The sequence below is a fragment of the Bidens hawaiensis genome, unplaced genomic scaffold (assembly GCF_021521415.1).
Source record: "Bidens hawaiensis isolate Kalapana, Puna unplaced genomic scaffold, B.hawaiensis_p1.1 tig00419696_1, whole genome shotgun sequence".
NCBI classification, from domain to species: domain Eukaryota; kingdom Viridiplantae; phylum Streptophyta; class Magnoliopsida; order Asterales; family Asteraceae; genus Bidens; species Bidens hawaiensis.
Genome location: NW_027504929.1, coordinates 1,551 through 72,574, shown reverse-complemented (window position 1 = coordinate 72,574; position 71,024 = coordinate 1,551). Strand labels below are relative to the sequence as shown.

The 71,024-nt window shown below is 36.4% G+C and overlaps 2 protein-coding genes and 2 pseudogenes across 3 annotated transcripts; all 4 read left to right on the top strand.

The window, feature by feature from the left end:
• The first annotated feature begins 29,039 nt into the window (after positions 1–29,039).
• Positions 29,040–35,750, top strand: LOC143609488 (uncharacterized). The gene is made up of 18 exons (XM_077084232.1): positions 29,040–29,516; positions 30,181–30,252; positions 30,718–30,922; positions 31,012–31,117; positions 31,876–31,968; positions 32,742–32,834; positions 32,934–33,026; positions 33,111–33,192; positions 33,274–33,386; positions 33,464–33,636; positions 33,737–33,941; positions 34,179–34,293; positions 34,384–34,635; positions 34,720–34,784; positions 34,905–34,961; positions 35,083–35,176; positions 35,283–35,423; positions 35,547–35,750. Exons 1-18 carry the CDS (start codon positions 29,040–29,042, stop codon positions 35,688–35,690), a joined length of 2,580 nt encoding a protein of 859 aa, XP_076940347.1. The 3' UTR covers positions 35,691–35,750.
• A 1,765-nt stretch (positions 35,751–37,515) lies between these two features.
• On the top strand, positions 37,516–47,559 carry LOC143609492 (putative pectinesterase 15; annotated as a pseudogene). The gene is made up of 6 exons (XR_013149430.1): positions 37,516–37,926; positions 38,998–39,169; positions 40,062–40,268; positions 45,712–45,904; positions 46,532–46,595; positions 47,190–47,559. The product of XR_013149430.1 is annotated as a putative pectinesterase 15 (transcript).
• Positions 47,560–48,794: 1,235 nt separating this feature from the next.
• Positions 48,795–50,958, top strand: LOC143609494 (putative pectinesterase 14). The gene is made up of 5 exons (XM_077084235.1): positions 48,795–49,195; positions 49,488–49,659; positions 49,758–49,964; positions 50,389–50,633; positions 50,811–50,958. The coding sequence occupies exons 1-5, from the start codon at positions 48,813–48,815 to the stop codon at positions 50,956–50,958; spliced, it is 1,155 nt and encodes a 384-aa protein (XP_076940350.1). The 5' UTR covers positions 48,795–48,812.
• Positions 50,959–55,840: 4,882 nt separating this feature from the next.
• LOC143609493 (UDP-glycosyltransferase 73C6-like) lies at positions 55,841–62,539 on the top strand (annotated as a pseudogene).
• Positions 62,540–71,024: the final 8,485 nt, after the last annotated feature.

The following is a 71,024-nucleotide window of genomic DNA, read 5'->3' as shown; positions in this document are numbered from 1 at the left end:
TTTGCACCCACTCATATTTACCCTAATAAACTTCAATATTACAACCAAAACAGCCGGCCGTTCCTTCTGTTATATCGCGCGGTGGCGAATTCGCGAGGCGACGGAAGAGGAGCTTCGTTGAGATCGATTTCAAGGGCGACTGAACGGAGTGTATAAGCATCAAAATCCTAAATGCACGAATGTAAAACCGATTAATTAATCGTTTAAGTAAAATTAGGGTTCACAGTATGTATACCTTCGAGAAGAAGAAGAAGCTTGCTCTCTGTAAGTTTAGTGAGAGAAAGTGCTTAGAGAGAGAGAGAGAGTGCTTGTGTGACAGAGTTTGGGTTTATGGCTTTTAATTGTTGAGTTGCAGAGGGGGTATAGATTGAAGGCTGTCAACGTCGTTGCAAGGCGCGTTGCGGCTCCTGCAACGAATCGGAAGGCGCGATGGTCGTTTAATAAATTGACCGGCGATTGGTGAACGGCGGATTGTGAACGGTGATATAGATTGAAGGCTGTCAACAGCGAGGGTGAACGGAGAGGGTGAAACTAACCGGCGATTGGTGAACGGCGAATTGTGACGGAGCGTGATTGTGACCGACAAATTCTTTGCCGGCGATATAACAGAAGGAACGGCAGGTGTTTTGGTTGTAATATTGAAGTTTATTAGGGTAAATATGAGTGGGTGCAAAATTACATACATACCCCTGATTTTAACCTTAAACTTAACGGATGTTAGATAGAGGGACGCATATGGTTCAACTTTTAAAACACGGGGATGTAAACAGTTCAAATTTTTTATCTGGGACGCAAAGTGACTCCGTCTAAAAACCACAGGGACTAAAACAGTCATTTTCTCCGATAATAAAGTTTGATTCCCATGTCATAGGTATGGTAAATACTAAATAATAACACGTTTGCAACTTATTATAAGACGAGCATGAGCGGCTTAAGCCGATGGTTAAATGTATTCGTGATCCTTGACGGGATAGGCCTACAAAAGGGTTTGTTCTGTATACAAATATATTGGTATTACGCATTTAAGCTTACATACGAAACCAATTAAATCTACATCGTGAAAAAATTGATTTTATTTAAAATATTATATATATATACAGGGGTGGGTTCTAGTGAAAACTCATCTTAAAGAGAAAACTTAAAAACTCCTAAAAACTTCTAAAAAACTATTTTTAACTTTTAAATTTTTTTTTTGAAGTTTCTTTTTTTCCCATTATTCTTATATGTTGTTATTGGTTCAAAAAACAAAAAAAAAAAAAAAAAAAACTTGTCAGTAGCCTCGTCGGTATAGTGTGCATTGCATATATGCAAAAGTGTTTGTATTGCATAGATACACCACTATTGCACATATTTGATACACACTATTGTATATATGCAATATAAGACTAATACATACATCGAATACACATTAGTACGTATGTGTAATACAACATTAACGCACATGTGCACCACATCGACTTTTATTTTATTATTATTTTTTTCCATATAATACAACACTAATACACATATACAATACACAAATATTAAATATATGTAATAAAACAGTATTAAACTCAAAAATACATAGTAATACACATGTGTAATACAACGGTATAGCACAGTAATACGTATGTGCATTACTGTCACACCCCGACCAAAGGCGGCGGAACATGCCGAGGTGTAACGATTGTTCATAAGCACATGACACTAATTAAAGTGACAGTATTTAATAAACTCATTTCATTTCACAACATCGAAAATGTCACATAACAATTATCCATAAAATAACCATAAACAAGATATCACAAAATATGGCAAATTGATATTGTTCATTTTTACTAATATCCTAAGGTCTTTGATGTCGTTTTCTTCACAATCATAAATCAACCAAGATGCAAACCTGCAACATTTCATAAAATAAAGTTTGTCAACACAAAGGTTGGTGAGCAATTCATAAGTTTAATCATATTAGTATATAATAAAGATAGCCACAAACTTGCATACGAAACGATAAATAAAAGTGGTAATTTGGATAAATAGATATCGCTAAACACATTAGCGACACCTAGCTATAAGGGGATGCCAAATAGTCTAGGATTTTATAGTTATCGTTAATTGCATTACGTTAACGACACCTTGCTATAAGGGGATGACAAATAGTCTAGGATTTTATAGTTCCACCAACCAAAAGCGATAAACACATAGGCATATAAGCATAGAACACCAAATCGAGCAATTATTTAGGTAAAGTATACAACTACGTTTGTGGTTTAAGATTCAAATATAAAGCATTTTGTTGAATAAGTATGAAATGTCACCCCCAAAATAAAAGATGGAAAATGGGGTATGAAGTACTCACCTTCAAGTAGTAAACTTGAAAGATGATAATTTGGAGATTTGTCGGAACGACGAGTTTAACGCACAATGCCTAAAAAGAAAAGAAGTCTTGAATTTAGAAAGGTTGTCTTGAAGGTCTTTAAACAAAATAAATGTTGAGAAATGTAAATAATTAAAGTTAAGAATTTATAATAATAACCCTTTAAAAATGTAAGTTTGCTCGAAACCGGGTTAAAGTATCTAACCTTAATATTTACTCAACCTATGTTAAGTAATAAGGTGGGTAAAATGCAAGAATGCAAATCCCTTTGGAATAAAGATACTAAAACGGGTTTTTTTTATCGAGTGTTCGGGTTGTCGGTTCGGGTCTTGATAATTGGTCAAACCCAAAGTCAACTTTCCAAAATATTGAATGTTATGAGATAACTCAATAAAATTTAATACGACTTAACCAAGTATGTAGTTCCATTGTTTTAGAACTAACAACGCACGTTAAGCGAGTGTTCGGTTTTGTCGGTCCAAACTTTGTTATGAGATCAAGTTGGATCCAACATTTCCAAGTACTTAAGGAAATATTTAAAAATCAATTTGTAACTATTTTTAAAGAAATATACAAGTCTTGATGGCTAAAAAAACACACTTGTGTGTCTTAAGCGAGCAAGAATCGGTTTGGTTCGGTTTCCATCTCACAACAAGTTCATAGATGGTTTCCACATGTCCAAACACTAAATAACTTGTATAATAATGTACAAATAAAAAAAATACCAAAAGTTAACAATAAAGTCTTTAAACAAAAGTTCGGTTTTCGGTTCGGATCGTGTTTCGGGTTAAGACCGAGGTAAGATTCTACAAATCCATAACCATAGAATTTGTAAAAATGATTTTAGAAACTTAGATCTAACACTAAGTATGTTTAAACAAACAAAAGTAGTAACAAAGTTCGGTTTACGGTTTAGAGCTATTTACGGTTAAACCGAAGCATGGACTCTTAAAAACCCATAACCATGGAACTTGTAAACATGACCAACAAACTAAAATAAGCAAGATTAATATGTATGAACAAGTTATATAGATGTATATACATCAAGGACACGAAGTCCTCCATGAAGCCTTGCCTTATGGGGTCCGAAACCTCACCGACCGGAATCGGAGAAGTAACTACCAAAGGTAAACAAGGGGTGTATATTATATATATGTTGCACAACCATAAACAAGTATTAATAAGGCTACATAAACTAATTAAGATGAAAGACCAAAATCCTTCAAGAACACTTAAGAAGATAACCTTGAATCTTTGATGTTTGAGAGAGTTTTTTTTTTTGGAGTTGTAGCAAGGGAAAATGAAGAGGAAAGGTGGTGTATATATGGGTAATGTTGGTGGTCAAATATGGGTGTGAGACACAAGAGTTTTCATGCAAAATGGATCAAGACAAAAACACAAAACAACAAAAAAAAATAATAAAAATAAATAAATAATAAATAAAAATAAAAATAAAAATAAAAATAGGATGTTTTCAAGACCCAACAAGTGTGAAACAATATTGTAACATAAATCCATCATTTTGATTATAACATAAGCTTCGGTTTACAAATCGGGTCGGTTTACATAATTAACAAATACAAAAACGAATACAAACAAGACGCGAAATTGACGAATGTCACAGTATCCCCTACTTTAGGAAATTTCGTCCCGAAATTAAGACAAAGACGATGCTGCGAACAAATGTGGATACTTCTCTCTCATTTTGTCTTCTCGCTTCCAAGTGAATTCCGCGCCGCGCCGTGATTCCCATCGAACTTTGACTAACCGAATACGGCTACGCTTGGTTCTCTTCTCGTTGCGATCCATGATCTCAACGGGTCGTTCAACCAAGACCATCGACTCATCGACATGTACTTCGTCGAGAGGTATATGGAGATTACCCTCGGCTAAGCACTTTTTAAGATTTGAAACATGAAATGTCGGATGAACACCGGTAAGTTCTTCCGGTAGTTCGAGTCGACAAGCTACTTTTCCAACACGTTCAAGGATTTTAAAAGGACCAACGAAACGAGGAGCTAGTTTACCCTTCTTTCCGAAACGGGCTACCCCTTTCCAAGGAGATACTTTTAGAAGGACAAGATTGCCAACATTAAATTCGATCGGTTTTCGCCGTTTGTCGGCATAACTCTTTTGACGACTTCTAGCGGCTAGGAGGTTCTTACGGATTCGATCAATAACGTCGGTGGCTTCTTGAACCATTTCGGGTCCCGTGATTTGAGCTTCACCGACTTCGTTCCAACTTATCGGAGAACGACATTTACGACCGTAAAGAGGTTCGAAAGGAGCCATCTCAATGCTCGAATGGTAGCTATTGTTATAAGAAAACTCAATGAACGGAATGTGAGAATCCCAATTCCCACCGAAATCAAGAACACATGCTCGTAGCATATCCTCGAGAGTTTGTATTGTACGTTCGGATTGACCGTCCGTTTGAGGATGATAAGCGGTGCTAAGATCGAGACGTGTTCCCAAAACTTCTTGAAGTGAACGCCAAAAATGAGAGGTATAACGAGCATCACGGTCAGAGATAATAGATAATGGTAAACCGTGTCGGCACACGATTTCTCAAACATAGATTTGAGCAAGCTGCTCGACAGAATACTTCTCGCGGATCAGAATGAAATGAGCAGATTTGGTCAAACGATCGATGATCACCCAAATGCTATCGTTGCCCTTTTGGGTGTTGGGTAATTTAGTGATAAAGTCCATAGCAATGTCTTCCCATTTCCAAACGGGAATCGGTGGTTGCTCGAGTAGACCAAAAAGTCTTTGATGTTCGGCTTTAACTTTTGAGCAAGTAAGACATTTAGATACGAATAACGCTACGTCCTTTTTCAGTCCCGGCCACCAAAAGGTAGCACGAATATCGAAATACATCTTATCCGCACCGGGATGAACGGAATACCGAAAAATTGTGAGCTTTGTCGAGTATACAAGTACGAAGGTCATCGCGATTTGGAACCCACAAACGATTGAGAAAGTACAAAAGACCATCGGGTTTGGTTTCGAGTTGAAGTTCGGCTCCACATGACATTTCGTCATACATGTTACCTTCTTCAACGGAGGTACATTGAGCTTGGAAGATTCAAATTTGAAGATCGGTTTGAACGACAACGCTTAGAAGCAGAACGGATTTAACATTAACCTTTCGACTTAGGGCGTCGGCGACAACATTCGCTTTACCGGGATGATAACGAATTTCGCAATCGTAATCACTAAGTAATTCGGCCTATCGTCGTTGTCTCATATTGAGCTTTTTGGTCAAAAATGTGTTGAAGGCTTTTATGATCGGTAAAAACCACACATTTCATACCATAAAGGTAATGTCTCCAGATTTTGAGAGCGAAAACAACGGCACCAAGTTCGAGATCATGAGTCGTGTAGTTCTTCTCGTTGACCTTAAGTTGCCTTGATGCGTAAGCGATGACTTGACCTCGTTGCATGAGGACACAACCAAGACCTTGATGAGAGGCATCGCAAAATATCACGAAATCGTCGTTTCCATCGGGAAGGGTTAAAATGGGAGCATTGCAAAGCATGTCCTTGAGAGTACAAAAGGCTTTTTCTTGCTTCAAACCCCAATCAAGTTGTTTTCCTTTATGAGTGAGGGAGGTAAGAGGCAAATAGATCTTGGAAAGGTTTCGAATGAAACGTCGATAATATCCGGCTAAACCGAGGAAGGATCGAATTTCCGTAGGAGTCGTTGGAGTTTTCCAATCCTTAACGGCCTCAATTTTAGCGGGATCAACATGAATACCTTTGTTGTTTACGATATGTCCCAAAAATTGAACTTGCTCCAGCCAAAATTCGCATTTGGAGAACTTGGCATAAAGTCGTTCGTTTCTAAGAAGTTCGAGAATGGAACGCAAATGACGCTCATTTTCGGCTTTGGATTTGGAAAAGATGAGAATGTCATCAATAAAGACAATAACGAATTTATCGAGGAATGGTTTGCAAACGCGGTTCATGAGGTCCATAAACACCGCAGGTGCATTTGTTAACCCGAAGTGCATAACCAAAAATTCGAAATGTCCATATCGAGTACGGAAAGCGGTTTTTGGAATGTCTTCTTCGCGGACACGCGATTGATGATAACCTGATCGAAGATCGATTTTGGAGAAGCAAGTTGCGCCTTGAAGTTGGTCGAATAGATCGTCGATTCGTGGCAAGGGATAACGATTTTTAATGGTGAGTTTGTTAAGTTCCCTATAATCGATGTACATACGAAACGAACCATTCTTCTTTTTCATGAAGAGAACAGGAGCGCCCCAAGGAGAAGAGCTAGGACGAATGAAACCTTTATTGGAAAGTTCTTCGAGTTGGTTCGATAATTCTTGCATTTCTGACGGGGCTAAACGGTAAGGAGCCTTGGACACAGGCATCGCGCCGGGCACAAGATCGATTCGAAATTCAATAGGACGAACGGGTGGAAGGCCGGTGACATCGTCGGGAAAGACATCGAGGAAATCACGAACAATAGAAATATATTGGATTTTCCTTTCCTTTTTGTCTTTTGTCGCCAAGAGAGCCAGGAGCGGAGCATACTTTTGGCGTAAGCATTTTTGCGATTGAGAGCACGACATGAGATTAAGCCTTCTCGAAGTAGCTTTTCTGAAGACCTTAAGGATTTTACCGTTAACAAGCGGAATGCGAATGAATTTATCGAAGCAAACAACTTCGGCACGGTGCAAAGATAACCAATCCATGCCTACTATGACATCGAAACTTCCCATTTGCATCGGGATGAGATCGATGGAGAATTTATGGTTAGCAAGAACGAGAGTACAATTGCAGACGACGGAATTTATGGTGATGGAGTTCCCATTGGCGACTTCAACAGAAAACGACCGGGAAAGCTTGGTTCGAGACACGGCAATTTTTGACTCAAATTTCAAAGAAATGAAACTTCTATCGGCACCCGTATCAAATAAAATGGAAGCCAAATGTTGGTTCACTAAAAACATACCGTTCACAACATCGTTTGCCGCTTGAGCTTGATTAACATTCATCATGAAAGCTCATCCTTGATTGCCTTGGTTGACTTGAGGTGCTTGTGGTGGTGGAGGAGGTGGTGCTTGTATGGCTTGGATGGGTTGGATGAGTGGTGCATTGTGTTGGGAAAGTTGAGGTTGGTAGGTTTGAACTTGGTAAGCTTGAGTTTGGTAGTAAGGTGCGGTCATGGTTTGGTTAGTAAGGATGAGGCGAGGACAATTGTTGCGAAAATGGTTATGGTCACCGCAATTGTAGCAAGCTCGGGGTTGTTGAGGTTGGTTTGGTGGGTAAGGTGCATATCGGTGTTGAGTATTTTGGGGAAAAGTTCTTGGTTGGTTTGGTTGGTTAGGTTGGGTTCGTTGTGCGGATCGGCATGTGGTGTTGAGATGACCAAGTCGGTTACAAATGGTACAATGGCGACAAGGCATGTTTGGTGGGTGATGGAGTTGGCAAATGTTGCATAGTGGGGCGGTACCGCTATAGGGTTTTCGGGTTTGGGGTGGAATTTGGGTTTGTTGTTGAGGTTGGGGTTGGGTAACGACATACTTTCGGTAGTTGGTTTTGGGTTTGTTGTTGTTGTTATTGTTGTGACGGGAAGAGTTGGAGTAGTTAATGGCTTGTGGTGCGGGTTCAACCTTGGCTTGTGGTGCGGGCTCGGGTTTGGCTTTTTCGTTTGGTTTCTTGAGGGTTAGGGTACCCGCTTTCACATGATTCTCCGATAGCGCACCGGCTAGAGTAATGGCATCCTCAAGATTCACGGGTTTGCTACTCATGACTGAGTCCCGGATTTGCATAGGTAAACCCCCAATGTATTTGTCAAGCTCACGCTCAGCCGGGGTAACCAAATGAGGGACGAGAATGCTCAACTCGTGGAAACGGAGTGAGTAAGCGGCGTTATCACCACTATCTTGCTTGAGGTTCCAAAATTCCTCCTCAAGCTTTTGAAGTTCGTGTTTGGGACAAAACTTCTTCATCATGAGTGCCTTGAGGTCGGACCATGGAAGAGCCATAGCCGTTTTCGACCCTTGGAGATGCATGACACTACCCCACCATGTTAGAGCGGTTTTTCTAAACATGCTTGAAGCGAAATTTGTCTTTTTCGCTTCGGGGCACTCGCTATATCTAAACACATTCTCCATAGACTCGAACCATTGCAACAAGGTAGTCGCACAGTTCGTACCCCAGAATTCGGTTGGATTGGCACTAGTAAATTGCTTATATGGGTAGGATACGGGTTTCGGTTCAACGGGTGCAACAACGGGTGGAGGAGGTTGGGTAGCTTGGATTTGAGTTACAAGTTCGGGAATCACAGCGGCCATTTGCTTGATGATAAAAGCAGCCATACGTCGGTTGGTGCTCTTGCGCGGTCTTAGTGGAGGCATGCTAAAAGATTATAAAGAAATGAAATAAGTTTTAGGTAAAAAAGAAATGGATATGAGAGTGTATAAAATAAGAATATGGTGAATTTAAATTTTCTTTTTGATTGTGAATCCTAGAGTTAGTGAAGAGTAGATGTTAGTGTTAGATAAAATCCTAGAGTTATTGACATGTGTAACATGGTTTGTGGCCTAGAAAAACGAGCACTATAATCCCACCATTCCAGGTAAGTAAATCACCTTCGATTCTTGGAATCTTTTTGTCAAATGGTCGTTTTATAATGTCTCGCTTCCTATGAGGGCTATGAACCCGATATAAATGCAACCTTTAAGGGATTATAAACAACGGGATCCAAGTTAATCTTGTAATCCATAAAACACAATGAAAATCTACTTTTTGCGTTTTAAGGTAAGGATACCTTGGAAATACTATGAAAGTGTGTGTATGTGAACATTTGGGATATTGGTGGATTTTAAACAAGTTTATAAAGAATATGCGATATGAACAATCAAAATAGAGTAAACACGTATGAGCACACGTATAGGACCCTAAGCATAACAATACTAGGTCGTTACGTCTAACCACCTATCCTATTGTCATGGCTCTGATACCAATCTGTCACACCCCGACCAAAGGCGGCGGAACATGCCGAGGTGTAACGATTGTTCATAAGCACATGACACTAATTAAAGTGACAGTATTTAATAAACTCATTTCATTTCACAACATCGAAAATGTCACATAACAATTATCCATAAAATAACCATAAACAAGATATCACAAAATATGGCAAATTGATATTGTTCATTTTTACTAATATCCTAAGGTCTTTGATGTCGTTTTCTTCACAATCATAAATCAACCAAGATGCAAACCTGTAACATTTCATAAAATAAAGTTTGTCAACACAAAGGTTGGTGAGCAATTCATAAGTTTAATCATATTAGTATATAATAAAGATAGCCACAAACTTGCATACGAAACGATAAATAAAAGTGGTAATTTGGATAAATAGATATCGCTAAACACATTAGCGACACCTAGCTATAAGGGGATGCCAAATAGTCTAGGATTTTATAGTTATCGTTAATTGCATTACGTTAACGACACCTTGCTATAAGGGGATGCCAAATAGTCTAGGATTTTATAGTTCCACCAACCAAAAGCGATAAACACATAGGCATATAAGCATAGAACACCAAATCGAGCAATTATTTAGGTAAAGTATACAACTACGTTTGTGGTTTAAGATTCAAATATAAAGCATTTTGTTGAATAAGTATGAAATGTCACCCCCAAAATAAAAGATGGAAAATGGGGTATGAAGTACTCACCTTCAAGTAGTAAACTTGAAAGATGATAATTTGGAGATTTGTCGGAACGACGAGTTTAACGCACAATGCCTAAAAAGAAAAGAAGTCTTAAATTTAGAAAGGTTGTCTTGAAGGTCTTTAAACAAAATAAATGTTGAGAAATGTAAATAATTAAAGTTCAAGGTTTAAAATGTGACTATTTAAGAATTTATAATAATAACCCTTTAAAAATGTAAGTTTGCTCGAAACCGGGTTAAAGTATCTAACCTTAATATTTACTCAACCTATGTTAAGTAATAAGGTGGGTAAAATGCAAGAATGCAAATCCCTTTGGAATAAAGATACTAAAACGGGTTTTTTTTATCGAGTGTTCGGGTTGTCGGTTCGGGTCTTGATAATTGGTCAAACCCAAAGTCAACTTTCCAAAATATTGAATGTTACGAGATAACTCAATAAAATTTAATAAGACTTAACCAAGTATGTAGTTCCATTGTTTTAGAACTAACAACGCACGTTAAGCGAGTGTTCGGTTTTGTCGGTCCAAACTTTGTTATGAGATCAAGTTGGATCCAATATTTCCAAGTACTTAAGGAAATATTTAAAAATCAATTTGTAACTACTTTTAAAGAAATATATAAGTCTTGATGGCTAAAAAAAAACACACTTGTGTGTCTTAAGCGGGCAAGAATCGGTTTGGTTCGGTTTCCATCTCACAACAAGTTCATAGATGGTTTCCACATGTCCAAACACTAAATAACTTGTATAATAATGTACAAATAAAAAAAATACCAAAAGTTAATAATAAAGTCTTTAAACAAAAGTTCGGTTTTCGGTTCGGATCGTGTTTCGGGTTAAGACCGAGGTAAGATTCTACAAACCCATAACCTTAGAATTTGTAAAAATGATTTTAGAAACTTAGATCTAACACTAAGTATGTTTAAACAAACAAAACTGGTAACAAAGTTTGGTTTACGGTTTAGAGCTATTTACGGTTAAACCGAAGCATGGACTCTTAAAAACCCATAACCATGGAACTTGTAAACATGACCAACAAACTAAAATAAGCAAGATTAATATGTATGAACAAGTTATATAGATGTATATACATCAAGGACACGAAGTCCTCCATGAAGCCTTGCCTTATGGGGTCCGAAACCTCACCGACCGGAATCGGAGAAGTAACTACCAAAGGTAAACAAGGGGTGTATATTATATATATGTTGCACAACCATAAACAAGTATTAATAAGGCTACATAAACTAATTAAGATGAAAGACCAAAATCCTTCAAGAAAACTTAAGAAGATAACCTTGGATTTTTGATGTTTGAGAGAGTTTTTTTTTTTTTTTGAGTTGTAGCAAGGGAAAATGAAGAGGAAAGATGGTGTATATATAGGGTAATGTTGGTGATCAAATATGGGTGTGAGACACAAGAGTTTTCATGCAAAATGGATCAAGACAAAAACACAAAACAACAAAAAAAAATAAATAAATAATAAATAAATAAATAAAAATAAAAATAGGATGTTTTCAAGACCCAACAAGCGTGAACAATATTGTAACATAAATCCATCATTTTGATTATAACATAAGCTTCGGTTTACAAATCGGGTCGGTTTACATAATAAACAAATACAAAAACGAATACAAAAAAGACCCGAAATTGACGAATGTCACAATTACAGCGGTTTTTTTTATTTATTTTATATTTTTCGAGTGAATTAGAAGAAAGTATAAGAATAATGGCTAAAACAAAATTTTGAAAATATTTTTTTTATTTTTAATTAAAAATAATTCTTTAGGAGTTTTTTAGTTTTCTCTCTAAATGTGAGTTTTCTCTTGATCCTCTACCTATATATATATATATATATATATATATATATTTATATATATAGGCAAAGTATAAAATGAAAACTCACTTGAGTTGTGAAAACTCTAGAAACTCATTCTCAATCACATGTTTTTAATTAATGTTTAAATCTTGTGGTACACAATTAAAGTGAATAAAAAATGTAAATATAAATATAACTTTTTCTCTCTCCTGAAAACATATATAAAAATTAGTAAAAAAATGTTAAAAAATAACAAAACATTTTTTTTTGATGTTTCAATGTTTTGTATTAAATGTTACAACATATATTGCATGTAACAAAAAAAAAACGATGTTATATAGGGGTTTCGCGGGTTTTCACAACTCAAGTGGGTTTTCATTTTAACCTTACCCTATATATATATTATATTTTTTTCATGACAACTTAATTTTATATAGATATATTCTTATTTCTATCTATGTTTCGATATGAATTTTATTAAAGCCAAATATATCATAAAGCGTAGACAAACTTTAGTTACTTTATGTTTTGTCAACATCTCATTGCACCACGCAGGTTAGCATGTATCAACACTTCCGCCGCAACGCGCGAGTAGTTTACTAGTTATATAGTAAAATACAAAATATACGCACACAAACATTTGATCGTCCTTTATCTTTGTCGCTCTAAACTACACACAAAGATGTGGTTATTCTAAAATATAAATTAAGTAAATCCTAATAACGTAGATATCAACATTACAATCTATGATACGTACAAATAAAATAAAACTTATCAAATACAATCTTATATTTATAGAAGATATAATCATAACAAGCTAAATAAAACAAGTTCATCTCTAATATGCAGACCACAATTAATCATGTAATAGATGATAAATACAAAAACTAATCAAATACAATATCTTATTACATAAAACTTGCTAAAAATATAAGACAATTTTATTGTTTTTTTTATAGTTTATCTCTATTACAAAGCCTTTAGATTCTATCTTACTATTATATTAAAGCAAAACGATATAGACACATGACATTTTTCTAAAGTGTCCACATAAGATGACACATAAGCTATTTCTAAATTAAATCTTATTTAAATCTATTAAATTAATTTGCTACATTTATTATTACTTTTATAATTCCTATATTAAATTTTCATTAATTCTCATTTATTGTGATTTCCATAAATAAAAAAAAGTTTAATTTTATTTATTTATTAAGCCTTTTAAACTAATTTTTAAATATTTTATTTCAAAATATTGTTATTATAAAGATCTTTTTGATTTGCGCAAAATAACTAACATATGCATAAACTATTAAAGGCCTCTTTTCGCGCGTGTGCACATCTAAATACTCAGAATTTGTCTTACGTGAAAATTTAGTTAAATTTGGTTTGACTCTTGATTTGTTTTACCATTTTAAAACCTTAAAGTTATCCTTTTGTATCATTCAATAATTAATATGGGAAAACCATATATGTTGTGTACAATGAGATATATATTTGAAGGTTTATGAACAATTTTTGTATTTAATCTTTTTTTCAAATTTATATATAATGTAATATTTAATTTCATATATGAGAAATTGTTATACAATCCTAAATTGTACCACTTATATAAACATCTTTTTTATTGATGTTATATTCTTTATTCAGCCCGTATATTACACGAGTTATTAACCTAGTGCATATATATAGCAATCCACCCTACAAAAAATTTTAATTATAATCCTTTGGTTTGAAAACATGAATACTAACAAAAGTGATTTTGATCAAAGTTTCTTCCTACACCATCATCAACCATTCAAACATAACCATTTCCATCAAAAGTGATTTTGATCAAAGTTCCAAAAACCAAACTTTCGTCCATCGTGATAAGCTACTTGCTTGCGACGAAACAAAGTGGCAATCCCCACTCATAGCAAAATACAGGGTGGCGCTTACTTTAACCGTCGATCAAAAGGGTTGTGGCAAATTCAATAGTTTTCAGAAGGCGGTGGATGCTGTTCCTGATAATGCACTAAAACCAACGCTTATCATAGTTGATTCGGGCACATATAGGTAACGAAAATATGTTTGTGTGTAATTTTTTGTTAAAATGTGTGAAACTAATTAATCGAAAATCGTTTTATTGTTTTGGCAGGGAGAAAGTAAAGGTGGCAAATACTAAATCCAGTTTGATAATTCAAGGCCAAGGTTATACCAATACTTTCATTATTTGGGGCGACACGGCAGCTAACTTTAATGGCATTGTCAACAACTACTCGGTTGGTGTTTTCACACCAAAGTTTATCGCTTACAACATCAGCTTTAAGGTAAGTTATTCTAACGTAGCGCAAAAAAATGGTTTTTTTTGTTCTTATATATTCAAGATTATTGATAAGCTTGTGATGTTTTGGGATGATAAAGAACACAGCTCCGTCTCCAAAGCCAAACAACAATGGACAAGCGGTCGCATTCCGAATCAGTGGTGATCAAGCTGTTGGAATTATGGACCGGTTTGGATAAGTCAATACGGCCAACCGGGTTATGATCCATGAGAGTTAAACCGTGAGGTAACGAACCATTAACCCGCTTAAGTTAGTTAACCGAGTTAGACACTTTAACGAGATAAAAATACATGGAACGGGCTTTGGAGAATGACATGGACTTATTGGCCCATTGGGTTTATTACTAATTAGATTAGTTTAAACCTAGTTAAGGGGCTATATAAATATGTGATATTTTATAACCTTAACCCTAACTTTAATCCAATCAAGACAAGTCCATCTCTTTCATTCCTCCACCCAAGCCGCTGTCGGCCATCTGACCACCGCCACTGTCCAGCCGTGACTAGACACCGCCGCTGCTCACCGGCGTCTCCAGCTGCCGTCGCCGTCGCCGTCGCCGCCGCCTTCCACAGCTGCACACTGCTGCCGCTTGCGATCTGCTGTACACACACCACCACCGCTGCCGTTGCCGTCGTGCACCGCCACCGTTGGTCGTTGATCTCGTTGTGTCACCTAGCTCGGTTCGTTAGCCTTCGGTGTCTCAACCGGTTATTTATTAACCGAGGTAAACTTAAATATATCGTTAGTTTAATTATATATTTATTGTATGACTCGTACTCGTATTGTCTGTAACCGGATCCTGTAGGGTTTAGTTTCGGTGCTGATTAGTTGTATACATTCCGTTGCGTATAAGTATTAATTAATGTGATTAATTATTATTTGCCACGTTTATTGAACCGGATTTAATAAACAAAATTTTAACTGATCACCACTGAAACCCAACAGTGGTATCAGAGCATTGGTTACAACATACGAGTTGAATCCGGTATTTTCACCGGTTCTACATCATAAACTTCAAGGTAGTTGACATTTTTCATCTAGATAAAATATTAGGGCAATTTTAGTTTGGCCAAAATTTTATTTATTTTATTTGACCAAAATATTGCCCGACTTATTTTTCGTTGAATATGTAAATCTGGTCCGACCTTGTTTGTTTGGTTGAATGATTTTTATTTTGGCCATATGGATGGTTCAAAAGTTGTATTTAGTTTTCGGTTTTATTTTATGGTTTTTGGCCACCTTGATGGTTCAAAATTGTAATAGATAGGGCTTAGTTTTTCATTACTTGTATTAGTGTAATTTTGTAATGAAGAAGACCCGAAGGAAAACCGAGGACGAGCTCATGTTGTTCTTGAAGTCAGTGGAAGTTACCAAAGATGACGGGATGCACCAAGAGTCCATCCTTGTGGTTGTTTTGTGTTGTGACCCCTTGACCTGATTGATCTTGCTAATAGGCTCTAGCAAGATCAATCACTAATCTTGGCCATTTAAGATTTACATATTCTGTTTGCTTTTTTGGTTGCTTGCTTGATTATAATAGGTTATAATACCACCAACCTAATACCAAATATATTAAAATAAATTAACCAATCAAGTTTTGCAAAATTAAACTAAACGTAATTGTCCATAACTAATAACTTAATAGGTAAAACTATTAACTTAAAATTTGTTGGTATTATCGCGACAAACTTAGTTTTAATAGGTTATATAAAACTAAGTGTTCTGAGAGATGAAAGGGTTCATCAAGTTGTCTCGATCAATAAAGTAAAACTGGACTTTTACTCTATTCGGTAATATTTAAAATCCCAATTTAAATCAATAGTCTATGCCATCCTACTATAAGTCACACTTGAGGCATACTGCGAAACTTCAAGTGTTTGGAGCTACAAAACCGCACTTGATTTCTAGCCTATCCCTTCAAGGTGAAAGGGTTTCGTTGACACATCCGGCTCTTTCACAAGTGATTATACTAGGGCGACTATTACTTTACTCTCTTGTTACGTGCTACAACTGTCTGGAGACTAAGGTGGACATAGATGAGGCTAAACGTATCTACTCAGGCAAATGTTGTCTTGATAGGCCTCATAAATGAGAGTTGTGCTCTATTCACAATTGGCAATTGTTGTCTGTCTACCTAACCACTTACTAATGTTGTGTGCTACAGTTGCCATTAGTAACTGGAAGCCAGAATCTCAAGTTCCTATTTACTAATGTTATTGGGTCATTAATAATAGGATTAAAACATCGAAAATACTAATAAAATTTACTTTTGCTTATTTAAACAGATGTCTACTGATAATAACTCCTCATTCACCCTCAAGGCTATCCTTGAGAAAGAAAAGTTGAATGGCACCAACTTTCTTGAGTGGCACCTCAACTTGGGACTTGTTCTCAAGATGGCAAAAAAACACAATGTTCTCGATGGACCTGTTCCAACCGAGCCTGAAAACAATACTACTGACACCAAGAGGGTTCTTGACAAGCATATGGATGACTCGGCTGAGGTCGCCTGTATCATGCTAGCCACCATGTCTTACGAGCTTGCTAAAGGCTTGGAAGATTTTGGTGCTTATGAGATGCTTGAGCAACTCAAGGGCATGTTCCAGAAACAAGCCCATCAAGAACGCTACGACACCATGAAGCAGCTTATCAGCTGTAGAATGGAATATGGATCACCTGTTAGTGCGCATGTCATCAAGATGAAAGGGTGCATCGAACAACTAAGGAAACTTGATTATCCTCTGTCAAATGAAATGGAAGCGGATTTCATCCTTAACTCTCTTCCCAGCTCTTACGACCAGTTCGCAATGAATTTCAATATGAATGGTTGGGTGAAGACAGTGCCGGAGCTTCATAGAATGCTCAAGATGGCTTAGATGAATATTCCCGTTAAAAACAATCAAGTTCTTATGGTTCGATCTGCTGGTGTCGTCAAGCCTAAACCCAAGAATCGGGGTCATAACGGTAAAGGCAAGAAGAAGGTTACTGTTGCTGCCAGGTTTGTCACCAACACTAACAAAGGTGTTGCAAAGGTACCACCGCCGCCTCCTGAGGAGCGCCAGTGCTACAAGTGCAACAAAATGGGACACTGGAAACGTAACTGTCCTGACTACCTTGCTGAGCTGAAAAGGCGGAGGACCAATGGTGAAAGCTCCTCTAAAGCTATTTCTATTTACGTTATTGAACTTTTCACTGTCTCTAGCAACACATGGGTATTTGATACCGGATGTGGTTACCACATTGTTAATGTCTTGCAGGAGCCTGAAAATTGGAAGAAGCTGAAACAAGGCAGCATGGAACTCATCGTTGGTGATGGGAAGAGAGTCCCAGTTCTTGTAACTGGCACATATCATTTTGCTTGTCCGTCTGGCCTTGTAGTTACTTTGGATAACTGTTTGTTTGCACCTGGTTTGATCAGAAACATTATTTTAGTTTCTTCACTATTTGAACAAGGATTTAAGTACGTTTTTAATAGTATTGCTATTTCTGCCTACTTGAATGATATCTTTTATTTTGAGGCTAAATCTCGAAATGATATTTATGAGGTCGATGTTCAAATAAACAATAATGTATATAATCTTTTAAACGTATCAGATCTGGCATCAATGATACATTTCTATGGCATTGCCTACTTGGCCACATAAGCAAGGCACGAGTCAAGAGACTCCAATCCGAAGGGATTCTTGAATCCACAGGACCGGACTCTTTTGATGACTGCGAATCTTTTTTAGCCGGTAAACTCACCAAAGGCTCCTTCACTCATAAGAATGAACGAGCAAAGGATCTGCTGGGAATCATACATACTGATGTATGTGGTCCTTTCGGAACCATGTCTAGGAATCATGAAAAATACTTCGTTTCTTTTATTGACGATTACAGTTGATATGCCTATGTATATCTTACGAAACACAAGCATGAAACCTTTGAAAATTTCAAGGAGTTTCAAAACGAAGTGGAAAACCAACTCGGGAAAACTATTAAAATGCTTTGATCAGATCGAGGCGGAGAGTATCTGACGTGTGCGAATATATATATAAAATTTGAATAAAAGTTTCACACAAATCGGGTTTTAAAAATGGTTTTCACCAACAACCAAACCACACACGAAAGGCAAGTGTACCTATCATTTGTAGCAAAGTATCGGTAAGAACCGAGTGTCAATCCATGGACACGACTAACTTTTGATAGTAAATTTTTGTAATTAATTTAACCAAACAAACAATCCAAGTAATTTTTCAAGTAACTAAACTAGCATACAACAATAACAAAGCAAATAAAATACAACTAATAATCAATCCAATCAAAGCTACTTAGACTATGCATCCACTTAAACTTAGTGACAAAATGACAATGATAAAGGCAAACATCATGTATTAAGCATCAATATCAAATTCCAATCAAGGCAACCTAATACTAACAACAAATCATCATGATGGGTATTCAACAAGTTAATAACCATATATTAGTAAGTTTGTCAAAACTACCTAATCTCACAATCAAAGGAAAGCTAGCATGAAAACAACAAACTAACCACCTAGAATCATGTAAAATAGAGAAGTTCAAGAACACTAGTTAAACACATGAGTCTTTCAAATTAGCAAACTATAAACTAAGGATTATAGCCTTAATCTCTAGCAAACATTAACCAACTCAAAGAATCATATTATCACCATACAATTTTCCAATATCAAGTGATAGGTTTCATGCTTGTTAAAATTCATAACCAAGTTAATTTCCACTAGTCATTCCTAACTTAGTGAAATGAACAAAGTATGCATACACAAACTAAGTTCATAAACAAATACTCAACACATAGTTTTCCAACATATTATGGCTAAGCATCTATCAAACTAACAAGACAGGAATTAAAACAAGCATTGAACCATTAAACTCTATTCAAGAACATGTCATAAACTTGAAGAACACCAATTTACCAAAATCATGCATAGATAAATATCACATAAGTAGAAGTTTCAACATAATCTAAGTAACAAGAGTATTTAGCCCATAAGGCTTAATACAACAACCAAAGTCAAAGTAATCTTACAAATCATTGTCAAGAACAAAAGATTGCAAAATAAGATGAATGATGATTGCTACTTGAAAGGATGATCACACAAAGATAGAGGCCTTGAATTCTCTCTAACTCACACACAATAATTTTTCCAACAATTTAGAGAATTCCCCTAAGGCTCCACACTTGAAATGAGGACAATGGAAGTATATTTATGCATTCTGGACGTCTGGCACGGGCATGTGCACGGGCACGCACGGCCGTGCACTAATGTGGAAAGTCAACCCATTGCTTTAGTCTGACCAAAAAGTCAGATTTCTCTGTTCAGGCACGGGCTGGCACAGGTATGCACGACCATGCACGGGCTGGTTATTTTGAACTTTCTCAGCTGTAGAACATGCACTGGCTTGCACTGACACATTTCCAGGTTGGCACGGGCCCATGCACGGGCTGGCATTGGCGTGCAGGTCTAGCAGATTGCCTGTTTTTGTCCCCGAAACCCCATCTTTTCATGTTTTCTTTGCTGGGCAGGCGCCCGGACCTGCAAATTCACAAATAACTCAAATAAGTACCTAAAATAATGAATTTGCATAGAGTTCGGGATATATATGAAGATAATTCGATGTAATAAGATGTACACTTTGTGTTACATCAGTATCTCAGCTCAGAATTTATACATCATTTGAAAGAGTGTGGAATTGTTTCACATCTCACTCCACCAGGCACACCCCAACACAATGGCGTGAGTGAGAGGAGAAATCGAACCCTGCTAAACATGGTCTGATCAATGATGTGTAGAACTAACTTGCCTCACTCCTTTTGGAGTTTTGCCCTTTTAACCGCCGCCCGCATTGCCAATCTAGCTCCAACTAAAAAGGTAAGCAAAACCCCATATGAGATATGGCATGGGCATAAACCCAATTTGTCTTTCCTTAGAGTATGGGGATGTGATGCTTATGTCACTAGTGATTCTGATGATAAGCTCGATCCTCGCGGCGTAAAAGTTATTTTCGTCGGATACTATAACCAAAGCGGATATTATTTCTTCCATCCTGATACAAATAAGATTTCTATCAAAAGGAAGGCCACTTTCTCGAGAAGGAAATTCTCGATCAAGGAACTGGAGATAATATTGTCGATCTTGAAGAAATTCAAGAACTACAAACTACCGCTGAGGAAGTTGGAACGTCTGATCAACAAGTTGTTGTTGCCTGAACACAAGCGTTCGCAGAAGTAATAGGACTCGCGTACCAAACTCTAAATACCTATGGCATCTAGATGGTCCCGAGGTCCTCTTAGTAGCCGAGTCAAGCGACGAACCTACTAATTACAAATCTGCTATCTTAGATCCGGAATCTGAGAAATGGCAAGATGCCATGAACGCCGAGATGCAATCTATGCGTGACAATCAAGTCTGGAACTTGGTTGAGCTACCCCCCAAGTGTCGGGCAGTAGGGAGCAAGTGGATTTTCAAAACGAAAACTAACATGCATGTAAATGTATACACCTATAAAGCACAGCTAGTAGCGAAAAGCTTTACTCAAACTCAAGGTGTTGACTTTGGTGAAACCTTCTCGTCCATTGCTATGATCAAATCGATCAAGGTGTGCAAACTGAATAAGTCCATTTATGGACTCAAACAAGCATCTTGCAGATGGAATCTTTGTTTTGATAAGAAAATCAAAGAGTTTGGTTTTGTCAGAATGAAGATGAGTCTTGTGTTCATAGAAAGGCTAGTGGGAGTACTATATCATTCCTCATCTTGTATGTGGATGATATTATGATCATTGGAAACAACATTCCTATCTTAAAGAAGTTAAGCACTGGTTGGGATCTTGTTTCACAATGAAAGATCTTGATGAAGCTGCTTATATTCTTGGAATAAAGATCTACCTAGATAGGTCTAAGCGGCTTCTAGGGCTAAGTCAAAGTACATACATAGACAAGGTAATGACACGCTTCTCAATGGATAACTCCAAGAAAGGAGCTGTCCCCATGGCTAAAGGAACCGTGTTGAACAAATCGCAATCTCCGGCAACGGACATTAAAACTAAGCACATGCAAGCAATTCCATATGCTTCAGCGATTGGTTCTGTCATGTATGCTATGTTATGCACTAGACCTGGCGTCTCGTATGCGTTAAGCATGACTAGTCATTTTTAGCAAAATCCTGGCATTACCCATTGGACTGCAGTAAAGAACATTCTTAGGTACCTGAAAAAGGACCAAGGACATGCTCTTAGTGTTTGGAGGAGTGGAAGAAGAGCTCACTATAAGGTTTTACACTGATGCCAGCTTCCAGAATGACCGAGATGGTTCTCGCTCACAATCTGCTTGGATGAAGAAATTCATAGCCCACCTCGATCTGGTTCCAAGTTTTTGGAAACCGATCGACGAAATTTGTGATAACGCAGGAGCCATTGCTCAAGCCAAAGAGCTCAGATTTCATCATAGGGCCAAGCACATTCTAAGTAAGTTCCACTATATACAGGATATCCTGGAACGAGGTGTGACCTTTGTCAATTTCGGGTTATTTTATACTTGTATTCTTAATGTAAACCCGACCCGTTTTGTATCCCGAACCTTTCGATATTATCAAAATGATGAATTGTATGTTAAATATTTGTTTTATAGTTGTTGGATAAAAAAACACCCTTTTCGGTTCTTAAAATTTCCCGAAAACGCTCAAAACAAACTCCATGGACTAAAACTATCAAAATGGAGACTTGAAGGACCCATTTGTAGTTTGTGCTTTCTTGGGTCTATAACCAACCCATTTTCATGAAACACCCTTTATGAAAGACCCATTCAACTTACCCTATATATACACACACCCATCTTCTTCATTTGTGCTTGCTCATTTCTTCATTTCTCTCTCAAATTCTTGAATTCTAAGGTTGTTCTTCATAAGCTAATCTTTCATTTTAACTAACTTCTCAATACTTAAAGCTTGATGTTACAACATATATATAATATACACTCCTTGTTTACCTTCGGTCTTTCATTTCTCCGGTCTCGGCCGGTTGAAATGTCGGGCTAGTAAGGCAAGGTTACATGGAGGACTTTGTAGTCCTTGTTTATATATTTAACAAATCTAACCATATAACTTGTTATACTTGCTTAACTTCTACATATTTTAGTTTATTGTTCATATTTTTCAAGTTCCATGGTATTGGGTATGTGGTGACTAGCCTCGGTTTCATCCCGAGTTGAGAACCGAACCAAAAACCAAACTTTTATTTAAAAGCATTATTGTTAACTTTTTGAATGTAAAACTTGAGTATTATTATTTATAAGTTATTTTACAAATTCCATGGTAATTGGGTATGTGGTAACCATCCTCGGTCTTATTCCGAGTCAAGGACCGAACCAAAAACCGAACTTTTGTTTAAAAGCTTTATTGTTAACTTTTTGAATGTAAAACTTGAGTATTATTATTTATAAGTTATTTTACAAGTTCCATGGTAATTGGGTATGTGGTAACCATCCTCGGTCTTATTCCGAGTCAAGGACCGAACGAAAAACCGAACTAAACCGAATTCACTCGCTTAAGACACACAAGTGTGTTTTTAGCCACCAAAACTCATATTTTTCTTCAAGATTATATTTTAAATCAATTTTAGTTAATTTCTAAACATACTTGGTATTTCGATAACCAACTTGATCTTATAACAAGTTCGAACCGATAAGGTCGTATACTCACTTAACGAACGTTAAGGTTCTTCACAATAGAACTACATACTTGGTTAAGTCTATTTTGATTTTATTGAGTTATCTCATAACATTTATTATTTTGGGAAGTTAACTGTGAGCTTGGTCAATTATCAAGTCTCGAACCGACAAACCCGAACACTCGTTTAAACCTCGTTTTGGTATTCTTATAACCAAGGGTTTTGCAATATCGCAATTTAACCCACATTATTACTTAACATAGGTTGAGTAAAAAAAGAAAAAAACTAATGAATAGAATACCGAGACCCGGTTTCGAGTAAACTTATTTTACAAAACTCGTTTATTTAATTTCTCAAATATTTACATTTTAAATCCTAAACTTTATTTATTTACTTTATTTGTCATGTATTTTATTTTAAACCCTTCCAAGACTACCTACTAACACAAGACCCGTTTAATATAGGTCTTGCTCGTTAAACCGATCTCTCCGATTATTCACGACACTATCTTTCAAGTTACTTGTTAATGTGAGTACTTTTTCATCCCTCGTTTTCCATCTTTCATTTTGGGGGTGGCATTGCATACTTATTCAAATTCAAATGATTTATACTTGAGTCTTAAACCACAACACCTATTGTATATGTTTACTTAAATAAATGCTCGATTTGGTGTTATATGCTTTACATGATTATGTGCAAATTCTTGAATGCTAAGGCGGGTAGCCTCATCAAAGTATGATCGTACGTTAATTCCGAGTATATATGGTATCCCCATATAGAAATGTGTCGTCAATGTATTCTTATTGACGATTTCATTATTGTCGTCAATGTATTCTTATTGACAGTTCGTCAATGTATTCTTATTGACGGTTTAATTATCTAAATTGTTGCTATTATTTATTGTTTTAATATACTAGTTGTGGATTATATACTTATTGTCCAAAACTATGAAAATTGCTCACCAACCTTCGTGTTGACAAACTCTATTTTATGCAATGTTATAGGTTTGATGTTAGCTTGATTGGATTACTTGAAGACACTTATTATCTTGGCTTTAGGATATTAGAAAATAAAAGAACAAGTTATTTGTTTATCTATCTATTTGGCATTTTGTATGAACAATTGTTGTGTTATTTATGATGATATGGATTTAAATGAGTTGTTTAAATATTGTAACTTTATAGTGTCATTGTGCAATGAGCAATCATGTCGCGCCTCGACGTTTCCGCTTTCATTGGTCGGGGTGTGACACGAGGAGACATCATAATAAGCAAAGTAGACACAGATCAAAACCTAGCTGACCCGTTCACTAAACTGATGACTCAGGACAAGCATGATCATCACAGAGATGCTATCGGTCTTAGATTAGCTAGTAGTTTGTTTTGATTTAGTATTTGGATGTGTGAACATTTAAACAGCTATACTTTTGAGTTCTTTTTTGATTTAATGGTTAAATACAAATGTTGAATAATATAATTGTGTTCGGTTTTAATACGTTTAATCCATGAATATTGTATTCTAAAATATCCGTAGTCGGTCAGACTCGTGGGAACGACTCTGAATTAAGACTATTCTGACTTTAGACTCAAGGGGTTGACTTCTAAATTCACAGACCTCATTAAGAATGACGTTGGATGTAACTTGCATCAAATCATCTTCATGGATCTTAGTCATAAGATGTTTTGATACTGGTATACTCATTTAGTATCCTTAGACCTGAGATACATATTAGAACTTTCGTTTACTAAAGGCCATTCTTTGATCAGTGTCAACCGCTATCGCGTAACTGCCAGCTATAAAGGCATTGGTTGGGAATGATCTAAAGTTCAGTGGGAGTTGTATGTATTCAAGATGGGATTCTGTACTCTTGCATGATATGTAACAGTTAGACATCTTGGCACCCTCGTTGATTTAAACTGGTAAAGTATGAGGCCTCACCCAAACTAACTTTGTGTTTGATTGGACCACTTTGATTCTAGATCGAGAACTATAATGATTGAACGAGATTGAACCTAATCCATGTCTCATTTTCAATTGATGTCTTATACAGAAAGGATAGATGACAACGATTACCATAAATTCGTTATCTTACAATAGTGTATTTCAAGATAGTTTTGGTTAATGAATTAAAAATTTTATAACCTGTTGGGGACAGCTATGTGTAGCTAGAGCACTTTGCTGGCTGTCAGTATTGAGTAACTTAACCGGAAACCGTCCAAGTGGAAGACTATTGGAATTATGGACCGGTTAGGATAAGTCAATACGGCCAACCGGGTTATGACCAGTGAGAGTTACACTATGAGGTAACGAACCATTAACCCGCTTAAGTTAGTTAACCGGGTTAGACACTTTAACGAGATAAAAATACATGGAACGGGCTTTGGAGTATGACATGGACTTATTGACCCATTGGGTTTATTACTAATTAGATTAGTTTAAACCTAGTTAAGGGGTTATATAAATATGTGATATTTTATAACCTTAACCCTAACTTTAATCCAATCAAGACAAGTCCATCTCTTTCCTTCCTCCACCCAAGCCGCCGTCGGCCATCTGACCACCGCCGTTGTCCAGCCGTGACCGACACTGCCGCTGCTCACCGCCGCCTCCAGCTGCCGCCGCCGCCGACTTCCACAGCCGCACACTGCCGTCGCTTGTGGTCTGTTGTACGCACACCACCACCGCTGTCGTTGCCGTCATGCACCGCCACCGTTGGTCGTTGATCTTGTTGTGTCACCTAGCTCGGTTCGTTATCCTTCGGTGTCTCAACCGGTTATTTATTAACCGAGGTAAACTTAAATATATCGTTAGTTTAATTATATATTTATTGCATGACTCCTACTCGTATTGTCTGTAACCGGATCCTGTCGGATTTAGTTTCGGTGCTGATTAATTGTATACATTCCGCTGCGTATAATTATTAATTAATGTGATTAATTATTATTTGCCACGTTTATTGAACCGGATTTAATAAATAAAATTTTAACTAATCACCACTGAAAACCAACACAAGCAGCTTTCTATTGTTGTGGATTCTATGGACTTCAAGATACTCTTCTTGATGACTCAGGAAAACACTATTTTAAGAATTGTTTCATTGAAGGAACAATGGATATTATCTTTGGAAATGGTATAGATCACTCTATCAGGTAATTGCGTTTACCTTTACCGTACATTATTCTATACGACAATGGATCTTTCATTGACCAAGCATTGTTTCTTTTAAATATCTTTATTTTAGGATTGTACGTTGAACTCCGTGGCAACCGGGCTTGGGATCAATAGAGCTATATATAGCAGCCCAAAAACAGGAATTGTTGCAGGAAAACACCGGGGTTTCGTTTGTGAATTGTAAGATTGGAGGGCATGGTAACATTTGGCTTGGGAGGGCGTGGGGTCATTATTCAACTACCGTGTTCATAAAAACTTTGATGCCTGCTATTATCTCTCCTGGAGGCTGGAATGACATGAATGACGCCTCTAAAGATCAGTTAAGGCTATTTAGTTTTAGTATTCGAAAGATATGTTGTGTTTAACGTTTGACTGTTTTCAGAAAAGTATTCTTTGGACAACACGAGTGTTATGGTCCCGGATCATATACGCAAAGGGTGAAGTATGCAAGAAATTTAACCTTGGCGGAGGCAACTCCTTACATGAGTATCGCTTAATTACATTGATGGGAAAGATTGGCTTCATGCATAACATCTAATTAGAACAGTTCAGCACAGATTTGATTTATGTCATGCGCATAGCACTTTAATACATTGTTATTATATTTTCTTAATATGATAATATAACATAAAAATGTTGGATGAATTTTTTGTTTGGTTGATAAAGAACTTTTTGTTTAATGATTAGCGAGATTCATCTAGATATCGTTTATGACTGTTTAAGGGGTGTTTGGCTTTGCGTTTTTAAATATAGTTAGCTTAGCTTAATTAGTGAGTTGGCTATGTACTAGATACTCGAGTTCGAGACTTCACTGAGAGACAAGAGGAAGCTCTATAAAAATCATGTTACGCATGCTCGACCAGTTTGATTTACCTTTCACGCGACAGACTTGTAACTGGTCTAAACAGGTTAAGGGTCTATATAACATTTTTTCATACTAACATAGAAATAGCAATATTAATTTGATAACATGTAGTCATGAACAAACACTAAAGTACAATTTAAAACAAAATAACTTAAATTAATATGATCCAACTGATTTTCTCATACTAACATAAAAAATTTTCTGCACCTTTAGTGTTGATAATTGATATTACAAAAGCATCATGGGAATGATTTTACACAAAATAAAGTGCATGTTACATATGACACATTTCCATACAGTTTTCGTTGCCATAGTCGTAATAACCATCATCGCTGCCACCATCATTGCAACCACCACTACTGTGGCGCGTCTCTGGCACAAACAGCCATAGTCGTCAGTGCCACTGCCACAGATGCAACCACCATTATTGACGCCACCACTGACACAACCATTGCCATCAACACCGACGCCGTCAACACTCAACACCTCCGTCCTCCACCACCTCAAATACTTCTGCCGTTGCCAATACAATCAATACCCTTTGCCCCTAGCCTCTATGCCTCAATACCCATATTAATACTTTTTTCACTTTTCAACCTAAACTAAATTTAATTCAAAAACCAGTTTGAACACAAATCAACATTATCCTTCTAAACAATAGCCTATTTTAATCCAACACCTAATCAACATAAATTATAGAATAAATTCTAGAGATGGTAATATATCCTAAGATTGGATCTAGAGATGTATAATTATTCATGTATTTCTTTCACAAAGTTGACTTTCATACAACAGGTTTAAGGGTAAGGGTTATGATAATGTTTTGTAGTATTAACCATGCACATTATTAACATGTGAGCTTACCACTTTTTAGATTTCATAATGTAACGTCACGTGACGTGAGCAAAATCTTTCTAGACGTTAAAAATCCCTAAAATGTACCTTCTATACGTGAATGCGAAATATATGCCAAGAGCTTATAAAAGTTCCCAAGTTGTCCCCCTTTATTAATGTCGCCGACGTTTGTAAGCCATTGACAAGCTTCCACCAGTCCTGAATCTTGTCGAAAAGAATACCCTCGTAGACGGCGAGTTTTTGGTGGGATGTGTTACCGGTGGTTCTATCACATGACATCTGTGTCCTGTCATCAACAATGGTTAGCTAAAAAATGACGGAGACACTTTCTTTTTCCAGCAAAAGCCATTTTTTGCTGAAAAAGCGACTCCATCATTTTTCAGGGCCTTTTGGTCAAATGGCACGAATGTGGTGGTTAAGGCTTTGAGATCTTAAGGTCTTATGTTCGAAACCTGACTTAAGAACAAGTTTTCCACAATGATGGGTTTTCTCGTTGATTGTGTTCTTGGGTGAGTCAGGTTTGAACGTCTAAATCGGTATGAACGGTGGACATCTTTCTCAGAAAGAATCACTTTGGTATAAAGGTGTGCAAATAAATTGGTTAACCGAATCGACCCGATAATCGAACCGGTTTGCAACCGATTATGTAGAAACTGGTTTGGAACTGACTGAAACCGTAGGTTGAGAACCAGTTTGTAATTTTCTTCAAAAAAACCGGTTAACCGAACCGAAACCAGCCCAAACCGGGCAAAACCTAAACCGAAACCGACCATAACCTGGTCAAGAAACCGGTTTCAATTCAACCAAAACCAATCATAAAGCAGTTTTAACTTTTACTAACCAAACCTAACTAGTTTCAAGCCAAACCGATTTTAAGTTTTAGACCGGTTTATACACCTGTACGGTATTAAAAAAAATGCAAAACAGAAAAACATTTTTGATTTTTTGATACAAGTCAACACAACTGTCACTTCTCGGCTGACAACTTAAAGAAAATACAACACAATGTTTTTATATAAATAAATATTTATTCGTATACAGTCCTTTTGTATATTTAGCGAATCTAGGGCTCCTTTCATCTTCCAAATCACAATCTCCAACTTCGCATACACAAATGGCAGCAAATCAACAACCCTAACCAGAGTTTATGATCCAATCACCTTAGGGCTTTTGCAATTCGGATCCTGATACCCGATTCTTACAGGTCAATTTACTCAGTTTCTTATTTTCTCCCTTTTGAAACCCTGATTTTGACGATCAATTGAGGATGAAACGAGAACTAGCTTTCGCATTGGAAGCTCGATCTCAGTTCGGCTGCTTTACCGGCCGCACTCGCTCGTCGGAACCTTCCTCCGCTCAGTTATTATTATTAACTGATGGTAATAATAATAGTAACAGTAATTGGTCAGTCAATCGCCGGAACAAGAGGATTAAAACTGAGATTACAGATCGAGATGCGGTAAATATGGATGTATTGGTCAACGCTGAAGACGAAATAGTCAACGGCGGCGGAGATGAGTCAACGGAGGACGTGAAGGGCAAGAAAAGGACGCCTAAAAGGTTTACAAGATCTGCATTGAAGGAGAAGGAGGAGGAGGAGGATGCGTTGAGTGTGAACCGGAAGAAGTTGGAGTTGAAGATGTCGAAGAAGATTGGGTTGGAGAAGATGCCGACTAATTTGAGAGGGCTGCTGGAGACTGGTTTGCTTGAGGGGTTTCCTGTTTGGTACAAGTTGGAAGCAGAGGTAGTGTTTGGATTTGTGTTGATTGGTTGTTGTTTGTTTCGATAGGTTAGTTTAGTCGAGTTTTTATGTTTATGTTTATGTTTAGAAGAGAATGAGATTTGTGTTTGTTTTAAGTTAGATACAAAGGTAGAAACTTGTTGTGGGCTGCAAAGGGGGCGGCAAGGTGACATGGCCTGGCTTTAACAGGCAACCACACTGGGGTGTTAAGGGGGGATCTGGTAGCACGTTAAAGATGCGGTAATGGAGAAAAAGGTGGGGCCATGGGGCTTTAACAAGGAAATGGTTGTGTTAAACCACAACAGGGCTTTAACGGGGGCGGTAAGGGGGCTTTAATGTTGCAACGGGGCTTTAAAAAGAATTGCTTGTTAAAGCCCCACTGCCTATGCGGCAGTGATGTGGCGCTTTAACTTGTGCTTTAAAGCCCCTCCACAACAACCAGCCTTACAAGTTAGATACAGAGGTAGCATACTAGCGTGAATGTTAATTGATTGTCATTTGTTTCAATAGTTTAGTCAAGTTTTTATGTTTAGAAGAGAAGGAGATTTGTGTTTGTTATTACAAGTTAGATACAGAGGTAGCATGCATGTTAATTGATTGTAATTTGTTTTAACGGTTTTCTTAAGTTTTTATGTTTAGAAGAGATTGAGATTTGTGTTTATTACAGGGAGCAAATCTGCAAGGGGTTATCAAAGGTGTGGGCATATTGTGTTCTTGCAGTCTTTGTGAGGGTGTCAAAGTAAGTTTTGTGTTTTATGAGTTATGATCTAACACACCATATATTGTCAGTGTTGTAGAACTTGTTAGGCGCTAGTCGGCCAGTGGGGTACCGATTAGCGATTAATCGGGATTGATCGAATCAAATTTTTATATGTATTTTTTCAAAATTACATATAAAAGTTTAACATAAATACTTCAAAGCTCACATGGTATAAACATTAACATAACAATTCACTGAGAATTGAGAAAAACCAATAAGTCGGGTAACTGGTTAAAACCCAGGTCTGATTACCTTTCCTTTTTTTTAAGCAAGGCCCTATTTGGGCCAAACTGGGACATATTTTGGTCGACTAGGACGTTTAGCTGAAAATCAATTAGTATCTCACCGATTAGCAATTAATCACCGGTTACATCCACTTTTACAACACTGTAACATATCACAGGGTTTTGAGCTTGAAACTGACATTGGCTTGTTGAATGGTAGGTTATTTCACCCTCTCGGTTTGAGATGCATGCACTCAGGTCATACAGACATGCTATAAAACATATTTTTCTTGAAAATGGGAAAAGTCTACTCGAGTTGATTGAGATATGCAAAGCAGCAGCTTCAGAAACACTAGATGTGGCTCTTCAAACTGTAATTAGTTCATTGCCTGCGAAGGGACCTTCCATGTGTACAAAATGCAACGGTGAGCACCACCCTTAACCGATTTAGTTTATTATATTTTTAGCTAATGTGGATTTTCTTAACTATGATACTCTTTCTCATGCTTTTCAGGCTCACTCGGATCATCTTCTTCTGAAAATTTGTTAATTTGTGATTCTTGTTTGAGTAAAGAAGAAGCGGACGCTGAACCGAAGGTTGCAACTTCTAGTGAAGTTAGGTATGAAAACACATTAATTTATCTTAGCCAGTCTATCTTTCACACCAGCATTCAAAGAATGACGGTGCCTATGCATCTATAGATAACCCTAACTGTCTTAACACTTCAAATTATTGTATAGTATGTATATTAGGAATTAGTAGTGTAGTATGTTAACTGGAAAAATAGTAGAAAAAGGAACTAATATGGAAAGAAAAGTTTATATATGGTATGGTAGGGAACGGTTTTAGTAAGACATTAAGGGTAAAACGCGTATAGATTATTGTGTGTTATGTTACGCTTCATTTTTGTTTCATCTTGCTGCACCTTTGTTTGCTCTTTGTTTTAAACCAAGTTGTATAATTCTGAGGATCATGGCTGAATCGATTTTTTAAGTTTAGATTTGTTTTATCTACTGATTAATTTTTAAGAAAGCTCATCATCATTTCTTTAATTATTGCATCTCTGTTACGTTCCGATAAATTGTATTGTTGTTTTATTACTATTACTACTATTTATTTCATGCCCTCTCTGTGATTGGTAGTCACTTTCTTTGTAATTGTAAACCTTGAAACCCTTACATCTTACTCAATTGAAATCATACCTGTCTATAGAAGAAAAATCGGTTACCAAACTGAGTTCTGTTTGAACCAAAATACCAACTTAATCGATATGGGAATGTGCAATTGTAATCGGATTTACTTGCTTTCTGCTTTTAAAGTTAAGTATAATCGTCTATTATTACCCTTTAATGCTTAATAATCATTTATTTTATTTAGGGCATCAACTCCAGAGCCAAAGGCCTCTGAAAGAAACAGCTTGGCATGCTCTTCAGATATAAAGACTAAATCTAAACGTGGGAGAAAACCGAAGTCAGTATTATTTTTCTTCTTTTTTTTCAAACTACGCTAGTTATTATGCTTTCTTAGCAACTTTAATGGTGTATCTTTTAACCAACATTAAAAGAATGATGGTGCCTGTGCATCTATAGATAACCCTAACTGTTGTACAGTATATTAGGCTAGTGTAGTATGTTATTCTGCAAAATAGTAGAAAGAGAACAAATCAACAAGAAAGGTTTATCTATGGTATAGTAGGCACTGTAGGCAACAGATTTAGTAAGACAGTTAGGGTAAACCATGTATAGATTATTGTGTGTTATGTTACACTTCATTTTTTGTTTTGTCTTGCTGTACCTTTGTCTGCCTTTTGTTTTGAACTAAGTTGTATGATTCTGAGGATCATGGTTGAATTGATTTTTGAAGTTTATGGTTTATCATATGATCTTATCTACTGATTAAATTTTAAGATAGCCTATCATAGGTGCTTTAATGTCTGTTAATGCTTATTGTTTATTTATTACTACTGTTATTTTGCATGCTCTCTTGGTAACTGATCATATATTTTTACTTTCTTTGTAATTGTAAATCTTGAAACCGTTACTGCATACTCAATTGACACCATCCAAGTCTATAGAAGAAAACTCGGTTACCAAACTGTGTTATCTGTATGAACCAAAATACCAAATTAATGCATATGGGTATGTGTAATCAGATTTACTTGCTTTTCTCTTTTAAAGTAAAATATAATTGTCAGTTATTAGTTTATTACCCTTTAATGCTTAATAATCTTTTATATTGTTTAGGGCATCAACTTCAGAGCCAAAGGCCTCTGAAAGTAACAGTTTGCCATGCTCTTCAGATATAAAGACTAAATCTAAACGAGGGAGAAAACCAAAGTCAGTATTTTTTTATGGAAATACTCTTCAGATATAAAGACTCTTCATAAAGCTTGCTTCTTTCTATGGAAATACTATTAATTTTTTTTGATGGTTCAGGTCATTGAGGTCCGCTTCTGCGCCAAGAATCATCAAGAGTGCTGTTAAATGTTCCGCGCCCCAACAAAACATCCGAAAATTGCTAACAATAAAGTTGGTTTTTTAAATATAAGAATATTTCTCTCTTTAAGTTTGCAGAAAACTAACTTTTTCTGTGTCATATGATGTTTTTCACAGGAATCAGCAGTTGCATTGGTCGGTTTTTCAGAAAGGAGGATTGCCAGATGGAACTGAACTAACTTACGTTGCTCAAGGAAAGGTGAAAAGTCTACACTTTATTATGTCATCAAATATAGTTTATTAGTTAAAAAAAAGAAATACTAACTTCTATTTTTAACAGAAACTTCTGGATGGTTATAAATGGAACAATGGGATAGTCTGTTCCTGCTGTAAAACTGAGATTAGTGCCTCACAGTTTGAAGCTCATGCGGGTTGGGCATCTCGCAAGAAACCGTTAGTTTATTGTTTCTTTTACATTTTAATTGCCAACGCTTTATTTATTGATTTTAAATCTTTCGAAATCATGACAGGTATGAAAACATTTACATCTCAAATGGAGTGTCACTGCATGAATATGCAGTTTCTATGAAGATGAATGAAAAAGGGAAAAACTCAGTGAAGTACAATGATGATTTGTGTAGAGTTTGTTGGGACGGTGGCGATCTTTTGCTTTGTGATGGATGCCCTAGATCCTTCCATCAAGGTCAGTTTGTAAATTTTGTAACTTTTAATGTTTTAATAAATGCATATGAAATCAACAATTGTGGTTTAAAGCTAACACACAATTCTGTTGGTTTACACAGAATGTGCAGGTGAATCGAGCATCCCTCGCGGCAAGTGGTATTGCAGATACTGTCAACATTCGTTGAAATTTGATGGAGAAAATGAAAATGCTTTGGTAGCTGGAAGGGTGACGGGGATTGATCCGATGGAGCAGATTAAGACCCGTTGTATACGTATAGTCAAACACCCAGAAAACGTTGACCTTGTTGCATGTGTTTTGTGCAGGTAACTCGTCTATACTATAAAATGGGTGGGCTATGTAACTTGGATTAGGTCGGGTTATATTAACCACACAAACTACTTTTGTGTGTGTGTGTGTGTGTGTATTATAAATAAATAGTTAATGTGTTATATTCCAAATTTATGAATTTAAATGATTTAGGTGGCTTCAGCCTGTAAGTATTAATAGATGCATTTACATGTGTGAGAAATTCTAATCTATTTAACTTTTAATCTATGCAGATGCCATGATTTTAGCAAAAATGTCTTCAATGACCGAACAGTTATAGTTTGTGATCAATGTGAGAAGGAATATCATATTGGCTGTCTGAGAGAACACAATATGGCTGATTTAAAGGTACATGTATATAAATTGTCTCTACTTCTTTATTGTTTTTTTCTTCTATTGATTATAATTTAATTAAATTTTATTATCCGCAACTTGTAGGCATTGCCGAAGGGGAAGTGGTTCTGCTGCACAGATTGCGAGAGGATTAATTCTGTTTTGCAAACTTTGATAAACCGTGAACCTGAAACACTCCTTGATGACATGTTGACTTTATTGAAGGAGAAACAAAAGAATAACACCGAAAACCCAGAAACCGATTTCAGTTCGGAAATGAAGTTTGTGGTTCTAAGTGGCAAAAATGCTACTCGTGAGACAAGAAAATTACTGGCACAAACTGTGGATATCTTTCATGTGGGTACTGTTTTGATACAAGAGTGCTTTGACCTTTTTTAGTTTTGACCATTTGTTGACTTCTTTGTTATTTCGTGATAACAGGAAGGCTTTAACCCTATTATCGATGCAACAAGTGGGCGTGATTTTATACCGTCGATGGTGTACGGGTAAGCTTAAATGGAATATATATATATATATAGAGAGAGAGAGAGAGAGAGAGAGAGAGATTTTATAACTTTATTGTCCAAATATTTGCTCCAATTTCATAACTTTTTTTATTTTAACAGAAGAAAAATTTGGAGCCAAGACTTTGCAGGAATGCTTATTGCAATATTGACAATAGAGTAAGGACATCGTTGTCATTTTCTTGTTTCTGTACAACAAATTCTTTATATATATATATATATATTACATTTATTTATTTACTTTAACGACTCTTGTTAATTATTATTGTGATATGTGCAGCTCAAATGTAGTTTCTGCTGGAACTCTTCGTGTGTTTGGAGAGGATATGGCCGAACTCCCAATTGTCGCTACTAGTAAAAGCAACCAGGGGAAGGTTAGACTATATTACTTATTTACTTATAATCACATTTTTTAAATAAAGTATTGTTATCATCAATTTATTTTGTAGTAATTTTTTGGATTTATTGGTACATTGGCAGGGCTACTTTCAAGTACTATTTACCTGCATTGAGAAGCTACTTTCTTCTATAAAAATTAAAAAGATAGTGCTTCCAGCCGCTGACGAAGCTAAATCCATATGGACCCAAAAATTTGGTTTTGAAACAATCGAACAAGATCAGGTAAGGTTTTACTTAATATAACGGGCCGAAAGCTGTCTCAAATATATTCAGCTAAATAATACCTCACAACTTATTCAAAATATAAGCGTATTTATTCTTTTTAACGGTTTATTTTGGTTTCAGCTAACCGAGTTGAGGCAAGGATGTTCGGCTATGATGACATTTAAAGGAACATCAATGCTACAGAAGGAAATCCCCGAAGCTCAAAATGGTGCTGCAGATGCAGTGGCAGATGATAATGGTCTTTTTAGCCCTTTGGTGGAGTAGTGACATATGAAGTTGTGCTTCTTTGTTTTGTTTTAGTGGAGCGGTTTGTTAATGGGTGTCGACGTAATTATTTTACCAAGACTTTGAAACAGTAGCAAGTAGTCTTTTGGAGGTTCTCTGTCATGCTCTGTTCATATTTTGTTGGCGGGTTGTTTCAGATGATTATTAATATTTTGGCTGGTTATGATGATGAAAGTTGAAATGGTTGGTATTAGTAATGTTTGTTTTCTCTTGTGTTCTTTTGGGTTCAGATTTACCGTTTTTTTTAAAATAGTGATTCGTGCTATCAGAATAAGTTCAAGTTCGGTTATGGTCTGATTTGGCTTGAGTTCACATTTAGGTATGAGCAATTTTCCCTTTATAGGTTTAGCCGGTCTCAACTTAAAAGCTTTTATTTTGAATTTTAGAAGCCATTTTAGTTTTGTTAAATTGCTTTTGTAGGGCTTTGTTTTGTTTAGTAAAATTGGTTATGTTTAAAAATTTAAATGCATAAAGTAAAAACAAATAATGTACAAATCAGTCTAAATTTTTTGTCCCTAAAATTTGTTTCTTATCGCTTAAAAGGAAATCACTAAAAAAGAAAGAGTTAAATGAGGTGGTAAAATAATTAATGGAGATCTAAAACTTAAAAAGTATCAAGTGTAGTATTTCTAGGTTTAATGTTGTAGTACTTTGGGGTAATATAATTATTTTACTCTTTTGCAAACACCACAAATGTATATGTAATCTAACAAAATAAAATAACAAATTAAAACTCGTCTCACAAAAAGGAGTAGCGGTCTACCTGTACCCCACTGACTCTATAGGTGAGTCCATTGGTTCGAGCCTTGTTCACGACAAAATGCCGTGTCTGAACCAGAGGTTTTACTATAATGGGCATTCGGGCGGTGGGTTTCCTCTGGAATTGATGGCGTTTTGCCAATAAATATACAGGCGGCCGGGCTTTATTGGTCGTTTAAAAAAAAAACTCACCTCTCATCCCTTGGTTTTTTATTTATTTAAAATAACTATTTAAAACTCACCTTGGTCTTTTTTTTTTATTTTTTTATTATTATGAATAAATGGCATAATCAGTCTTAATAGTATGTAAAAATAATAGAATATTCATTATACACAAACTTAACAAGTCTTTTTTTAATGAATGCTAATTTTAGATATCGGAAGCATTTCAAAGTTAGATCCCAAATATGTTATTTTGGCCAAAACATACGCATTTAACTCTAAAATAACATCCCTGCAATACTAATCTCACCCGCTCACTTCATCATGTTTTTTTTTTTCTTTTTAATTATTTGTTCTTAAAATAAAAACTTGACTTATAGATCAATCTTCCTCCATTTGTTAATTGCCGCCCCTATATTCACTTCTTTTTTCCTGTCATTTACTTTCTTCACACTCACTTCCCTTAACTCCCAAGCCAAACCTCACATTTTAAATCATTTGCTTAACTTCTAGAATCATTATTCCATTAATGCCAAAAAAGTTATAGCTTTAGTTGCATATTGCGTAACAAAATCACTGGCGGATCCAAGAACGTTTTTTCCAGTATTACGATCACCTTTTAAAAGTGTTTGTCAAATCGGTGTTATTTAAGTGTCAGAAACGTATATAAAACGTTACAAAACGAGTCCTATTTATGCTATATTGCTAATTATATAATTGATAGCTTTAAAGAAAAATATATGCATTTGAAGCATGCAATGAAAGGCGGCATGATGAGACAAAAGTGGTTGAGTGTTAGTAAAATAATAAAAGCATTGATATGCATGTATATATAACAACATATCCCATAACCATTTTTAATCACAATCCTTAGATTCAAAACATGAACACCAAGAAAACCATTTTGTTTTGGTTGTCTGTTATTTCCATTGCTATTTTATCCATCATTATTTCTTTCTACACCACCAACACAAACATATCATTACCTAGCTTTGAAGTCACTTATATCAATAGTATTATTAAGCATAGTGGAATTTATGGCTTCTTTTCACTCATAAATCAAAATTGGCCGCCGCGGTCACCACCACCACCACCACCACAGGCACCGTAAGGCAAGTTGTGATGACGACACGTGGAAGAACTCTTGGGTTGTATCGGAATACGCGGCGCAACTTGTTTTGACCGTTGACCAAAAGGGGTGTGGGAACTTCACCACTTTGCAACAGGCAGTTGATGCTGTTCCTGATTGTAGCCTTAGTACAACTCTTATTATACTTGATTCAGGCTCTTATAGGTGCTTAATCTTCCTTTATGACCATGCAGTCTTTGAGCCTTTACAATGTAAAAAAAAAGAAAAAAGAGGTTTGCACACATTTTTTTGCCCTACAAGGCTTAGGAAAAATGTGTAAGTTTTTGTCAAGTGATAAACATGCAAAAAAGTAATATTTGTCTAGTATTAATTAAATATCAAATAACACATGACATGAATCCATGAGTGTTCAAGTGAGCCATTTACATATCCTGGATTCATGCCATTTAACACTAAAATGATTTATTAGAACATATATCATTTCTCTTGGGCTAGAGATGAACGGGGTATTAATTAGCAACTGAAATATTAGTTGAAGAATTAGTAACCGATTGATAAGTCGCAAATCCGTGCTTATTTTTGTGACTGATTTTGACCGGTCACAAATCGGACGCTATAGAATAGCAGAAAATGTATAAGTAAATTCTGATATTGTTTTGAGTTAATAGAAATTGTTGATATTATTTTTATTTATATTATTTTTGGAATTCATATTGAGAAATTTTATGTAACAAATTAATCTTATCAATTTATACTGACAAATTTGATATTTGCATTGCTAACAAATGAGGATTACTGACAAAAAAAATTACTTAACAGAAAAAAAATCTGTCGCTAATTATCGACGAATCCTATGAAATCCAAAAACAAAAAAAAATGTTTATAATCGTCATCAAATAATTTATCAACGTACCCCAGAATACAAATGAAACTTTTTTTTCTAAAGTTCGTTGGTTATATGTGGCGAATCAGATCACCCTTGGTCACCGATGGCCACAACGAGTTTTTGTCGGTAACCACCTTTGAATTAACGATGGATTGGACCGTCGGTGATGCTTCTTTATTTTCTTTTGTTTTATAGTGTTTTAGGCCACTTACACGTATACACATTAGTTTCCTTCTATATGGATCCAATGTTAATAACTTATTAAAAATGACACATCTAATAAGCCATAATGAAAAAAAATGTACAGATTACATCATATAATCTGTTGTGCACCTAATAACTAATGTTTAAGACATGTAAAATCCAAGAAAATCTTATTATTGTGACAGGGAGAAAGTGTTGGTGAATCAGAATAAGACCAACTTGATAATTCAAGGGCAGGGTTATCTTAATACTGTGATCGTATGGAACGACACAGCAAATTCAACCGGAGGCACAGTCTACAGCGCCACAGTTTCCATTTTTGCTCAAAACTTCATTGCTTACAACATCAGCTTCAAGGTGATGCATACGTGCAAAAATCATAGATTTGAAAGTGCACTAAATAGTTTTTTTGTGCATATTTCATAAAAGGGTAGTTAACTAACTTTGATCTGTTATCTATTTTAGGTAACAACCTAGTCAACAGTTACTTAGTATCCAATCTTCCCATCAACCAATCTGAGGCAATGCAAAGAAAAGAAAATCAATTTTTTTTTCTAAATGTTTTCGAAAATATGTGGGATTTATGGAAAATCTGAGGATTTTATCAAAATCTTTTGAAGGTTATAAGCATTATAACTCCCGGTAGAGTGAAAATCAGAAGAGATAAACATAGATAATTAAACGAGCCATGTTTTATAATTTTGGCAGGTATTGCTAAACATTTAACTTAAGGCAATAAGTGATTTACGCGTATTACATTATATAAAAAAGATATCGGAAATACTAAGACTGAGGAAAATTTTCATTGTGAAACTAAATGATGGAATCCGGCAACTGTGATTTACACGTATTACATTATAAAAATATAAAAAAGAAAGATTTGGGAAACCCTAAAATTGAGGAAAAATCTTCAGCGACAAAGGTATGCTCTTTTTTAAGTTTTAGAAGAAAGAAAGATTTGGGAAATGCTAGTTGATGGATTCGGGCTTGATAACTGTGTTATAAGCCCGTAACTTCACTCGCACACCAAGTTATGCTCTTTTTAAGTTTGAGTACTTTCTAGCCGTGTTTCCTTCCGTCTAGCCAATCTGAATAAAGTGTGCTAACTCTTGGATCAACTCTTTGTCAATAAGTCATAAGTCTAAAGGATTGTTACTAAGACAAAAGTTGATTCTTTTTTAGGCAAAAAAGTTTCTCTTTTTTATTTTTTCTTATTTTGATATTCTTGCTTTGTTGTTCAATGGCAAAGAACACAGCTCCTCCTCCATCCCAAGGTGCAGTTGGGGCACAGGCACTGGCACTAAGAATCGCGGGTGACCAGGCAGCTTTTTATGGTTGCGGGTTTTATGGAGCTCAAGACACTCTTCATGATGATAAAGGAAGACATTATTTCAAAGAATGTTTCATTGAAGGATCAATAGATTTTATTTTTGGAAATGGTAGATCACTCTATGAGGTATTGTTATTCCACCTAAATGCTAACATCTTTACTTGCAAATATAGAGGTGAGATCCGGTACAAATAAAATTAACGTACTAAACATGCAAATAACTAGAGTAATTACAATTTTTAACTTATGCTATGTGTTAAAAAAAAGGAAAAAAATATTTTGAGAAAATTATGAATCAGTCAAGACATCATCTCCATACTTAGGGTCCATATTCAAGGCAACTCTGATTTGTAGCCATATTTCCAGTCATGATATTATATTTTCCTTTTATAGTTTGTCGTGTAAAGCCTATAAATAAAAAGGCATTCTTCCATTGTAAAAATATACAAAAAAAATCAATGAATATGAAAATCTCTCTCTGAATATCATTGTTGAAACATGGTATCAGAGCAGTAAGAAATCCTTTGCTCATCATCTACCTTTTTCCTTCAAACCGACAGGGCCGCCATGTCCGATGACGGCAGCCCGCTCAACAATGAGCTATCTATTCAAATTGCCAATCTCCTCAAAAACAGCCTCAATACCACAAACACAAATCATAAACTTTCCGACAGCCTAACCATCAGTGTTAAATTGAATAGCCAAAACTATGCCCTCTGGGCAAGAATGATCCGTGTAGCCATCGGGGGAAATCAAAAACATTATTAAGTCATCTTTCTGGAAACCCACCAAACCCAGAAGATGAAAAGTATGAACAGTGGGAACAGGAGGACTTGGTAGTCTTCTCGTGGCTTATCCAAAACATCGAACCATCATTAGCTAGCAACCTTACCGAGTTTCCCACCGCGAAAACGCTATGGGACGCTCTAGTGGTCACTTATAGCAGTGGAAAAGACAAGTTGCAGACGTTTGACCTACACGTTAAAGCTAATGAATTTAAACAGAATGGCATACCGCTTGAAGATTTCTGGATAGTGATGCAGGGTATCTGGGGTGAAATCGAGCGGCGAGATCCAAACCCAATGACGTGTGCCGCCGACATCACCACCTACAACAACATTAGGGCAGAACAAAAATTGTTTCAATTTTTGAATGCCCTAGACCAACAGTTTGACCCGATTAAACGGGAAATACTCAGATGGGATAAACTACCAACGGCGGGAGCATACGCGGCGGTTCGGAAAGAAACCGCGCACCGGAATATTCTCGGATCTGTTCCCTCACCATCACAAGGCATCGCAGCTGGCCTTATTGCCTCGGGATTCACTGAAGGGGCCGGCTACGCTGCTCGAGGAGGAAACAGGGTTGACTCGAATGTCAAAACGAACGGCTCATCTCGTATTGACAAATCTAAACTCAAATGCACTCACTGTGGCATGAACAAACACACAAAGGATCAGTGTTTCAAACTTGTGGGTTATCCAGAATGGTGGTCTGATGGTCACAAGAAAGGGAAGAAAGAAGGGGGAGATTCGGCGGCCGCCGTGGGCAACCCTAAGGCCACCGGCAGCGGCGGCGGAAATCACACCGGCGGTTTTGGAGGGATAGCCACTGATCAATTTGGGGATGCTACAATACCAGGTAGAAGGGTTGGAGTTTTATCTTCTAACCCTTCAAAAGTTAATTCCATTACAAACCTTTATGTTTTAGAATTGACCAACAGGCCCCCCCCAAGTCAACAATATTAAAAATAATAGTTTGTTAAATGCAAAACGTGGGGAATCAAAAGTAAATGTCGGAACGGCTAATATGGCAGTTAACAATGAATACTCCAAATCTTGGATTTTTGATTGTGGTGCCACAGATACTATGACATTTGACCCTTTTGACATTTGTTCCATGTCAAAACCACAAAAAACACACATTCAAACTGCAAACGGGAGTATTATGTCGGTAGAAGGAGGGGGTACAATAGAGTTGTCGCCAACTCTGAGATTACCAAATTGTCTTTATATACCATCTTTGTCACACAAACTATTATCTATTAGTCATGTGACAAAGGAATTGAATTGCACACTTAGCATCCCACCTTTTGTATATTACAAAACATCAGGACGGGAATGATCATTGGACGTGGCACTAAACGACAAGGATTGTATTACGTAGATGAAGTGACTCAGCAAGGTACTGTAATGTTGGCTCATGGAACAGTAGACAGAGAAGCATGGTTATGGCATTGAAGGCTTGGACACCCATCTGCTGGTTATTTACATCATTTATTTCCTAAACTCTTTCCTTCGAATAAATTATTGAATTGTGAGACTTGTGTTTTGGCTAAAAGTCACAGGCATACTTTTAAACCGAATAACACTAAAGTTGATAGTCCTTTTGATTTAATCCATTCTGATGTGTGGGGTCCCGCAAAAGTCACTGGGGGGCAAGGTTTTCGATATTTTCTTTTATTTATTGATGATTGCACTCGCATGTCATGGATATACTTCTTAAAACACAAATCAGAAGTTTTCGATAAGTTTGTTATGTTTCATACCATGATTAAAACTCAATTTCAAAAACATATCAAAATCCTTCGATCTGACAATGGAGGAGAATTCGTTAACACCTCTATGAAAGAATTCTTCCAAACAAACGGAATGATTCATCAAACTTCATGTCGGCATACCCCGGAACAAAACGGGGTTGCTGAACGAAAAAACCGTATTTTGTTAGAAATAACCCGGTCCCTGTTAATAGGGTCCCAAGTTCCTACAATATTCTGGCCCGAAGCCCTTGCCACCGCTACATACCTTATAAATCGGCTTCCAACGATGATCCTTAAATTCAGAACCCCTCTTCAAGCCCTGTCCGAATTTACTAAAATACCTCCATTCTCACCCTTGAGCCTCGTGTTTTCGGATGTTCTGTCTTTGTTCACATACCTAAAACTGAACGTACCAAACTTGATCCATGTGCAGAAAAGTGTGTATTTGTGGGATATGGCGTAAATCAAAAAGGATACCGGTGTTACAGTCCCAAGAAACGTCACATATTTACTACAATAAATTGTAACTTTCTTGAAACAGAATACTTTTATAATACCCAACATAGTGGTCAGGGGGAGAGAGAAAGTAACGACACACTGAGTTGGTTGAAATGGATGCCAACAATGGAAGAAGAAAATCACATTACCCAAGCTGAATCATCTTCTCCACATTTTACGACACCAACAATTAGTGTCACTGGACATGATCTTCTCAACCTGGTGCCCGAGGTAAGTAACACTGAAACCACTCAAGAAAATTCTAATTCTGATTCTGATTCATCTAATCATGATAACCAAGAAAATCATGAAGTTGCAACAAAACAGGTTGAGCCATTACAAGATGAACCTAATGAAACAAGGGAAACAGGAGAGACAACTGAAAGATATGTTCTTCCACCAAGAGTCAATAGAGGAATTCCTCCAAAAAGATATTCTCCTGAAAAAGAAGCTCGAAAATCCATGTATACTATGGCGAATGTTACAACAGGAAATTTTTCAAAAGAAGCCAAGGCATTTATGACTGCTTTATACTCTGAAAAGATTCCAACCACTCTCGAACAAGCCTTAAAATTAAAAAACTGGAGAGATGCAATGGAAACAGAAATGGATGCTCTGAGAAAGAACGAAACATGGAAAAAATGTGCGCTTCCACTAGAAAAAAGACCAGTAGGATGTCGTTGGGTTTTCATTGTAAAGCATAAACCAGATGGCACCATCGAAAGATACAAAGCCCGGTTAGTTGCAAAAGGGTACACTCAAACTTACGGGGTTGATTATTCTGAAACCTTCTCTCTTGTTGCCAAAATCGATACAATTAGGGTTCTCTTCTCCATAGCAGCTAATGAGGATTGGCCCCTTCACCAACTTGACGTTAAAAATGCTTTCTTACATGGAGAACTGAATGAAGAAGTTTATATGGAAGCACCTCCTGGATTCACACAAGATTTCAAAAAAGGCGAAGTTTGTCAACTAAAAAAATCGCTTTATGGGCTGAAACAATCTCCACGAGCTTGGTTTGGGAGATTTACTTTGGCTATGAAAAAATATGGCTTTAAACAAAGTAATTCTGATCATACTTTGTTTCTTAAACAAAATGGAAAGTTGATAACGTGTCTAATCATTTATGTAGACCACATGATTATAACAGGGAACGATGAAGAATAAGTGGAAAGGCTAAAAGAAAACTTGTCCACAGAGTTTGAAATGAAAGATTTGGGTAGACTTAAATACTTCCTTGGTATTGAAGTTCTTAGATCTAAACAAGGAATTTTCATTTGTCAAAAGAAATACATTCTTGACTTACTGTCAGAGACAGGGATGATCGATTGCAAACCAGCGGATACTCCAATGATGGCAAACCTCAAACTTCAGAGAGAAGAGGGAGCCGAACTAGCAGACAAAGAAAGATACCAAAGAATGGTGGGGAAACTAATATATCTTTCACACACCCGACCTGACATAGCGTACGCGGTAAGTGTGGTGAGTCAGCTTATGCATCAACCCGAAGTTTCCCATATGGAAGCAGTCCGGAGAATCATTAGGTATCTTAAAGGGACAACTGGTCATGGGGTTCTGTTTAAGTCAAATGGGCATCTAGAGATCCAACTTTATACTGACGCAGACTGGGCAGGAGATAAAGAAACTAGAAGGTCAACCTCAGGATACTTTACCTTGGTAGGAGGGAATCTTGTCACATGGAAGAGTAAGAAACAGAAGGTGGTTGCCCTTTCAAGTGCTGAAGCTGAGTTCAGAGGGATAGAACGAGGTCTAGCAGAGGTACTTTGGATACGAAAACTTTTAACTGATATTGGTTTCTTACAAAAGAAAGCTAGTAGAATCATGTGTGACAATACAGCTGCTATACAAATCTCTGAAAACCCAGTGCAACACGATCGAACAAAACATGTGGAGGTAGACAGGAATTTCATCAAAGAAAAATTGGAAGCAAAGGTCATTGAGCTTCCCTTTGTCCGATCAGAAGACCAGCTAGCCGACATTCTCACTAAAGCTACAAATGGAAGAATTTTCTCAAATTGTTTAAACAAGTTGAACTTTGGCAATCCCACTATTCAATTTGAGAGGGAGTGTTAAAAAAAAGGAAAAAAATATTTTGAGAAAATTATGGATCAGTCAAGACATCATCTCCATACTTAGGGTCCATATTCAAGGCAACTCTGATTTCCAGCCATATTTCCAGTCATGATATTATATTTTCTTTTTATAGTTTGTCGTGTAAAGCCTATAAATAAAAAGGCATTCTTCCATTGTAAAAATATACAAAAAAAAAAAATCAATGAATATGAAAATCTTTCTCTCTGAATATCATTGTTGAAACACTATGAAAAATAAAATAGTGTAATAATAATTACTCTAGTTCAAAAGTTATAGTGTAATAATAATAATTGTAGTTGTTTGTACATTTCTCATGATAAAAGCCATTTGTATTTGATCCAAACCCTACAAATATAAGCACAATATCTTTTTAAATTATTAGCAAGATAGTCTCTAACTTGATCTGTCATGTTTCAGGATTCTATACTGAACTCGATAGCGAGTGATGTCCCAAGTGGCGGTGGGATTAGTGGAGCAATAACCGCACATGGGAGGAGCGCGGAGAACGAGAAAACCGGGTTTTCATTTGTGTATTGTAGTATTAGAGGAAGTGGAAGGGTGTGGCTTGGGAGGGCTTGGGGTGCATATGCAACTGTGGTGTTCATAAAAACTTAGGGGGTGTTTGGTAGAGAGATTTGAGGGTGGAGAATTAGGTTTCTCTTGTTTGGGAGAATTAGGCGGAGAATTGGGCGGAGAATTGGTTTTCTCTGAGAATTGGGTGTAGGCAAAAAGTAGAGATATCCAATTCTCTCCATTTGGAAGAGAAATGGAATTCTCTCTGCTTCTAAATCGCGTCTATGCTCTACTCCGTTCGCGTATGATGACGATGATGCTCCGACCGGCGATGGTGATGATGATGCCGACGTCCGGCACGGCGGCCGACGCCGCAGCCACGTCCGTTCGCGTCTCTGAGCCAAAACGAAACCCTAAATCGCGAGGCGGTGTTGCGAGGCGGAACCCTAAATCGCGGTGTTGATGTTGCGCGGCGATGATGATGATGCTCTACTCCGTTCGCGGTGTTGCGACGCGTCTCTGAGCCACCATTTCTCCACCATGATGATGCCGAGGCGGAACCCTAATCACGTCTCTGCTCCCGTTTCTCCACCCATTTCTCTATTGTACCAAACAAAGGAAATGATTGTCAATTCTCCACCCATTTCTATTTCTCTCCAATTCCATTTCTCTCCCATTTCTATTTCCATTTCTTCCCATTCTTTTTCTCTGTACCAAACACCCCCTTATATGACTGAAGTTGTTTCTCCTGATGGTTGGAATGATTGGAGAGATTCAGCTAGAGATCAGTTATGGCTATTTAAGTGGTGTTTGGCCTTGCATTTTAAAAATATGATTATCCTATAGCTTAATGAGTAGGTTCTATATTAGATACTCGGGTCAACGTGACAAGAGGAACCTCGTATAATTGGAAATTATCTTGTTAGGCTCAGGGGAACTTAATTTGCCTAGCCAACTTGTTTTACCTGTCACGTGATAGACTTGTTGTTACTGGTCGAAGCCGGTCAAGGTCTAAAACATTATCTTTGATATTCAGAACTAGCTAACGTGTCATAAAACAAATGTTGGGCATGCTAAGGGTGTGACAACCATCAATCTCAGTGTTTAGCAAACAAACAAGTGTACCCGTACCTCCTAACTTGTTTGATGTACATTATGATTTATATTGGTCGATAAATCAATCCAATTATACTAAAATATCCAACAATACTCTGTATAAATAAATAATCACTTTTAAAACGCAATGCCAAACATCCCCTTAATTTTTCCCTTGTTTGCCTCTTACATAAACATGTGTTACGTATTTTGTAATAGGTGTAATAAAATGTACCATGTTAGAAAACATTATTAACATTTGTTGTTAATGTTGAATTTATTTTCAGGACGGTTTTCTTTGGAGAATATGGGTGTTCAGGCCCCGGAGCAAATACCACATTTCGGGTTTAGTATGTGAAAACTCTAACTGAAGAAGAAGCTACTCTGTTCATGGATATCTCTTTCATCGATGGGAACGAATGGATTTCACACAACACTAAAAACATTTAGAAACTTATATTAAGATTTAAGACATCCTTGTTAATTATGTTGAGTCAAAGTTCGTAAAAGTCAACACGACTCATGTTAGAAACGACATCGAGTAATAAGTGATCTAGCAATAAACAAGTGCAGGACACATCTTGTTTTGATCGAAGAAATTGGTTATTACAAACTGACCTATATATCTTTTAGAGCAAGTTCCATACACGATTTTTTTTTCTTCAGTTACTAGACATTATTTCCTATCCTATGACTATGTATCTTTACGATTATGAATATGAATGTTTATATATTATGTGTTTAGAAGTGAAGGAAAAATGTGTACAAGTAATTATACACGTGAGTTCAAGTTACGCAATACCCATTTTCTTTGTGTATTGTAGGCCATATTCAAGGCTAACGCTTTGAAAACAGTACTAGTATTTTATTCGATTTCACACTTTTCATTTTTGTAAATAGTTAATTAGTCAGAACACTAAAATTCAAAGTTTTTGTTTGAGTATTTTTGTCCATGAGAAAACCTAACAAATATTTTTGCTTTATGGGTTATATTATTATTTTTGTTTAATAATAAGAAAAAAAAAGGAAATATATTATTATTGATTTTTGTTTGTTGACGGAAGAAAAGAAAAGGGGGAATTGGTTTGGGCCCACATAGACTTCTTGGACAAGAAAGACAAAATCCAAAGTTTGTTTTTGGAATATATATTTAACCGACATACCTATATATATACATGGAAGAATATTGTGAGCCGTCAATATACACGAAGAAAAGCTGTGAACAATTAGTATTCCTCTTCTGCCGAAATAAGAGATTACGAAGAGAAGAAAAAACCGGCGTTTCAGTTTTTGGTGTTCGTGAAGATAAGAGACGTTTCAGATATCGATTTATTCTCTCGTTGGTGATACCTCTTATTCGTTTACTCTTTTGTATTTGATTCCATATACTTGAGGTTAGTTTGTACCAAGTATATGATGATTTGTGTATGCCTCTAGTTTTACCTAGTGAAGACTTTGTATTGCTCATTATCGGTGATAGTGGATTTGAAGCGGCTCTAGTAGTCCCGTGGTTTTTACTCTCGCGTTGAGAGGTTTTCCACGCTAAAATTTTTGTGTCACTTTTACTTTCATATTACCTTATTTGTTTGCATCCTCATTGGTTCATTCGGGTCGGGAAAAAGTTTAGCCAAACGAAGATTAATTTCGCAATTTTTGTTTACCGTTCGTGGCTAGATGTCGTTTTTCCCAACAGTTTTATGGGCTGATCGAGTGGTTATAGAACCCTCTTCTTCTAATGTAGTTGTTTAATGTTTCGTTAACCTTTTCTAACCATCATCTTTTTTTAACATAATTTTAGCTGTTTTAAAAAGTGCATCATGCATTCATGAAACTTGAGAGAAAAAAAAATTATGTATATATAAGAACATACCCCATAAGAATTCTTAATCACAATCCTTTAGTCCAAAAACATGAACACTAAAAGAAGCATATTATTTTGGCTATCTGTCACTGCAATTGCTCTGCTTTCCATCTACACCCGAAATATAAACATAATTACTCCTATCTCTTTACAAGTCTTTAAAATCACTTCTATCAAAAGTGTTTTTGATCAAAGTGGATCATTTCATGACTTGTCTTTCATACACCAACTTTTCGGCTATCTTTATAGGCTGCTTACCTGCGACGAAACAAAATGGAAATCTCCACTCATAGCAAAATACGGGGTGGCACTTAAATTAACCGTTGATCAAAAAGGTTGTGGCAAATTCAACAGTCTACAAAAGGCAGTGGATGCTGTTCCAGATAATGCACCAAAACGAACACTTATCATAGTTGACGCAGGCTTATACAGGTAATACATGTTTGTATACTTGTGCCGACTTATGCAGAGGTGGAACCAAGAGGGTTCGGGTCAAGAGGTTCATTGACCCACCAGCCAGTGACACGAATTTGTTGGATTTATATATATAAAATCTGTTTTCTTAAAAACATGAGTTCTACCCTCTAATTGTAACGCTAGAGAAAAGAATCTTATGATGACCCACTAAAAAGTTTAAGTTCCGCCAATGTAGACGTTGTGCGCCAGAATTTGTGTTTAAATATGTGTTAAATTTGTTACCAAGAACATTTTATTGTTTTGGCAGGGAGAAAGTAAATGTGAAAAAAACTAAATCCAATTTGATAATTCAAGGCCAGGGTTTTATCAATACATTCATTATTTGGAACGACACTGCGGCTAAAACTAATGGCACTGTCTACAGCTACTCGGTTGGTGTTTACTCTCCAAAGTTTATCGCTTACGGCATCAGCTTTAAGGTAACTTATAAATTACCATGCAAGTAACTCATTGGAGGTTTTATTGTCTTAATTAATATTCAAGATTGATATGCTTCTTTTGCTTTGGAATGATAAAGAACGAAGCTCCTCATCCGGGTCCAGGCACGTTTGGAACCCAAGCGGTTGCATTTAGAATCAGCGCCGATCAAGCAGCTTTTTATAGTTGTGGATTTTATGGATTTCAAGATACTCTTTTTGCTGAGTCCGGAAGGCATTATTTCAAAAATTGCTTCATTGAAGGAACCATAGATTTTATCTTCGGAAATGGTAGATCACTCTATGAGGTATAGTTCTTCATCACACATTATTCGGTCTACACATCCCAGGATCAACCACAAATCTTTCGCCGACATGTATTTTAGAAATTAAAATAAAATAAATATTGATGTTTTCCTATAAATTGAAATAACACGCCTATAAATCATATTCTCATTTTTCATTTCAATCAAAATTTGTAATAACATACAAAATATGTTCACGCAATAACAATCTGTTTTCTAGTAGTGTTACTATATTTCTTTTATGTTTTTAAATTTAAACATATTCTACGCGTTTATTAAGCATAAACACCTTGACAACAAGTTATACATATTCCTAAACCGTGTAGGAAAAAAGAAGTGTACAACCTGTATATTTGTTGTAGTGAAGAAGGCATAGATGGACAAATGTTGAGGCTTCTAATCCATTTTTCTTAAATATTTCTTCTAGGATTGTACGTTGAACTCCGTGGCATCCGGTCCTGGGATCAATGGAGCGATAGCAGCCCAACAGCGGTCTTCGTTGCAGGAAAAGACCGGGTTTTCGTTTGTGAACTGTAAGATTCAAGGACAGGGTAAAATTTGGCTTGGGAGGGCTTGGGGTGTATATTCAACTACCGTGTTCATAAAAACTTTCATGTCTGCTATTGTTACTCCGGAAGGTTGGAATGACTGGAAAGACCCTTCTAGAGATCAGTTAAGGCTGTTTTAAACTTTTAGATTAATTATGTAGCATGATTTTGTGACTAGCTAGTGCATACAACATTATTGAAAAATATAACTATTCAAGATTTTAGTAATCAAAAGATATCAATCCTATGATAATCATTGTTATTAACATATATTGTGTCTAATGCTTGAATGTTTTTTCAGGAAAGTAATATTTGGAGAACACGCATGTTCGGGTCCTGGATCAGATTTCAAAGGTAGGGTGAAGTTCGCAAAACAATTAAGTGTAGCGGATGCAACTCCTTACATCAGTATTGCTTACATTGATGGAAAAGATTGGCTTATTCCATAACATCAAGAACGTTTAGTCGCACAAATTCGATTTATATCAAGTAGCATAGCACTTTTAATACTCCGTCACTGTATTTTCTTTGGCAATATAACATAAAAGTGTTGGATGAATTTATTGATAGTCTGATTAGAATAGTTGCACAAATGACTCATTCATATGATATGGATGACAAGGGCACTCTCAAAATCTCTCAAAATCGTTCAAGGTAACACGCTTAAGGCATGCGATTATCGTTAGGTAGAGAAACAACATAGAGTTCCTTATAAGCTTGTTAATCCTTAAAACACACTTAACGTGTGCATGTATTCTCTTTCGGTAGAGAAAACAATGTCGTATAATCTTTTCAATCCTTACATGAATGATAAAACACTTAACATAGAGTTTCCTTGTATAGAACTGCAAAACTCGTATAAAATAGAGTTTCCTTGCAAGAGGTTCGCATTTATGAATTATGAATCCTACCGTAGTTCCTATTTGGAAAACATATTAGCCTAAATATGGTAACAAATAATTCAGAATTCAGAATCCTAATTATAAATAATAAACATATACAATGATTAGTCATAACAATATTAACAAGCCAATACTAGTGTAATCCAATACCTTAAAGAGGGCCAGTAACATTTAGAGGGGCTATTTTAAAAGCATTTTCTTTTACACCATTTTTTTTCTCTTAACATGGGAGGGAAACATGTTTTTTATATTATTTTTTATTTTTTACAGAAGGCTTTTTTAATAAATTTTTGAAGTTTGCAATTTTCTTTTCTTATTCACTTATCTTCACTTATCAGAGAAAGATGATTATGAAAAGTTTATCGAACAATTCGTATTAGCTAAAACTAGAATAATAAGAATCATCTAATTTTTTTGTTAGAAACCCAAAATAGGTGGAGTTAGAAGCCTTTACAGTTTATATTGAATGAACAAACTTTGTTTCATGTCTTCATGTGACATGTGGAGTTACCACCCACTAGCCTTGAGACCAGGCCACATAAATATCTCACTAGCTCAATGTTTAAGCCCAAATTCATCAAGGCCTCAAGGACTCTCATGTTATGTTCTCTCTATTAATCATTGGTTATCAGAGTATTAATATGCTCTTTTGTAACATACATACATACAGAGGTGCACAAAAAACCGAACCAAGAACCGGACATGAAAAAAAATACTCGGAACCGGTTTTTTTATACCCGGGTTTTTAGTACCCGAACCTGTACCCTACCCTACCCGTAGGGTACGGATAGGGTATGCATTTTAGTACCAAAACCCGTACCCGGAACCGGGCCCGATTTATACCCGGTAATTCCTGAAACCCGGAATCAGTTAATTACATATCCGGAACTGGGTTTCTTCAAATACCCGATCTATACCCGAAATTACCCTGAAAAATTGTAACCCGAAATTACCCTGAAAAACCCCAAAAATACCCCTAAAAATTGTAACCCAAAAATACCTGAAAAATACCCGAAAATATCCCTAAAAATTGTAACCCTTAAAAAATCCAATCTATATCCGAAAAAAACCCCAAAAAACCCAAAAATAGGGTTTTTTCAATACCCGAAAATAGGGTATTCAAATACCCGGTTTTAGAATACCCGGTTCCATACCTGACCCGAACCCGACGCATGGGGTATGGTTTTTAAAGACAATACCCAGACCCGAACCCGATCCGGGTATTACCAATACCCGATTTTCCAATACCCGGTCATACCCAAACCCGGGTATTTGAAAAACCCGATTTGTGCACCTCTACATACATACATACAGGGGAGATTTCAATTAAGAACCCTTTTGAGTTTTAAGAACTCGAAAGAACTCAGTGTAACGATTTTTTTTCGAATTTTTTTTACATATGCGTAATATATGTAAGTTACATACACGTAAAAACATTACAGAATTTTTGACGCACCGAGTCGACTTTTTACACATGTGTAAGGAACGTAAAGTTAGTGTAACCACTTACATATTTATTCTCTCTCATAAGTTGACTTTTTTGCCGGATTTAATCTCAACCACATATTCCAATCCATTTAATTAAATGTGTGGCCTAGAATGAAGTTCTTAAGTTCTTAAAACTCAACATGGTTATCAAAATATCCCTCCCCCATACATACATACATATATATATAGGGGAGATTTCAATTAAGAACCCCTTTGAGTTTTAAGAACTCGAAAGAACTCAATGTAACAATTTTTCTTTTTTTGAAAATTTTTTACACATACGTAATATATGTAAGTTACATACACGTAAAATAATTACAGAATTTTTACGCACCGAGTCGACTTTTTACACATGTGTAACGGACGTAAAAGTTAGTGTAACCACTTACATATTTATTCTCTCTCCTAAGTTGACTTTTTTGCCAGATTTAATCTCAACCACATATTCCAATCCATTTAATTAAATGTGTGGCCTAGAATTGAGTTCTTAAGTTTTTAAAACTCAACATGGTTCTCAAAATATTCCTCCCATATATATATATATATATATATATATATATATATAGGCTAAATATAAAATAAAAACTCAATTGAGTTTTGAAAACTCTAGAAACTCATTCTCAACCACATGCTTTTAATTAATGTTTAAATCTTGTGGTCTACAATTAAAGTGAATAAAAAATGTAAATATAAATATAACTTTTTCTCTCTCCTGAAAATATATATAAAAATTAGTAAAAAAATGTTATAAAATAGCAAAACATTTTTTTTTGATGTTTCGATGTTTTGTATTAAATGTTACAACATATATTACATGTAACAAAAAAAAAAACCGATGTTACATAGGGTTTTCGCGGTTTTCACAACTCAAGTGGGTTTTCATTTTAACTTTACACTATATATATATATAATATATAAACAAAAACCCAAAAATCCTATGTGTCGCGATGTGGTCGCTCCCCCCTTTTATGGAAGCCAACAGATTTCTTGATTTTTAAATGGAGACCTCTTATTGATTTAACCCAAATTCATGGGTATGAGTCTTACCAAAACCATATAGCTCTTAAACGGGTTATAACATCTCATTAAATTAAAATTAATCTTACCAATTATTTGATATGAAAATCCTACAAAATAGGAATATACTAAAATTTAATATCCAATTTAAAAAGAAAAAGATATTAATTATAATTAATAAACAATTTTATAGTAAAAAACATAAGCGGGTCATGGGTCACCAAATCCAGATAGCTTTTAAATGGGTTATAATATATCATTTATTTATAAAACCCTTTCATCATCAAACCCTAAGTATATTATTAACTTTCTTACAATAAAGAAAATTAAAATCCAAAAAATAAATATTAAAAAACAAAAAATGTAAAACAACCATTCTCTCAAGCCATCAGATTGCTTTATTTGTAAATGAAGGCTTCTCACGCATTTGACACGAATTCACGGGTAAAGGTCTCACCAAACTCAGATAGCTCTTAAATGGGTTATAACATCTCATTATATTAAAAAATAATCTCATCAAATATTTGATATGAAAATTTTATAAAATAGGAATATACTAAAAATTAATATCCTATTTTATTTTAAAAAAAGATATTATTTATAATTAAGAAACAATTTTATAATAAAGAAAATAAACGGGTAATGGGTATCACCAAACGCAGATAGCTTTTAAACTGGATTATAACATATCATTTGTTTGTGAAACCATTTTATTAACAAACCTCAAGTATATTAATAATTAACTTTCTTACAATAAATAAAATTAAAATCAAAATATACATATATAAATATTAAAAACGAATAATGTAAAACAACCCCCGTAATACGGGGGATAAAATCTAGTATATATATATTTTTTAAGATCATAGCTAGTATTATTTCTGCTTTTGAGTTTTCCGATAATTTAAACTATTTTACCATCAATACTACCTAGTACATCGTCACCGAAGTCTAGCATATTAGCAATGGGTGCAACCACACATCATGTTCTAGTAAATATGTTTACAGTTCAGTTTTATACATTTAACAACAGAACTAGCCATAGATATTATTAGCTATTAAAAAAAACCGTGGAGAAAAGCAATTGTCACGCTTTTCTCCACTGTCGTAAATTCATTGCAATATTAGAGTAAGATCTTTTCAATCGCAAATATTGAATAAGTAAGCAGGCATAACTATAGACTAAGGTGATATAACAATGTATCCTTAATAATTGAGCATGCCTTTTCAATCTCCATGCGTCACTGCCGCGTGATGTGGCTCTCCTTCAGGTCTAACTGTCTCGTGTTAGTGAGTGCCGCTCTACTATCGGTGAAGTTGTAACATTTCAATTCTTTTGCTCTGTCTTCTAATATTGCCATGCAGGTGTAACTAACGAATAGCCTGGTCAAGTTTACTCGCATAGGATTGGGTTGGGTCGGGTCGGTTCACACACTACCTCTTCACACCATAGTCATATCATAATATCAATAATAATGGGTCTCATTGGCCCGGCTCTTACTTCGTATAGTCTAGTATAGTCTAATGTAAGTTGCTTAACCTAATTTTTTTTCCGAACTCAACCCTTATGATATATGTTGGACAACTATCCATTCACTTGACTCTTTTTTTTTAAGTTAATTTAAAGTTAGCACCTAATATGTACTTATTTCTTTTTTTTTTTTTCACTTTTCATAAAACCGATACATATATTCTTACTTGATTTAATATATTTGGGACCTCAATATTTACGAGAAATCAACGATATTGAAAGTGAGTTGCATACTTTTCAAAGCAGAACATTAATTCCGTGTAAGACCAATATTCTCATGCACGTACCTTTCAAATGCTTGCAATTTCTTAGAACATTCATCTTCATCAATCAATATCTGTAAATATATATCAGCAATCCCCAAATCAATTCCACAATTCATCAACCTTAATTCACCAATGGCTTCTAATGAACCAATCAACCACCTTCACTTCCTCCTAATCCCCTTTCTAGCTCCCGGCCACACCATCCCGATAATCGACATGGCGAAATTACTCGCACAACGACCGAATGTTACCGTCACCATCGTCACCACCCCCTCAAACGCCGTTCGATACAGCCCTACTCTCCAAGAACACATCAACTCCGGACTCCTGGTCCAGTTTCTCGAACTCCCGTTTCCAGCGACCGAGAATGGATTACCGGAGGGATGCGAAAGTGTAGACGCGCTACCTGGTTTACATCTACTTCCGAACTTTGCAGCCGCAGTTGAGATGTTGAAAGAATTGCTAGAACAACGATTTGAATCGTTAAAGCCTCGTCCGAGTTGTATGTTGTCCGATAAATATATGCTCTGGACGGATGATATCGCGGCAAAGTATAAGATTCCAAGGATTATATTTGATGGAATGAGTTGTTTCAAACAGTTATCTAGTTATTATTTGTACGAATTCAAGTTCGATGAAATACCCGAATCGGAGCCTTTTATTCTCCCAGGGCTGCCCGACCGAATTGAGATAACCCGAGCCCAGCTACCACCCGAGTTCAACCATAGCCGGTTCACGAGTGAGAGACTTGAACAAGTGAGGGAAACCGAGTCAAGATTTCATGTTCGAATAAGAGAGACCGAGTCACGAGCTTATGGGATGGTGATTAATAGTTTTGAGGAGTTGGAGCAAGAATATGTTAAGGAGTTCAAGAAGTTAAAAGGGGGAAAGGTTTGGTGTCTTGGACCGTTATCGTTGGCTAGCGATAACGGTTCGGGTAAACCAGTAAGAGGAAACAATACTTCTGATGATGGCCAACGTTACTTGAACTGGCTCGATTCAAAAGAACCGGGATCAGTGGTGTATGCGTGCTTCGGTAGCAGTAGTCATGTCACGCCTCTACAACTCATCGAGCTCGGGTTAGCTTTAGAAGCATCCAAATCCCCATTCATATGGGTGATCCGAGCCGGTGACCAAGCTCATGAGGTTGATAAATGGTTATCAGAAACCGGGTTTGAAAATAGAGTAAAAGATAGAGGTCTCATTATAAGAGACTGGGCTCCACAGGTCCTAATCTTATCACACCCTTCGGTTGGTGGGTTTTTGACACACTGTGGGTGGAACTCGGTCTTGGAAGGGGTGTCTGCGGGTGTTCCTATGGTCACATGGCCTCTTTTTGCTGAACAGTTCTTGAACGAGAAGCTACTGATATTCAGAGAGAATTGATTGAGAATTGTTATTCAAAAGTTATGTTTTACAATGAGGAAACAATCACCAATTTATACACCGCTTCTATGAACCCAAAAAAGGAAAAAACTATATAGATGGCTGTGAATATTGAGAAATGGAAACCGGATATTTGCTTTGCTGAATAACAGGGATATGATGTGATTGTCCACCAATCTTGCTGATCCCAATCCTTTCCAAACATTGTTTTAACACTCCCCCTCAAGTTGAATAGTGGGATTTCCAAAATTCAACTTGCTCAGACACTTGCGTAGGACACCTTCATTAACAGCTTTGGTTAGAATATCAGCAAGTTGGTCTTCTGACCGAACAAATGGAAGTATGATAACTTCAGCTTCTAGCTTTTCTTTGATGAAGTGTCGATCTACTTCTATGTGTTTTGTTCGATCATGTTGTACTGGATTCTCTGAAATCTGAATAGCAGCTTTATTATCACTCATGACCTTGCTAGTTTCTTGTGGTGGATATCCTATTTCTGTTAGAAGTCTTCGTATCCACAAAATTTCAGTTACCCCTCTAGCAATTCCTCGAAATTCAGCTTCTGCACTTGAAAGGGCCACCACTTTTTGTTTCTTGCTTCTCCATGTAACAAGATTTCCACCGACTAGAGTAAAGTAACCTGACGTGGATTTTCGGTCGCCTTTATCTCCTGCCCAATCTGCATCTGTATATAACTGAGTTTCTAGATGCCCATTTGGTTTGAATAAGACTCCATGCCCTGCCGTTCCCTAGAGGTATTTTATAATTCTCAAGACTGCTTCCATGTGAATCTTTTGAGGTTGATGCATAAACTGACTTACCACCCCCACAGCGTATGCTATATCAGGTCGGGTGTGTGAGAGGTATATCAGTTTTCCTACCATTCGTTGGTATCTTTCTTTATCGGCTAAGTCTGCTTTTTCCTCCATGTAGAGCTTTTGATTTACAATTATTGGAGTGTCTGTTGGTTTACAGTCGACCATACCAATTTCTGCTAGTAAATCGAGGACATACTTTTTCTGGTGCATGAAGATCCCTTGTTTGGATCTTAGAACTTCAATACCAAGGAAGTATTTAAGTCTCCCTAGGTCTTTCATTTCAAATTCTGTGAACAAGTTCTTCTTCAGCTTCGTTATTTCCTCTTCATCATTTCCCGAAATGATCATGTCATCAACGTAGATTATAAGGCATGTTATGAGGTTACCTCTACGTTTGAGAAACAAAGTGTGGTCTGAGTTACTTTGCACGAATCCATAATTCTTCATAGCTAAGGTGAACCTACCAAACCACGCTCTGGGAGACTGTTTTAATCCATAAAGGGATTTCTTGAGAAGACATACTTCCTTTTTCTCCAAACTGATCGGAGAAACCATGTGGAGCTTCCATATAGACTTCTTCCTTCAGTTCCCCGTGTAAAAAAGCATTTTTTACATCAAATTGGTGTAGGGCCATCCTTTATTTGCTGCAATGGAGAAAAGAACCCTAATTGTATTGATCTTTACAACAGGAGAAAAAGTTTCAGAATAATCTATTCCATATGTTTGTGTATAGCCTTTAGCTACTAATCTTGCTTTGTATCTTTCGATTGATCCATCCGGCTTGTATTTAATTGTGAAGATCCATCTGCACCCAACAGTTTTCTTTCCCGAAGGCAAAACACATTTTTCCCATGTATTATTTTTTATTAGAGCTTTCATTTCTTCTTCCATTGCATATTTCCACTGTTTTGATTTCAAGGCTTGTACTACATTAGTAGGGATTTCCTCAGAGTATAGAGATGAAGTAAATGCCTCCGCTTCCTGAGATAGCTTTCCTTTGGCTATGTAACCATCGGATATCTACATTCTCTGGGCTTCTTTTCAGGAGAATACCTTTTTGGTGGAACACCTCTATTTGCTCTTGGTGGTAGTACATATCTAGCAGTCGTGTCTTCTTGTGTGGGAAGATTTTCTGGTTCTTGCACCTGTTCAATTTGCTCTACTAATACATCTTCTTGAGCAACCACCTCCTCTTGTTCATTCTCCCCCTGTCTCGGTGCTTCATTCTCCCCCTGTCTCGGTGCATCATTAGTGGTTTCCATAGAAGAGTGAGTACTTACCTCGGGTATCGGGTTAGGAGACGCTCCTTGGGGGGCACTGATACTTTCTCCAGGCTGTGTGGCACTTTGACTCTTTCCTTCCTCATATGTAGTATACCTCAACCACCTCAGTGTGTCTAGACATTCTCTCTCCCCCTGACCACTGTTTTGGGTGGCAAAATAGTACTTGGTTTCAAGGAAATCACAGTTCATAGTGGTGAACATGTGTTGGGTTTTTGGATTGTAGCATCGATATCCTTTTTGGTTTATTCCATATCCAACAAAGACACATTTCTCAGCACACGGATCAAGTTTATCTCTGTTGGATTTTGGTATGTGAACAAAGACAGTGCACCCAAAGATTCGGGGTTCAAGAGTAAGAATGGAAGGAGGTTTGGTGTATTCTGTAAGGACTTGCAATGGAGTTTTTGTTTTTAAAATTTGAGTTGGAAGTCGGTTAATAAGATATGCAGCGGTGGCAAGGGCGTCGGGCCAAAAAAATTTTGGAGTTTGGGATTCTATCAAAAGAGCCCGAGTTATTTCTAGTAGGATGCGGTTTTTTCTCTCCGCAACCCCATTTTGTTCTGGAGTATAGGGACAAGTGGTTTGATGGATGATCCCTTTTGTTTGAAAAAAAAATTTCATCTCAGAGTTAACAAATTCTCCTCCGTTATCAGATCTAAAGATCTGAATATTTTTTTTAAACTGGGTTTGGACCATGGTGTAAAAGATGATAAATTTATCAAGAACTTCGGATTTATTTTTTAACAAATACACCCAGGTCATGCGTGTGCAATCATCCACAAATATCACAAAAAAACGAAAGTTCTGTCCCCCAATAATTGGGGCAGGACCCCATACATCTGAATGAATCAATGAAAAGGGTAAGTCGGCCCTTGTATTATTTGGTTTAAATGTTTTTCGATGACTCTTGGCTAATACGCAAGTTTCGCAATGTGACTTACAATTTGAAGGAAATAACTTAGGAAATAAGGCATGTAAATAACTAGTGGATGGATGACCCAATCTCCTATGCCATAGCCAGGCTTCACGCTCAGCTGTTCCATGGGAAAGCATTACAGTACCACTTTGAGTCACTTCATCCACGTAATACAGCCCTTGTCTTTCAGTGCCACGCCCAATGATCGCTCCCGTCCTGATATCCTGTAGGATACAAAATGTGGGTTGCATGAGAACCGAGCAATTCAACTCCTTTGTTACATGGCTTATCGAAAGGAGCTTATGTGATAAGGCAGGAACATAAAGACAATTAGAGAGCTTAAGTGTTGGTAAAATCTCAATAGTTCCCCCGCTTTGGACACTCATTTTTTCCCCATTTGCCGTGTTTATAAATGATTTTGTAGGGTTTGTCGATGTGACAAAATCTGTTGAATCATAAGTCATGGTGTCCGTGGCTCCATAATCAAATATCCATGATTGTTCGGGTATCATATTATAATTTTGAGCCATGTTTGCATAACCATTAATGTTATGTTCTTTTTTGCAATTTCTAAAACTTTTCTCTATAAAAGAAATGAAGGTTGTGTTTTCGGTGGAACTTGATTTTTTAAGGGTGGAAATGTAATTATGTGAGGGATAAGTGAAGGGTTTTGAGACACCTTCTCTCTTATCCCTTGTACCTGTGCACATCGAAAACATATCCTCCCCACTTTCTCTTTGAGCAGCTGCCGCCATCCCACCAAAACCAGTGGTGATTTTCTGATCAGCTCCTTTATCAGCACCAGAACCAGTAGCTACAGTTTCTTTGTTACCGGCGGTGAGGCTCTTGCTTTTTTCTGATCCGGAGTTTTTGGCGAGCTTCTTGTGACCGTCGGACCACCACTCCGGGTAACCGACAATCCGAAAACATTGATCTTTGGTATGTCTAGACATACCGCAATGGTCACATTTTAAGTGGGTTTTGTTGTCCTTACCTGACGGTCCGGTTCTCTTCCCTTCACCCCGGCGGTTCCCTTTGGTTATGAGCCCTAACCCTTCTGTTTCGGTGGCAACCAACCCCGCCGCAATGCCGTGTGTTTCGTTAGTTGCTCCCAGAATATTCTGGTGAGCAGCTTCCTTACGAACAGCGGCGTATGCTGCTTCTGCCGACGGAAGAGGTTCCAACCGGAGTATTTCCCTTTTAATATGTTCATATCTCCGGTCTAGGGCGTTTAAGAATTGAAAGAGTTTTTGTTCTGACCTGATTTTTGAGTATGTTTTTATATCTTCTGGGCATTTCATGGGGTTTGGATCGATTCTATCGATTTCTCCCCATACCCCCTGTAACGCGATCCAGAAATCTTCAAGAGAACTGTTATTTTGCTTGATATCGTTCGCCTTCACATGAAGGTTGAAGGTTTGCATCTTGTCTCTTCCACTGTTGTAGGTAACCACAGAGCGTCCCACAAAGTTTTTGCGGTGGGGTACTCAGTTAGGTTGCCTGCGAGTACTGGTTCAATGTTTTGGATGAGCCATGAAAAAACGATTAGGTCTTCTTGTTCCCATTTATCATATTTTTCATCGCTTTGATCAGGTGGATCTGAGGTCAGATGTGATAACAGAGTTTTTGATCTTCCGCCTATAGCGACTCGGATCATCCGGGTCCATAGCCCGTAGTTCTGGCTGTTGAGCTTGAGGTTGATTTGGAGGTTATCAGAAAGCTTTGGATTTTGAGGCTGGGTATTGAGGCTATTTTGTAACAAACTGGCAAGCTGTAGTGATAAATCCGAGCCTGAGTTGCCGTCTCCGGACATGATGACTCGGTTTTGGATTTATCAGAGACGAGGCTGGAAATTAACGGGTATATGATGAGCAATCCTGCTCTGATACCATGATATTCAGAGAGAATTGATTGAGAATTGTTATTCAAAAGTTATGTTTTACAATGAGGAAACAATCACCAATTTATACACCGCTTCTATGAACCCAAAAAAGGAAAAAACTATATAGATGGCTGTGAATATTGAGAAATGGAAACCGGATATTTGCTTTGCTGAATAACAGGGATATGATGTGATTGTCCACCAATCTTGCTGATCCCAATCCTTTCCAAACATTGTTTTAACAGCTACTCGTTCAGGTGCTGGGGATCGGTGTGAGTGTTGGTGCACCCGTTGTGGTGCATTGGGGCGAGGAGGATAGATTTGGGGTGACCGTGAACAACGAGCAGGTGAAAACGGCTATAGAAGCAGTAATGGATGCGGGACCTGAAGGAAATGAGAGGAGAAACAAAGCGAAAAGACTCGGGATGGTAGCCAGGAAAGCTGTAGAAGAAGGAGGGTCTTCTCATCATAACTTAACATTATTAATACAAGATCTATCGGAACTTGTAAATGTTAGAAGCCATAAGCTATTGATTTGAAGGGAATGCTTCCAAAATTTTGGCAACAATGTGTACCAAGTATAAACCATTTTTAAGTAGTAGCGTAAGCTGTTTGTGTTTTTGTTTGTTTATACCCCGGCTTAGCGCCCAAGCTAAATAAATATTAGCATCAAATGAGTTTATTAGAGGGGAAAGTGTACTCATGAGTAATACCCATATATCACCTAATTCTACACTATCATGTGATTTAGAAGTTATGCATCCTACTCACATTGGTGTCCCGTCCTTTCTTATCTATTATACTTATTATTATTTGATTTTTATTTATGTTAAGTTTGTTTTCCAATCATTTTTCAATTTATGATTTAAATAATATGATATTTATGGACATTTATAATTATCATTTGTTGGTTTGCTTTTATCAGGATATCGATCTATCAATGTAATCTCTACTTTTTAGTTATTTAATACACAATAAATGATTTAACCATCATTTTTTAAGTTTTTTTTTTCTGATTCTTTCATTTAGTGGCATAGGAAAGGACCGAACTTTGTACGAGTATAGCAATCTCTCTTTCTAGAGTTACGTAACCTTTATGTGATGGACATAAAGTCTGAAATGCTTGAACGATTCAGATAATTACGTGACAAATAGTCATAGACGGTTTGCCTCGACTTCTTCTGTGTTGCTCTCTTCTCGTGTGAATCTTTGATTTGTTTAACTTACATATTTTAAATCATTATAATTTATATAAAAAAGCATTGTTTACATAGAAGGCAAACGGGCAACAAGCTACGTCGCTAGCCCCTTTTGAATTGCAAGCTCTAATCTTTTAAAAACTACATTCATGGATCTTGAACTTGGAGCACTACTATGCATGATCTGTTGGACTCGAGTAAGCAGCTCCATCGCTTCAGACGCGAGGAAAAAGTGTCAAATGCAAAATGTGTAAATACATGTTGGTTGTCAAGACATGCATTCTCATGTTTAGTCTCCTTGTATGAAGCAACTTTTAGAGCAGTCTAGTCGCATGAAACCACTACTCCTCAAACCCACAAGAAAGGAAACCCCTAAAGTACGTGTTTCCCTCCAATATTTAAGATTTAGACGTCCATCCATTAGGGATGAGCCCGGTACCGTACCGGTACCGAAAATCCCGATTCCGAAAATTGCAAATTTTTGGTACCGGTACTGGTATTTAAGGTAAAATTTGGGAAATACTGGTACCATACTGTACCGTACCGATCCTGAAAACTCAAAACCTTGGTACCAATTCAGTACCGACGGCACCAAATCAGTATTCGATACCAGTACCGGTACCAATCGATACCATACCGATTTTTGCTCATCCCTACCATCCATCATGCCAGTCAAGAAAAATTTGACTCAACCTCCCAATTAAAAGTTACATATTTATTATGGAATGCAATTTTGATTATATTTCGGTCAAATTCAACTTTGTAAAATTGACTCAACCTCCCAATTTAAAGTTGCTCTTACTTTTTGCAAGCCAGCCCTCCAACTTTTATAAATATTAAATTCTTAAAAAGTTTTTCAAAACAAACTCTAGCCCACAATCAAGTTTTTCAAACAAGTTTAGAAGGATTTTTGCAAAACGGGATGCCAGAGTCTCGCTTTGCGTACCAGCAAGGCTCCTAGATGACGAGTCTTAATGGTTAACCACATATTCTTAGCTGAACCGAGATTGTCAGCTTGCAAAATATGCTCTGCGGGTATCGATTGCAACAAGGATACAATTGCCATATTTTCTTTCTTCTTTTCCACCCCTGTTCCCGGTTCAATGGCATCCCGCATGCCTTAAACGTTAAAAATGGCCTGGATATGCATTGCCCAAGTCATATAATTGACCAAGGTCAGCATCAGGCATTGAAGCATTATCGGGGTACTAGTAGTATTGTCCTTTGCGGGTATTGATTTATTGCTCAAACTCAACAAATGAGAAAAACAAACAATATTGATCTGACTTGCCTTATTCGGACTTTGATAGATTAAACATGTTCTTCGATCGTGACTTTGATGGCACCTAGAAAACGAGTCGCAAACAAAAATCTCGTCAAAAAGCTAGCTGCGAAAATCACAAAATCCGCAATCCCAAATCTCGATTGCATCGATCGCTACTTTGATCGCTCAAAAAAGATCTTGATCCTATATTAGATTGAACAACTTTCAACATTTTCCGGATCAGTCTCTTCCGGCTCGATCTATAAGACTTCAATAACCAACGACTTCGATTAATCAACTCTTCTTCTCGATAAGCTCTTTTTTGGTTCAATAATCCTAAAAATAATTTCGATCTTTCTCCTCAATCACGGCTTGTTCGGGTAGACTTTTTCTTTGATTTGGCTTGATCGATTAACACCAAAATAAAATTTTACAAAGAAGAAAGAGCTTGATCGCCCAGATACCAATTTATGAACGAATTGCTCTCTCACAAAAAAGAAACACACACAAAGACATCTATTGAATAATTCTCAATATATATTCTTACTTAGAGAAAATCTCACTCAAAAACCTCCCTTACACATAACTTGTGTTTCTCTTGATGAAACCCTAATCCAATATAATCTATTTGTAATGTTAACTCTAACTTATTTAGCTAACAAGAACCTAATAACTAATAACCTTAACTTGGCCATTAAGTAACCCATTAAACAATCCTTTTAATTCTTGGTTGAGTTGTTTTTGGGCCAAACAACAACTGAGCCAACATGGTGTGGTTTGGTTTTATAGTTCGATTCATTTTGGTCCGATTTTGGAGTTTGGTTGGATTTGTTTTGAAATTTGGCTTGATTCGGTGCGGTGCGAATTGTTTCTAGAGCCACGCATAGCACAACAATGTTATTTTCTCTTTGTTAATGCAAAAATCCAGATGTAGAACTGTTTGTAATAAGAAGTTTTCATTTTTAATGCTAACACATGGATCATGCAATCAAGAAAAAACCAATATATACTTGAAATTAAATACTTGGTTGATAAAATCCAAATTCGTTCCATCCAGATAGCTCCAAAATCTTTAACTAATTAATTATGTTATCTATATATAAGTATAGACTTGGTCGGCTCGGTTTTAAAGTTCAGTTTAGTTTGGTTATATATATGTATAACCAAAATTGAATCGTAGTTTTCTTTTTCAGAAAAGAGAAAACAACCTGAACCGTTGGTTATTAGTCTAGGCTGGCTATTTTGCATGTGGTTCGGTTGGTTCGGTTTAGTTTTGTGAGGTTTGGTTTGGGAGTGTCGAATAACCATGCATAACAAAATCGTAACTTCCTTAATGTCGAAAGACACATGTACGTAGGAGCGATTTAAGTTTAATTAGAAAACACTCACAGTAGAGATGGAAATTTCATCTTCTGAATATACTGAATATAGGTAAACTAAATCTCTTATTTAGGATCAATTCACATTTAGAAAACGCTCCAACATACTAAAGTATAATGTTATGATTTTAATTAAAAAGTGTGGTTAGTGGAGCATTAAAGTATACAAATTAGTGTGTATAGTGTAGCATTAAAGTAAACATATTACATGTTATTTCTTAATCCAAAAATGCCTATGCAGACCTGGTTATAACATGACAATAACTTTTCATTTTTAATGCAACTCACATGCATCACGTTACAAACTTTCACGTTACAAACTTATAGATACATGTTCTCATGGTTGTATATAAATAACCACCAAACCAACTTCTTAAACTCCAAATCAAAACAACTAATAATGGCCATGGCTAACCAGTTTCACTTCCTCATTCCCTTTATGGCTCCCGGCCACACCATCCCCATGATCGACATGGCCAAAGTGCTCGCACAACGACCGAATTTTGTCGTCACCACACCATTAAATGCCCTTCGATACGGTTTTACTCTCCAAAAGCACATCCATTCCGGACTCCCAGAGCGGTTTCTTGAACACCAGTTTCCAGGGACCGAGAATGGACTACCGGAGGGATGCGAAAGTACTGCAGATGCTCTACCTGGTTTACATTTATTTCCCAACTTTGTAGCTGCAGTTGGCATGTTGCAAGAAAGACCAGAACAACGTTTCGAATTGCTAAATCCGCGACCAGGCTGTATTATATATGATAGTTTCATGCTCTGGGCAGATGATATAGCGGAAAAGTTTAAGGTTCCCAGGATCATATTTGATGAAATGAGTTGTTTCCAACAACTAGCTACCCATCATCTGCATGCATCCTGTCATGAATGTAAACGAGATCTTATTGCTTTCAACCAGAAACGAAATACCAAATACTTTATCGCGTGTTCTTGTAATACATAAAGATCAACACTTAAACAGAAAAGTGTGATTGCCAAATAATTGAAAGAACAAGGAAGAATATTAATTAACAGATCTGTATCTGCAGAAAAATGGTGAGAGACGGTTGTAGTGTCTTGTAGTCATGCAGCAAAGAAAAACCCTAATTATATTAGCAGACAGCCACCGACACTAGGAGCCTTCCTCTCCAAGCTAAGCCCATTAAGAAACAAGCTGCAGCCCACTAGAAAAACAAGCAGCCAAGCCCAAGAGCAATATTCTCACAGCCACGTTGAACACAAAAAACACAAAGAGAGACATAAGTATAAGAATATAAAACACTATAAAACTGAAGTTATAATATTATTTTAACACCCCCCCCCCCTCAGTTTTATATCCAAATATATTAAACTAGCCCAAGTTTTGTAACATAATGGCATGCTGACTTACCAAGAGTCCTTTGGTAAACATGTCAGCCAATTACTTGTCAAATCTTATAGCCACGGTCTTAATTACGCTAGATGATATTCTTTCTCGCAGAAAAAACAAGTCAACTTCAAAATGCTTTGTTCGATTGTGAAAAACAGGGTTTGCAGCTATAGATATAACTGCATTATTAGCACAATGTAAGGATACGGGAAGATCAACATTGACCTTTAACTCTTTTAATAAATTCTTGATCCAAATAATTTCTTCCATACATGCACACATGGCCTGGTATTCAGCTTCCGCGGATGACCGGGATACAGTTAATTGTTTCTTGCTTTTCCAAGACACTAGTGACCCACCAAGGAAAACACAAAAACCTGTTACAGACCGTCGAGTATCTAGGCAATTAGCCCAATCTGAATCAGAGTAACCATAAATATTGAAAGATGCTCATTTTTTGAATAAAACTCCCAAACCGGGAGCTTTCTTTAAGTATCTCAACAATCTTAAAGCAATTTGTAAATATGCATTAGACGGTTTGTGCATATATTGACTTAAAAATTGAACAGCATAGCAAATATCAGGTCTTGTGTGGGAAAGGTATATCAATTTCCCAATTAATTTTTGATACCCGGTAATATTTGTTAAAAAAGACTTATCTTTATCACACATATTCGTGATAACATAGTTTTGTTCTGTAAGAGTGTTAACTGGTTTGCATGCACTCATGCCATACTCAGCTAACAACTCCAAACAATATTTTCTTTGAGACAAACAAATCCCCTGGTCTGACTTGACAACTTCAATTCCCAAAAAATATTTAAGTAGACCCAAGTCTTTAATCATAAAGTTCGTTTTTAACATTTGTTTAACTTCATCAATAGCAGTATCATCGTTTCCTGTCACAGCTATATCATCAACATAAACAAGTAAAACAACAATCACAGATTTTTCAGACTTAATAAACAAGGAATAGTCACACATAGACTGGGTAAATCCCATTTTTAACAGAGCAGAGACAAGTTTCGCATTCCACATTCGTGGTGCTTGCTTTAAGCCATATAAAGATTTAACAAGTTTACACACATGAGTATCATCTTTTGTAAAATATCCATCAGGTAGTTGCATATAAACATCCTCGTGTAATTTACCATACAAAAAAGCATTATTAACATCTAACTGAAACAAAGACCAATTATTTTCAATAGCTAGGCTTATGACACACCTAACAGTAATCATTTTAACAACCGGTGAGAAGGTCTCATCAAAATCAACTCCTTCTTTCGTTGTACCTCTTAGCTACTAAACGGGCCTTATATCGATCAATTTCCCCATTAGATTTATATTTTATTTTATAAACCCATCTACAACCTATAGCTTTTTTGTCACTAGGCAACTCAACAAGTTCCCAAGTGTTTTTAGTATAAAGAGCATTCATTTCATCATTCATGGCATTAACCTAATTAGAATATGTTGAGGCTTCATAGTAATTTCTGGGCTCAGTAGTTTTGTTCAGACTAAACACAAATGAAAAATTATCAACAGATAAATTCGAGTAATTAACAACTTTTTCAAAACTATACTTCAGTTTCCCTTCAACAACAAAATCACTAAGTTTTTTCGGTAACACAGAACTCCTAGAAGATTTTCTAAGAGGAGGTTGAGTAGGGTTACCCTCAGAAGAGCTGACATTCTCACTTTCAACTCTAGGTGGATCTACCTCTCTAGAGCTACCAGATTGTGAAATTTCAGTTTCATCTGAAGTCCTCGAGTTGCTACTAGGTTGCTGATCCTCTCTAGAGTGATCAATGTGCACCCCCACATCATCATCGGGATTTACATCATTTAAGGAACATTTAGAAACATCTTCATCATATAGATCAAAAAATTTTAAATTGATAATAGATAAGGATTCACAATTTTCAATGGGTTTTTGTGAATCAATATTTTTGAAAGGAAAAATATTTTCATAAAACTTCACATCTCTTGAAAAAATAATCTTGTTATTATCTAAACTCCACAACTTATAGCCCTTTTTTTTATTAGAATACCCTATAAAAACACATTTTTTAGATCTACTATCAAACTTATTATGAACATTTAAATTAGTACTAAAACATAGGCAACCAAAATTCCTTAAATGTAACAGCGAGAGTTTAAAACCAAAAAGATACTCATAGGGGGTTTTTCCTTCTAACACAGAGGATGGTGTCCTGTTAATAAGATATGCAGAAGTTTGAATACACTCAGACCAAAAATTAAGGGGAACATTCCCTTGAAACAAAAGTGACCTAGCAACATTAAGCAAATGCCTGTGTTTTCTCTCCACAACACCATTTTGTTGTGGAGTATAGGTACAAGACGTATGATGAATGACACCATTGTCTCTAAAAAAATTTTGAATTTAGCTGCTAAGAAACTTAGATCCATTATCACTTCTGATAATTTTAACTGTTTTATCAAACAGCGTTTTTAACAAGTTGAAAAAGAAGTCAATATTAATGAAAACTTCATCTTTGTTTTTCATTAGAAAAATCCATACAACTCTTATATAATCATCAACAATAGTTAGAAAAAATTTGTAGCCTTCCCTACTTTTAACTCTATAAGGACCCCATATATCGACATGTTTAAGATCACCTATATGCTTAGACTAGTGATCACTCAAAGGAAAAAGTTCTCTATGTTGTTTAGCCATGTGACAAACTTCACATGGATAATCATTTTTTTGAAAAATAAATTTCAAATCAGTTTGTAAGACATTTAGAACATTATCAGAAGGATGCCCTAGCCTAGTATGCCACATATTTAAAGTATCAAAATTACTTAAGCACATCTTAAAAGAATTAGACCCATCACCACAAAAATAGAGACCATCAACTTGATTACCAGTCACCAGGATTTTCCTTGTGAGTAAATCCTGAAGATAACAATTATTTTCATCAAATATGACTTTTATTTTACTATCCTTGGCAAGTTTATGAACAGATAATAGATTCACATGATACTCAGGGACCACAAGCACATCAGTTAAAATAATATTTGCACTCAGTTTTATACTACCAATCTTAGACACTATCGCGTTTGAACCATTAGGATGTTTAACAATTACATCAAATTCGGACAAGTCTACTTGATCAAACACATTTTTATCAGATTTTACCATGTGCTAGTTGGCACCTGAGTCAACAATCCATCCAGAGTTACTCAGGGATGGAAAGTTACTAGCAAAACAAAAAACTCTATCACTAAAACTACTAGCAGAAAAAGAACCAAAAGGTTTACCTCCTACATGAGAACCTGAAGTTCCTTCTCCAATTTTTTCGTTTAACAGTTTTAACAATTTGGACACCTGATCAGGAGTAAGAGAAGTTCATGTACTACAACCTGGTTGATTAGACTTACATTGAACAACATTATTAGAGACAGCAGGCTTATTAGATTGATTATATGTGTGACCCCCTCTAGCTCTTGGTCCTTGGGGGTATCCAACAATTTCAAAACATCTTTCAACAGTGTGCCCAACCTTATCACAATGAGTGCACTTAAGGTTAGGGTTAGGCCCTCTGTTGAACTTCCTTTTTGAATCAAAGGATTGATTGGTCTTAGAAAGAAAGCCCATATTTTGGGTTTGAGTTTTTGAAATCCCACTAGAGTTTCTATGGGACTCCTCCCTAGGCACAATTGAAAAAGCAGTTTTAATGTAGGTAAAGGATCCCTAGTTAACAAGGAGGTTCTAACAGACTGATAAGTATCATCAAGACCTATCAAAAATTGCATAAGTTTTATCATATGATAAAAATCATTAAATTTTCCTG

Excerpts from the sequence above, each read along its gene's own strand:
- LOC143609488 (XM_077084232.1), top strand. The coding sequence starts at position 29,040 with ATGAAACGAGAACTAGCTTTCGCATTGGAAGCTCGATCTCAGTTCGGC. Across the intron at positions 34,294-34,383 it reads ACAATATGGCTGATTTAAAG|GCATTGCCGAAGGGGAAGTG; the intron begins GTACATGTATAT and ends CGCAACTTGTAG. Across the intron at positions 34,962-35,082 it reads ATTGCAATATTGACAATAGA|CTCAAATGTAGTTTCTGCTG; the intron begins GTAAGGACATCG and ends TGATATGTGCAG.
- LOC143609494 (XM_077084235.1), top strand. The coding sequence starts at position 48,813 with ATGAACACTAAAAGAAGCATATTATTTTGGCTATCTGTCACTGCAATT. Across the intron at positions 49,196-49,487 it reads GTTGACGCAGGCTTATACAG|GGAGAAAGTAAATGTGAAAA; the intron begins GTAATACATGTT and ends TTGTTTTGGCAG. Across the intron at positions 50,634-50,810 it reads AAAGACCCTTCTAGAGATCA|GAAAGTAATATTTGGAGAAC; the intron begins GTTAAGGCTGTT and ends ATGTTTTTTCAG.